Source organism: Adiantum capillus-veneris, chromosome 25 (genome assembly GCF_014529385.1).
Source record: "Adiantum capillus-veneris isolate H3 chromosome 25, ASM1452938v2, whole genome shotgun sequence".
NCBI classification, from domain to species: Eukaryota; Viridiplantae; Streptophyta; class Polypodiopsida; order Polypodiales; family Pteridaceae; genus Adiantum; species Adiantum capillus-veneris.
In genome coordinates, this window is record NC_140955.1 from 75097415 (window position 1) to 75169503 (window position 72089).

At 42.2% G+C, this 72089-nt stretch overlaps 1 protein-coding gene across 1 annotated transcript; it reads left to right on the forward strand.

Moving 5' to 3' along the window:
• The first annotated feature begins 32230 nt into the window (after positions 1-32230).
• On the forward strand, positions 32231-35812 carry LOC147425116 (serine carboxypeptidase-like). Its single transcript, XM_086499631.1, has 9 exons — positions 32231-32642; positions 32841-33012; positions 33113-33232; positions 33300-33440; positions 33532-33682; positions 34125-34216; positions 34310-34571; positions 34737-34870; positions 35041-35812. The coding sequence occupies exons 1-9, from the start codon at positions 32263-32265 to the stop codon at positions 35206-35208; spliced, it is 1620 nt and encodes a 539-aa protein (XP_086355757.1). The 5' UTR covers positions 32231-32262; the 3' UTR covers positions 35209-35812.
• The last annotated feature ends 36277 nt before the right edge of the window (positions 35813-72089 follow it).

Sequence of the window (72089 nt, forward strand, 5' to 3'; positions counted from 1 at the left end):
ATCGTAAAGATAACCGGTGTTTCAAGTGCGGCGAACAAGGGCATGCATACCGCGCTTGTCCCCAAAAGAACAACCGCCAAGATCCTCCTAGAGCTTCTTTGGTTGAAATCCAAGAGGAGGAGATTCACCAAACTCACCACAAAGGATCTTCTCTATGCCATGCTTGGGGAAAGGTAAGAGAACATGATGCTTTTATTCTCTTTGACCCTGGTTCTACTCACAATTTCATATCTATGGAGTTAGCCACCAAGCTAGGCATACAATCCTACGAGATGGGAGATATCCTATCCGCAGACAGTGCCTTCAAGGGGCAAGAAGCTTCAGTCACTCCCTTAATCGGGAAATTGAGGCTTCATGTCCAAGGCTATGTGGACAAAGAGGACTTCTTTATCTCTCCTCTCAAGCATGAGGATGTAATCCTAGGGGCACCATGGTTTGACCGCCTGGCTGCCGATGTTAAATTTCCTGAAAGGAGAATCTCCTTTAAGTTCAGGGAAAAGGACATGTATATAGATGCTAAGGAGATGGGTAACACCATCCCCATTGTACATACACCAGCTTTCAACAAGTCAATAAAGAGCTCTATTTCCGTGTACATGATTTTTGTTAAAGATTCTCAAAATGAACCTAATGCTTTAACAAAAGAAAATAAAAGCAACCAAAAGGAATTAGAGTTATCTAATTTTCTCAAGGGGTTTCAAGATGTTTTTATTGACGACATCCCTTGTGAGCTACCTCCTAAACGAGGTAATGACGACCATGCAATTGAACTTCTTCCAGGAAGTTCACCGCCTAACAAACCTCCTTATAGAGTTTCTCAAGCTCAACAAGAGGAGATTATGCGGCAAGTGCATGAGTTAGTTGAGAAGGGCATGGTTAGGCCTAGCTCATCTCCATTTTGCTCACCTGTGCTATTAGTGCAAAAGAAAGACGGCACATATCGTATGTGTGTCGACTATAGAGCACTAAATAGGATCACTATCAAGAATAGGTTTCCCGTTCCAAGGGTAGAAGACCTATTTGATAAGCTACAAGGATCGACCTACTTCAGTAGGATTGACCTAAAAAGTGGCTATCATCAAATAAGGATAGTTGATCAAGACATTGTAAAGACCGCATTTCGTACTACATTTGGTCTTTACGAATACATTGTCATGCCTTTTGGCTTGACCAATGCACCAGCCACATTCAACCGCTTGATGGAGAAGCTGTTCAGGCCTCATCGAACCTTCACTGGAGTGTTCTTTGATGATATTATCATCTACTCTAATTCATTGGAGGAACACAAGCAACACCTCCAGGTAATATTTCAAGTTTTAAGAGAGAATAAACTTTATGTTAATCGAAAGAAAAGTGAATTTTTCTTGCAAGAGATTCAATATTTAGGTCACATTATCTCTCAAGATGGAATCCAAATGGATCCATCCAAGTTAGAGGTAATAAAAGGATGGCCTAAACCAAGGAATCTTCATGAACTAAGAAGCTTTATAGGTATGTGTGCATACTATAGATGCTTCATAGAAAAGTTCTCACGAATTGCAGGACCATTACATGACCTAACAAAGAAAAATATTAGGTATATGTGGTCTGCTAAGGAGAACAATGCTTTCGAAAAGCTTAAAGAAAAGCTTATCTCTCAACCTGTGCTTACACTACCGGATCTCTCAAAACCATTTGAGGTCCAATGTGATGCTTGTGGTGATTGCCTTGGGGCTGTTCTCCTCCAAGAAGGGCACGCCATAGGCTATGAGAGTCGAAGGCTCGACCCTGTTGAGCAAGCTCTAGGCATATACGAAAAAGAACTCCTTGCAGTTCTACATGCCTTAGACTCATGGAAGCACTATTTATTGGGGACTCCTTTCATTCTGCGAACGGATCACCAAAGTCTTAAGTACTTCATGACGCAGACCAAGCTCTCCGACAAACAAATGAGGTGGGCAAATTTTCTTTCGCAATTTCATTTTCATATTGCTCACATTGCTGGCAAGCATAATCAAGTAGCCGATGCACTCTCAAGACGACCGAGAGTGAATGCGGTTTCCATAGCAACTCACAATGATCTATCTTCAATGATAGATGAGTATGCTATTGATCCCGATTTTAGAGATGTGATTTCAGCCCTTGCATTAGGGAAGAAAGAAGAACCATTTATTTTACAAGATGGTTATCTTCTCTATGGCAATAGACTATGCGTTACTAACTCACTACGTGAGAAAGTAATGTATGAATCTCATGCTCCCCCATATGCGGGGCATAGAGGGATTCAGTCTACCCTAAAGGGAATTGAAACATATTTCTATTGGCCTACCATGAAAGTGAACATACACGAGTATGTTTCCAAATGTGTGGTATGTCAAAAGACAAAATTTGATAGAGGGAAGCAACTTGGATTGCTTCAACCATTTCCAATCCCTAATTCACCTTGGGAGAGCATATCCATGGATTTTATCTTTGGATTTCCTAAGTCTATCCATGGGAATACGGGAATATGGACGATAGTAGACAGGTTCAGTAAACAAGCTCATTTTATACCTGTCAAAAAGACTATCAAAGCCCATCAAATGGCAACCCTCTTCATTTCACAAATTTTCAAGTACCATGGCTTGCCAATGTCCATAGTGTCGGATAGAGATCCTAGAATGACCAGTAATTTCTGGAAGGGTCTCTTTGAGAATTTAGGAACAAGGCTAAACTTCTCTTCGGCCTATCATCCACAAACTGATGGCCAAAGTGAAATAGCTAACCTAACCATTCTTGATCTACTAAAAGCCTATGTAACGGAAGTAGATCAAAGATCCCAATGGGAGAAGTACTTACCCTTAGTAGAGTATGCTTACAATAACACTGTACATACTTCCACAGGAAAAGCACCTTTCGAGGTAATTGAGGGAAGATCAAAAAGTCCCTTGCTACTTAAGGTACATGGGAAGATCTTCGCTGCAGATGAGTATAGCCGAGACCTACAAGAATCTTTCCAAAAGATTAAGGATGCTATCTCTATCTCACAGCAAAGGCAAAAGGCTGCTGCTGACAAGCACAGAAGAGCCCAAGCCTTTAAAGAAAACGATTGGGTCTTGTTAAAGTTTCCCAAAGCTCGATTAAGGCACACGACGGGCAAGAATCCTACGGGCCACCAAAAGTACTATGCTAAACTAGCAAAAAGGTATTATGGTCCCTTCCAGATTCTTAGGCCAATCAATGAGATGGCCTATCAACTTAAGTTGCCCAATCATTGGCTCATACACAATGCTTTTCATGTGAGCCTATTAAAGCCTTACAAAGGAGAGCCACCTCAAGAACCAACTATTGAAGACCCACCGGAGATCGAGGACCACGAGGAGGTGTTGCAGCCCGAGTCCATTCTCCGACATGAAGACAAGGTATTAAGAGGCGGTAAGACTATCCGCCGATATCTTATTAAGTTTAAGAATTATCCTTTTGAAGATGCTAGATGGATGCAAGGCATACAATTAAAGGATAACCTAAACCTTGTCAATGCTTACAATGCTTCCCAAGAGTAAGCAAATGTACAAAATGTTAAAAATGAACAAAATTTTTGTCTTATAAGACTCTCTTTTTCTTTATTTGTGCACAAAAATGAAGTACTATGCATGCTTAGATCAACTTTGCGGAGACGACGTCTCCCAAACACCAAGTAGAGCTTGTCACTCTACTATGGAAGACTGATAGGACTAATGTGCAGACATGCTTGCGGCAGCCTCAGGCTCTCAAGCACCAAATGGACTAGTCATCCATTATGGAATGATGTCGTAGGGTAACATAGGGATCCTCTACCCGCTAAGAAAAGGACTCATGCATATGCTTTATCTTCTCTACACCATAGTCGAGGACGACTATGATTTCAAGAGAGAGGTAATGTCATAATAATCAATATCTAATTCTCCTAAATGATTTTCTCATATTAAACTGATCATTTAATGTGGGGAAGTGCCAAGGGAGAAAAAAGCTAGAATATTGGTTAAGCTAGCAGACCGGCCACAGTAGGGATCCAAAGGAGGGAAAATAGGGATCCAAAGGGGGGGCCATCTGCAAAAGAGCCATGTGAAACAATGGGCCAAAAAGACCCTAAGGTTCAGCCCATTAAGACTTCCAAAATGCTAAGGTTCCAAAATTCAAAGGTTGTGTCCAAAGGTCAACCCTAGGAAAAATTGGATGCTTTGTGTGTGCCCTAAAAGTCTTTGCACATCCCTACATGGGAGGGGGCGAGCCCCAAAGCTAGGGGATGAGAGAGAAAGCCACACACACACACACAGGCTCCCTTTACACAAAGGGAATGAGGGACACATGTCAGCTCCCTAGGCCAGATGCCCACAAGGTGTGCCCAGTTCCTATTGGAAGACCCTTGAAGTGGACCAATGAGAATTAAGCTAGAGTAAATCTAGTTTAATTAATTTAAAAACATTTAATAAAAGAAACCAATGAGAATTAAGTCTCCTAGAAGACTATTGGGCAGTCTCCCAAGGGGTCCAATGAGCATTCAGGAGCCCCATGGCTTGCCTGATTCCTATTGGCCAGGAGGCAAAGGGGTCCAATGAGAGTTTAGTTAAAATATTCTAATTACCTAAAGCTCTCACAAAAGGGGAAAGGGGGACACATGTCAGAAGGCTATCACTTATGCTGCTTAATTCCTATTGGCTTGACCTGGGGAGGTCCAATGAGGCAAAAGCCAGACCTAATTAGCAGCTAGGGCTCGCCCAAGAGAGAGGGGGGGCTGATTTTTGCTTGGCATTGACACACACACTCTCACACTTGACCATGTGTGAAGGGAAAATACTCTATCTCCTCCCAAGCTTTAATGGAGAGCTCATCACCTACTCCAAGCTTGTGAGATAGAAGCCTACATCAACACTCTCTTGGCATATGGATGCAAATCCAACCAAGAGCCAAGCTTCAATGCATGCTCATCTTCTCTACCAAGCTAATTACTAAGCTAAGCTATGCTAATATGAGTGATTATGTGAGGAGATGTACATCTTTCTCGTAAGATACTTCTTTTTCTTCTCAATCTACTCTCATACCCTGCTAGCTCTCACCATCTTCGAAGGTGTGTGAGGTCTTGGGTCTGAGAACGGGGATAATTCAAGTTGTGTTTGATTAAGTGTTTTGCTTGGTGTATGAAGCTTCCATCTTCATTGCACTAGCTAGTCTTGAAGGAACACAAAGAATTGTATTGTACAATGTCTCTCTTGATGGGAGAAACCATAATACAAAGCCTTTTGGAGGGGGGACCGGCTCCATGCAAATCCGGTCCTCAACTGTTGTCAATAGCTTAATTTCTCTCTCTTTTGAAAGTATTGTCGATGCTATCTAACTAGGTGTTATGCTTTTTGTTGCTCTCTCCACCCAAGCACTCTTGTAATTATCATTAGGAATCTATTCTAATGAAATGCCCACTATGTTCATGCTAATTTCCGCTACACATAAGATTTTAGGCCATTAAATGTTACATCTTAGATACAATTTAATGGTATGAAAATGAAGACACTACTGGCAACTCTTTAAATATAGTACAGCCCACCTTAAGCCCCCATGCAATCTTCTCGGCCCCACTGCTAGTCAACCTACCATCGTCGACCTCCTCCCAGTGCCTTGTCCTTGGCATCCCCCTCTATAGAAGAACCCAAACCCAATGTCATGCCATCCTTCCCTTACTGCCTGAGAGGTCGTGTGCCCTATTACTCGCAGTCCTCTACCCTTCCCTCCTCCCTCTACGGCTTGCACAACCCAAAACAAACCCATCTTTAAGACAAAAACACATCAAGAGACAAAGAAAGCAATTTAGACCCATCCTTATGCAGTTGAGAGAGAGAAAGAGAGAGAGAAGTATCGTTGTTGTGAGCAAATATGTACACACACACGCATGCTATGAGGTAAGTATGTGCACATTGAGGCACTTGGCATGTGATGTGTCCACACACACACACACACACACACACAGACGGAATGGGCACATCCACATGGCAACACTCTGTGGAGGAAGAGAGAGAGAGAGAGAGAGAGAGAGAGAGAGAGAGCAAGAATTTTTCCGCAAGCATCCTTGAGGATTCCCCTTCGTTTTTATGTGCTTCAAACAATTTCTGGCTATGGCTGAAAATGTCTCAAAATGTACTATGGGCACCCTCCGTTCCGATCGAGGGGGGGAGTACATGTCTCATGAATTTAATGCATTTCTGGCTAGTCGTGGGATAAAACACCAATGTACAGTGCCTTATACACCTCAGCAAAATGGTGTTGCTGAGAGGAAAAACAGGTCACTGACGGAAATGGCACGATGTATGGTCAAAAGTCAAGCTTTGCCGCATTCTTTTTGGCTTGAGGCCATTATGTGTGCCACTTATGTACTTAACAGATGTCCTATGAAAGCTTTGCAGTCTATTACTCCATATGAAGCATGGCATGATAGAAAACCTTCTATTGAGCACATGCGTGTTTTTGGCTGTTTGGCATATGCTTTGGTGCCACAAGTGCAACGCAGAAAATTGGATGATAAGGCTGTCAAATGTATTTTTGTTGGTTATAGTGCTGAAAGCAAAGGTTACAGGTTGTATCATCCGCAAACAAAACGTATTCTGGTTTCTCGGGATGCAGTGTTTGTGGAAGATTCTGTTCAGCCCTTGCTTTCATGTACTAGAGACAGTAATGTAAGCTCACAGGACATTTATGACACTTTGTTGCCTCTTTTTAGTGGTGGAAATACGAATGTAAGTTCCAATGAGGAAAATGTACAGCCTATGGGGGTTTCTGAAAATGTTTTAGATCATCCTATTACTGATGCAGATGTACATGATGTACTTGATGAGGAAAGGGCTGAAAATGAGCAGGCTAGAGGTATGCCAAAATGGCTGGTGCACACTTTGCGTGACAGTAAATTGGATGCACCTTTGTCTAGTTGTACTCGTTCAGGCTCTCGCCATGCATCTTATGCATCAGATTGTTATGCTTTGGCTGTGTCTAGTTTACATGATGTTGAGGAGCCTCTGTCTTTTGATGAAGCACAGAATTCAGAAAATTGGATGGCTGCCATGCAATCAGAATATGATGCACTTATAGAAAATGACACATGGACTTTATGTGATTTGCCTCTTGGCAAGAAGGCCATTGGTACGAAGTGGATTTACAAGTTGAAACGCAAGCCGGATGGTGAGATTGATCGCCATAAGGCTCGACTTGTTGCAAAGGGTTATGCACAAAAAAAAGGCATAGATTATCAAGAGACTTTTGCTCCCACTTGTCGTATGACTACTGTGCGTTTTCTATGTGCATTGGCAGCTCATTTTGGTTGGGATGTACATCAATCAGACATTGTTACTGCTTTCTTGAATGGTGACATATTTGAGGAAGTTTATGTAACGCAGCCTCGCGGTTTTGTCATAAAAGGACAAGAGGACAAAGTGTGCAAATGTAACAAGGCTTTGTATGGGTTGAAGCAATCTCCTCGTGCTTGGTATGAGAAAGCTGACACTCATTTGGTCAAACAAAGCTTTCGTAGCACTCCAACAGAAAGCACATTGTATGTAAAGCGTGAGGGTGATGTATTTCTCATAGTGGTTCTTTATGTTGATGATTTGCTGATCACTGGACAAAATGAGAGACATATTGCTGAATTTAAGGCTGATTTGAATACTACTTTCAAGATGAAAGATTTGGGGCTGTTGCATCATTATTTGGGCATATAGTTTAAGCAGTGTGATGGTGGTATTGCCTTGTGTCAGAAAAGTTACATAGAGACATTGCTATGTAAGTTTGGACTTGAGGATTGCAAACCTATTGCCACTCCCATGGAAACAGGTTTGAAGTTGAGTCTACATGATGCTGGCGATCCTGCTGATGTCACTCTTTACCAAACTGCTGTTGGCTGCCTCATTTATGTATGCAACACGAGGCCGGATATTCAGTTTGCAGTCTTACAAAGTCGGCAGATTTATGCATAGCCTAGGGTCTAAGCATTGGCAGGCTGTCAAGAGAATTTTCCGCTACCTTAGTGGAACTTTACATCTTGGCTTGTTTTATCCCAAGTGGGGGATCATTGCCGCCAGACTTACATGCTTTTTCGGACTCAGATTGGGCTGGTTGTTTTGACACGCGAGTGTCCACAAGTGGTTTTTGTTTCATGCTTGGCAGTTCATGTATATCATGGTTGAGCAAGAAGCAACCTACTGTGGCCACTTCGAGTTGTGAGGCTGAGTACAGGGCAGTCTTCACAGCTACGATTGAGTGTGTATGGCTCAGACGCCTTATGGCTGATTTGGGTGTTGGACAGGACATTGCCAACACTATCTACACTAACAGTCAGAGCGCATTGGCAGTTGCGAGGAACCCAGTTTTTCATGCTCGCACAAAGCACATTGAGGTGCATTACCACTATGTCAGGGAGAGGCTCTCAACAAGAGAGATCAGCTTGCCTTATGTGCCAACACAGGACAACCTTGCAGATCTTTTCACAAAGGCATTGTCTCGTGAGAAGCTTGAAGCTTTTCGCAAAGCTTTGGGTTTACTCCCCTTTGTGGACTGATCATGTCCTCAGAGCATGGCACTTCCCTTTACTCATGTGCCAGCTCTCGTTCACTGCATCACTCTAGGGGGGATTTGTTACCATATACATGTGGTAGTGATGTGTGTGAACACACTAGGACCGCCGGGGCATTTTTTCCCTCTTTAGGAGGTTTTTTCCCCCAAGCATTGTATATACGCCCATCACTCTAGGGCTATCTATCTTTCCATTGCACACTAAGTAACACACTCTCCATTGTGTGCCTTGAGCTTCCTTCGTCTTCTCCGAGCTGTGTGTGTTTCTCTGCAACCCTAATTCCAACAATTGGGCCATAAGCCCTTCAGTCTTGCCAAATTGTTATGAGCGCATATAGAGCTAGAAGAGAGCAAGTGGAGGCGCTCACAATGTACAAGAACTTGGACTTGATCATAAGCTTAATCTTGATTACAAGACTTAATACTTTATTAAGAGAGCTAGATACAAGACTTTGATTACATGACTTGAGTACAAGACAAGGCTTGATTGCAAGAACAAGACTTGAACATAAGACAAGAACTAGAAGAGATCTTTCCTCATAGGAGACTCACAACTAGTGTTGGAAAGACTGAAGGGCTTATGGCCCAAGACCCCTATTTATACTAGTGCTTGAGGAGGTTACTTGAGGAGGTTAGGACTTTCTAGGTTCTTCTTGAGGAGGTTAGAATCTTCTAGAACCTTCTTGATCCTTCTAGTTCTTCTATAACCTTCTGGATCCTTCTTCAACTTTCTAGAGTTTCCATAATCTTCTAGATTCTTTCGGAATCTTCTCCAAGCTTCTAGAAACTTCTTGATCCTTCTATTTCTTCTAGAACCTTCTAGATCCTTCTTCAACTTTCTAGAGCTTTTCAGAAACTTCTACATTCTTTCGAAATCTTCTCCATGCTTCTAGAAACTTCTAGAATCTCCTTGATACTTTTAGAACTTCTAGAATCTTCTAGATCCTTCTAGAGCCTTCTAGCGATGATGTAGGCGATGATGCAGGCAGCAACTGACTCTCAAGCATCCATGACACCTAACTGGTTACTCCCAGATGACCAAGAGATTGAGGAATGGAATCTAGGCTCTGAAGACAACCCTAGAATGATCAAAGTTAACAAACATCTCAACCCAACAATGAAGGAGAAAGCGCGCAAAATGTTCCAACATTACAAATATGTTTTTGCATGGGAACACACTGATCTGAAAGGGGTGGATCCAGAGGTCTGCCCAGCACAAGATACCATTGAAGCCAGATGCTAGGCCAGTAAGACTACATCGGTATCGAATGAATCCCAATTATGCTAAGAAGGTCAAGGAAGAGATTGACAACCTTCTCAAAGCTGGGTTCATCACTGACGTAGCCAGTAGCAATTGGTTGTTTCTATTGTAGTTGTTCCCAAAAAGAATGGGAAGTTGAGAGTATGTGTGGATTATAGGAAACTTAATGCTCAAACCATTAAGGATCCATTTCCATTGCCTTTCACATATATTTTGTTTAATGAGATTGCAGGGTATGAGATGTACAGTTTTATGGATGGATATAGTGGCTACAACCAATTACAAATTGCTCCTAAGGACCGGGGGAAGACCACTTTCATTACAGAGTGGGGAGCATTTATGTATTTGGTAATGCCATTTGGCTTATGCAATGCACCAGCCACTTTTCAGCGGTGTATGATGGAGATATTCAATACTATTCCTGGAAATGGTTTTTAAGCATTGTCAGAAGAAGAGGATTTGTCTAAATCCATTTAAATCTATTTTCCTAGTCTGGAAAGGACAGCTACTGGGACATGTAGTATCCCGCAATGGAAATATAAATGGCCAACAACAAGATCCAGTGTGTTTAGCAGGCCAAGGCGTCTAGGAATGCATCTGAGTTAAGTTCTTTCTTGGGATATATTAACTTTTACAGAAGGTTCGTGCATAAATTTGCCTCCCAAGCTTTACGACTGTATGAGCTCACAAAGAAAACCAGCAAGTTCAATTGGACTACTGAGTGTGAGGAAAGTTTTCAAAACTTAAAAAGTGCCATTATCAATAAACCAGTACTTCGGCAATCAAATTGGGATGCTATCTTCCATGTACATGTGGATGCTTCAGGGTTTGCGATGGGGGCGATACTAGCCCAGCTAGATGGAAGAGTTGACTATCCTGTTTATTTCGTCAGTCGCAGATTCAGTCAGGCCGAACAAGGTTATACAACCACTGAACGAGAAGCTCTAGGGATGGTTTTCAGTGCTACAGAATTCATGCATTATTTGCTAGGCAAAATGTTTCATTTCTATGAGGATCATCAGACTCTCTTATTCTTGATTAATAAAGTCATTATTCAAGGCAGATTAATATGCACTACAAGAGGTTGTGTGCTCTTGTGACGCTGTTAGCGACGGAAATACATTGGGTTTTTATAACCCCCGGCGTCGCTAAAACCGTCGCTACGAGCGTCGCTACGAGAGCGTCGCTATAGGCGTCGCTATATGCGTCTCTATCAGCGTCGCTATATAGCGACGCATATAGCGACGCCTATAGCGACGGTCTCACAGAAGACTATAGCGACGCTCATAGCGACGCTACAGAGCCATAAATAGCGACGCTTATAGCGACGCCCGAGAGAATATTTTTTTGGTGGCAGGGCATTGAATGCCCTGCCACCCATCAACCATATTGTACTTGATTCACTTTTTAAAAAAAAGTGCAAAGGTAAATAAGAGACCCAAAATAGTCACCCACAAGACGCATTGTTTGCAAAATTGACAATTGTACACATCATAAGCAAAATGAATTGATTGGCAAATGTAATAATGACAATTGTACAACATCATAGGCATAAAGAATTTATTGGCAAAAGGAACTGCGGTGACAAATGTAATAATATACATGGTTCAAAAAGACGTATAAAATCCGTCTCATGATACATAAGCTATGAGAAACCCTAAACTAATGCTATCTAGCTACGGCTAAACTGACGTCGTCTAGTCAGACGTCTCATCGCGTCCAAGCGGCGTATCTGTCGGATTCTGCAAAAAAAGACAATAAGACAGTTTCCAGTAAATATAAACATATAACGACATTTATAAAACAATACAAAAAATAAAAAAGAGTAAACCCTAATACTAACCATGCCGCCGCGAGAACTGAGAATGTCCATCAGGGCGTTTAAGCCCTTCCTGCCTGCGTACTCGCGCTCGTACGGTGTGGGATCACGTCCTGTCATCGACCACTGTCAAAACATACAAAGATTTCATTATGTTAGAACTAAAAAACTCATAAACCCTAAACTATCGAACATGCATAAAGAGCAATGTGAAAAGACTTACAAAATCGGCCTCAAATGATGCCCATCCACCGCTCCCCAAGTGGTGCGAGCTCCCTGCCTCTACTCGCGCTCTGGCTGCATCCTTTTGTTGCTTCCACTTGTCGGGATTCTCGCGCGCTGCTTTCTTCGCATTCTTCCAATCTTCTTTGGCCAGCCAATCTGGCCTGTTCCACCCATTCTTGATTGCTTTTTGCACTTCGGAACGCTTGTGTTTGCAGTATTCGCACATTCGAATCTTCATCAGGTCTTCATTGAAGCGTTGATCCCGTGTTGGAACGGGAAACTCATCATGAAGTATGCTGATGACTCTGTTTTTTAAATCACTTGGTACTTCACTCCATTTGTTTAGTATATAGTGTCCAAACCGCTGAGAGCAAAGACCACACATGCGCGAGATCACCTTCTTGCCGTCATCATCCATGATGATGCCGCCGCTGATGTCGACGGAGTAAGGCAAGTCCTCTGGCCGGTGACGCGTGAACCTGGGTGTCCCGGCAGGGGTCTCTAGCGGCGTGTCGATGGGGGTACGGACGTCAGGTGTCTCCACCGGCGTCTGGGCCCCGAAGCGAGGAGTGTCGAGTGGGGTGGCTCCTGGCGGAGTAGGTAGAGGTGTGTAGCTTCTAGGAATAGTCAGCCGTGCAAAACCTGGCATAGACGGCGATGCTGTGGCTGGTGTGGGGGCGGGCAAAGAAGAGCAGGGTAAAGAGCCTCGTCGAACACGAGGCGGTGTGGAGGCATCGGTGGCGGAATCCCCACAACAACCGCCACCGCCACCTATAGAGCGCCGGTGTCTAGACGAGTGTGACGCTCGTCTCGTCGACGCCGAAGCTTCGGAGCGCGCCGAATGCTCCGAAAGAGAGGGAGATGCGGATGGTGTAGGAACGCGCGATGATGCGCCAGAGCGATGACGCTCCACGTACCACTGTCTCTGCTGCGGTGACAAAGAAGAAAGAAACTCCTCATCATCCATACCTGCATTAAACACACGAATATTTAAACTTAATATTGAATGAATAGAGTAGACAATGACGCAAAGACCATTAAATACAATGACGTAATGACGCATATAAATACAATGACGCAATGAATCGAGTGATAGAAGAGGCAAGTCGAAAACAGAGCTTTTACAGCACGGAGCAAAATTGTTCAAATACAATATTTGTGGCTTTAAGAGATCTCTCTCTCATCCTCGCATAACTCAGCATAACTTCCTATATCTATATAGAGCTCTCCGTTTAAACACATATCCTCTGTTTCATTTTGTAGCTCCTCTGCATGCACCCCATATAGAGTAGTAGCATCTTGATGCTCGTCTGGCACCACCGCAGCGGCTTCTGATTGAGCATCTTCTCTAATCTCCTCCATTGATGTCGTTGTGATTGGCACATGGTAGCCTTCATACGTCCTTGCACTACGAGGGGCTACCTCTATGACGTACCACCAGTTTGATGTAGACTTTGTAGGATGAAATACTACCTGCCAGAGCCACATAACTTACATGAGAGCTTTCAAGCACATAACTTGTAAAAGGGGGATGTTAACTATTTATATACTTACTTGTTCACAATGCTCGGGTAGTACGAAAGTGTCTCTTAGGTCAGTCCATTTCTTAGTAGAATCCACCTCAAGAAAACCAGACTCTCCTCTACGCACAGTAGCGTTGCGACCCTCCATGATTATCTTGAACCATTGCACGTCGAATAAGTCGACAAAAAATCCTCTGTAATCGATCCTCAAAATCTCTTGCAGCGTGCCGAAGTAAGTGAGTTCCGCCACCACAGGATCTGCATCAGAGGAACGTCGTCGACTAGACTGTTCAAATTTTGCCATGATTCCACAATCTTGAGTAAAACGCTTTTTGTCGATTCGTTCCACCCTAAAATGTCGACCTTTACACCATGCTGCTGTGTATGACTTATACTACAACGAACAAAGATTATGAGTGGCCGTTCAAACGTTTATAAATAAAGTCACTTGCTAGTCGTACATTGCAAACTTACCTTGGTCGCGCAACCCCGAGAGTACTCCCACTCTTCTTCAGTCACTTCGTCACCGCATTGTTGTGCGCTTTTCAATTGGTTGTGCAACCATCTTAAGCTCATGAAGGTTGGTAGGCTCTCCAGAACCGCTGGATAGTGCATCGGTGGTCGTCTTCCCCGTCTCCACTCGATTCGTGCCCTTTGTCGCTCTTGCTTTGCATCCTCATATTGTGAAATCCACTTTTGCATCACTGGATTGTGAAGCATGCAAAATCGGTTGATTTTAGCCTCTAGATCTTCCGTCATCTTCTTCTCAACACCGAGATTGCACATGACAATCCCAGATATGCGCTCATCATCTATGGTTCGCCATAGCGTGTCCCGGGATTTATCAAATCCGTCTAGCCACTCTCCAATGTACACTAGGGACTCTGATACCAACCAACCTTCTGCCATGCTACCCTCCGGACGTGCCTTTTGACGCACATATCCCTTAAGCGTTTTCATGAAACGCTCTAAGAAGAACATCCATCTGGAATGAATTGTGCCAGCTATTTCCACCTCATCAACTATGTGAACAAGAAGATGCACCTGAATGGTTAGCATTGTAGTAGGAAAATGTTTCTCAAACATGCACACAAGCTCCGCAGCATTTAGTTTGGCGAATGGTATGGAGTCTACGTCGATCTCCTTTTGTGAGATCCATTGCACCAGCTTTGCAAGTTTGTAGATTGTGTTACGGATGTCGAGAGACAAACATCCCTCAATGGCAACCGGTAAGATAAACTGTAAAGTATGTGTAGCAATGATATTAAAGTCCACATTTTATGCAATGATATTAAAGTCCACTATGAACGTACCTGACACATTTTATGCCAATCGTGTGACTTCAAACCGGTAAGCTTTCCTTCTTTAGTAAAACACGTTCGGAGCGAGTGCATTACGCCAGTGGGGGTCCGCAAAGATCGAATGGCCTCTTTTACTTTGCGTTCTTGGGCTCCTGTGAAAATCCATGGTGCTTTAGGGAGTTTTATCGATCCATCAGACGCTGTTTGCGGCCAATATTGCTCCATACGATCCACATTTCTAAGGTCAACTCTGGCTCCCAAAGTATCTTTCTTGCCGGTCAAATGGTCCCATAGTAGATTACCCACATTCTTGAATATGTGCATTGGATCGAGCAAGTGATTGATCACGAGTCGGGGCCAGTATGGTAACTCGTACCATAGAGATAGTCTCTTCATCCCTGGAGGCAATCCGTCATCGCACATCTCCTTCTGCTCTAACCATGCTTGTGCAGACATCCTTGGTGGCTCTCTTCCCAAAAAGCCCTCGCGTAACACATGATTCTCTGGAAGATATGCTTGATGACCTTCGTAGATTTGCTTCTTCAGTGAGGGTGCCCTACGTGCATTCAGTCTAGGTCCACATGTGACACATGCTCTGTATCCTCTTGTTTGAAGCCCTGCATGTATACACATGATAATAGATCAACTATGGGAAAAAACAAGATTTACAGTGTCTGAGTGAGGAGTGTCAATAGATCACCTGAGCATTCTGTTAGCCCGGGATAGTCATGCATGGTCCACATTAGAATACCTCTGATCAAAGCATTCCGTCGTCCTGTGTGTCGGCTCATATCCACCACCTCTATGCCAATCCACAATTGTTGTAGCTCTTCCAATAGTGGACGAAGATACACATCCATATTCCCCACTTTATATCGCCCTGGCACAATCAAGCTTAGCCATAGGTGCCCCTTCTTCGTAGTCAACCACGGGGGAATGTTGTAGTTGACGATGACAACGGGCCATACACTGTAAGATGTTGATCTTTGACCAAATGGATTTACGCCATCCATAGCCAGGCCTAAGCGCAAATTTCGAGCTTCCCTGGCAAAATCCGACCATGTTCCATCTATATGTTTCCAGGCTGCGCAATCTGCAGGAATTCGTAGCACACCATCCGAAGATTTATTCTCCTCATGCCATGATGCTAGGGCGGCCATGGACTTACATTCGAAGAAATGCTTGATGCGAGGAAGCAAAGGAAAATGTCGCAAAACCTTTTGTGGAATTTTTGTCCCGTGGAGATCTACTCGATATCTTTCGGAATCACATTTCGGACACTTCTCCATGTCTGTGTATTCCCCTCTGAAAAGAATGCAGTCATTAGGACAAGCGTGGATAGAATTGTAATCCATCCCCAAGTTTCGCAAAATCTTTCTTGCTTCATCTCGGGAATCTGGCATCACATTGTCAGCTGGTAGTATGTGCTCTTTCAGCAATCTACACAACATAAAAATACGATACAGTCGTGTGAAAATCTATCAGATCATTATACATTTAGAGTTCTATTAAAGTAAACTAATTGTAATAGATCACCTGAAAAGCGCTGTGACGCTAGTGTCACTCCATCCAAACTTTGCCTGCATGTTGAGAAGAACCAGGAGTGCTTTCAATCTAGACATACGTGCTCCATTATACAATGACGTATCGGCTTCACTTTTCATATCATCATAGATAAGCCTTTCTGAATCCATGATCGTCTCGATCATTTCATCAATCTCGGGCTCAGACATTGCCTCGTTGGGAATGTGCTCTGCATGATCATCCCCCGAGCTGTCAGAGGCTACATCTTGTGGCCTCACATATGCTGCTTGACCAAAGCGCCTGCGAACACGTCTATTGGGTTGCAAGATTGCTGCTTGTTGGCCAGCGTCAGAGTCCGACGAGTTATAATTGGCAACAACTCGATCTATAATAGATGGATCGAGCTCGCCAAATTCGCGAACGTGCTGCAAAGAAACACGTCTTGTCCGTCGCACAGCATGCTTGCATTGATTACAAGGACATAAGACCCTCGTTGAGAGATAGGTGTTTCGATTGGACGGTCCCACATCCTTGTCGCTACTCATAATGAGGATAAAAAACTTATAACCTGGACAACAAATTTAATATTCTATTGGCATTCTTCGTCTTATCTCTCTCTCTCTCTCTCTCTCTCTCTCTCTCTCTCTCTCTCTCTCTCTCTCTCTCTCTCTCTCTCTCTCTCTCTCTCTCTCTTTATCTCACATTCTCTAGTCATGTCCAATCCCCGCACACCTCGGTCTAGAGGTGCACGGAGATCAGAACCACCGGGTTATCATCTCGTCTTTATTGGTCAATACCTATATTTGTGGGTACAAGAAATCTACACACCCACGTCTACATGATACTGCATGTAGTGGACAAAATCCCTTTGCCTCTTCTCTAGCTGTAGCACTTCACTTCATCTTAACATCTTTTCACAGTAGATCTTTTCACTGTTCGTCTAACTCTAAACCCTAAACCGTAAGTAATTCTTGCGTGGACTCGATCTAACGTAAATAAGCGTAAATCTAAATAAACGTAAATCTAACTAAAAATAAAGCTAAATCTAATTTAACGTAAGTCTAATGACTAGAGGTTGTCTAGATGGTCATTGTGTCGGGGATGTAGTGACTCTTGCCGCCCTGAAGATCCACCTTCTTCCCTATCTTCTGAAGACATTTCACCAGTACTTTTGGATCGACGGAGCCCACCATGAGTGAAGACAGCAATACCCTATATTCCATTGAGGGCTTTCTTCACCCGCTTCATGTAGGCATCACAGTCTATGGAGACCTAAATCTAATCTAATATAACGTAAATCTAAATCTAGCTTAAATAAACGTAAATCTAGTTAAAAATAAACCTAAATCTAATTTAATGTAAGTCTACATATAACCTAATCTTTAACGTCTTTTAAGATAGTTTCCTACGACGTTATAACTCTCTTCTTCTTGTGTGTGTACGTGTGTGTGGATGTGTGTGCCAATAAAAAGAGATAAACGGTATAACCTTTCTATCACCCATGCCAAGTATGATAGATTGATTATGCCATTTCTCTCTTGAATAATAGGTCTTCAGTTCAACTCCTCGTCGGTTAGATCTTTAGGTCTTTTAATTTTAATTAGTTTCTTACGACGTTAAATTAGTTTCTCTCTCTTTCTCTTTCAATGTGTGTGCGTTTTTTTGGATCGTATGCATGTTTTCTCTCTCTTTTCCTCTCTCAATGTGTGCGTTTTTTGTTTATGCATGTTCTCTCTCTCTTTTCCTCTCTCAATGCGTGCGTTTTTTGTTTATGCATGCTCTCTCTCTCTTTTTCTCTCTCAATGTGTGTGCATTCTTTGTTTATGTATGTGTGTGTGCGTTTTTGTTTTTGTTTGTACTCTCTCTCTCTCTCTCTCTCTCTCTCTCTCTCTCTCTCTCTCTCACAAAACACTGTGTGTGTGTGTGTATGTGTGTGTGTGAGAGAGAAAGAGAGGGAGAGAGAAAGAGGGGAAGGGAACATGAGAATGAGGAGAGGGAAGGAGCATACCTGGCTCTCCTTCCTCTCCTCGTGTGTGTGTGTGTGTGTGTGTGGAGAAGAAAAAGAGAGAGAAAGAGAGAGAGTGAGGGAGAGCGTTACCTGCTCTTTGCTTGAGGGCGTCGAAAAACTCAGATCTGAGATCTGAGTTTTTGGGCGCGCTCGGTTATTTTTTTTACCCCAGCCGGCGTCGCTATGAGCGTCACTATAAGCGTCGCTATGAGCGTCGTAAATTTACAAATAAATTTGCGACGCTCATAGCGACGCCGGGAAATTTTTTTCTGAGCGTCGCTGTGTGAGCGTCGCTAATATGAAGAACCTCTTGTAGTGATGGTGGATGATGTTCCTTATGGAATTTGAATTTCGGATTTTTCATAAACCTGGCGAGAACCATTGTGGCGCTGATTTTCTCTTGAGGAGTACGGAGGGCTATTCTGAAGTGTCTTTAAGAGACGAACCAGTGGATGCTGAATTATTTCAGCTGGAAGCGACAGAATCAATTGATCTTGAATTATATGAAGTATATTAGTTTCTTTCACAGGGTGTTTTCCCAGATGATTGGAAGCAAAACCAAAAGAAGGCTTTGGCCATCAAAAGCTTAAAGTTCGCCATCATTGGGGGTTCACTCTACCGATTAGGTGTTGATAGTATTCTTCGCCGATGTGTGCCTATGGAAGGGAGAATGCAAGTTATCTCAGAGGCGCATAATGGAGAATCTGATGGACACTTTTCTATTAATGTTACTTACAAGAAGATTCTGCAGGCTAGTTTATGGTGGCAAACATTGATATCTGATGTCAGAAGCTTTTGTAAAACTTGTGACATATGCCAAAGAATGGGTAGACCCACAGCTGCAGACATGACTCCCTTAACACCAGTACAACCACTGGGTGTTTTTATGAAATGGGGTTTGGATTTTATGGGACCTTTCAAGAAGGTTACTCCCAAGAAGAATAGGTATATAACGATGGCCACCTGCTATGTAACCAAGTGGGTAGAAGCTAAGGCTCTTCCTGACAACACAACCAAATCCACTGCGAGATTTTTATTTGAGAATATTGTCTGTCGTTATGGATGTCTTGTGGAGATTGTGTCAGACCAAGGGACACCTTCATCAATGACACTATGGAGATCCTTCTGGATATGCTTTCAGTCAAGCATCCGAAATCCACACCTTATTATCTTAGATGCAATGGACATGCCAAAAGCAGCAACAAGACCATTAAGACTATTCTCACTAAAATTGTGCAGAAAAATCCAAACCAATGGGATTTGAAGCTTCAGACTCCTTTATGGGCATACGAGACAGCTTATAAGGTTACTACGGGATTAACACCATTCAGAATGGTATATGGCACTGAAGTTGTTGTTACAGTTGGAGGTGTGGAGTTTCCTGCAAAATAGCCGAAATAGCATACTACAAACCATAGAACAGACTAATCGACATACCTAGCAACCACATAGATGCATAATTGCGAGATACACGAACAGAGAGAGACAGAGTGAAAGATAGAGCAATAAGGCACGTGTAGACGCACCTCCTAGAATGGAGTGCTACGCTTGCACGGCGAGAGAGAAGAGAGGAGAGGCGAGAAGAATAACGCAGACACTGGGTGCAATCTCCCCCCGTGCAAGAGTCACCATTCCCTCTTGCACGTATTTCATTTATAGATTTCTTGAATGGTCAATGTGAGTACAAACTGGCCGGCCGGTCATAAATGGCCAAAGCTCATAAAGAGCACTTGAATAATAAAATGTACAATGTATATGTTTTCATTCACAAAGTCCTAGCTCGGTCTAGTCTTTTCCACCTGTCACATATGCAATGAATAATAAAATATCAATTCCATAACATACCTCTCCGTTGGAAAGAAATTGTCCTCAGTTGCGAAGAAAAAAATCTGCAAACCATACTTGTCAAAAAAAATGATTAGAAATCTGTATCAAACAGTAAAAGAAAATACATAAAATTAGGCAATATTGCTTATGCCTGCCGTCATCCACATACTACCTATTCTAGTGTCCCATACCACTAGAATAAGCAATATATGTCATACCCTGATGAATCAGGATATCATTGGTCACACTCATCGTCAATCTCATAAATGTCAAGTCCCATCATATAAACACTGCCGTGACAAAATAATCATCAGATACGAAATTCCAATTCAATTCCAAGTCCACAATATAATCCAAATCCAAAATATGTTTCATTTTCTATACTCGGGTAACAAAATCATACCAATTGCAGTGGTGGCCAACCACTGTAGCATGATTTTGTGATTGGTGTTGCCTAAATAAAAGAATCTACACCAATAAGATGTGCTGCCTAAATCGGTGAATCTCCACTAATGCTGCCTAAATCGGCGAATCTGCATTTTGTATAAGTTTAAAAATCATGAATCTGCAATTTATCAATGTGCTGCCTAAATCGGCAAATCTGCACGATAAACTAGTGTTGCCTAAATCGGCGAATCTACACCAGGACGAGCATTTACACACTGCTTAAATCGGCAAATCTGTGTGCATGTGACCAATGGACTAGACAGAGCATAAAAACATAAAACCTGTTTTCACACCACATTGGAGTAAGGTTGAGTAACAAAGTACTGACAAATTGGTATTTAATGGATCGGAAAGCACCTCGGCTCATGTGAGTAGCTGTTTGCTCTCTGTAAATCATTAGACTCTGGATGATGTAATGCATGTGAAATATGTCCCAGTTTGTGTGTGGAAGAGTGATACAAGTAGGAGACAATTGTAATTAGCAAAATTCATTTACAATGATGAGACTTGGATCAATTTGAAAGTGAGATGGAATTAATATATTGTAGATTGTTTTTGTTTGAATAAATGGAATAGTCCCCTTGATATTGCAAACTGCTGTCTCTAAAGTGCTTAATATTGTAAAAATTATTATTTATAATTGTTTAAAGGGCATTGACTAGTGTTAGGTTATGATATCACGAGCATAATAGTGTCTAGTCATGGTATCAGGAGCATACATCATGTAAAGGCCATATTATAAACAGTAGATTGGTCCAACAAATAAAGAAAACAATGAAAAATTGATTTGACCTTAGCTGGTCTTTTAGATATTGCTAGTTAGACGTCAAACTATGTAAAAGAATATGCATCAAGAAAATGCCTGGCAAGACCAAAAACTTAAGCTTCTTTTTTTAAACTTGTACTAGGTATGTAGTATGAGAGTCTGTAGCTTATACCAATTATCTATAAGATCAAACTAATACAATCCTTATGGATCAAATCCAGTGCCTGGGTATTAAAATGGAGTATAGTGAAAGATTGAAATCGTCAGTTTAAATACATCATGATCATCGTCAGTGCACGTGGATGCCTAAAAGCAAGCATTGTTTGAGAAAGTATTGCATTGGTCGCCGAAGAACTTTGTCGATGTCGAATGCTTCCATGCCATCGACCATCGACCAAAGGAAAGGGGGAGAGAGAGAGAGAGAGAGATGAAATGAAATATTATAGTAACCGTCTTTAAAATGCAAAAATTACCTACGAAAATAAAGTGAGACAATCCTTGTGGATCTAATACGATGTCTAGGTACGAAAATAGACTAAAATCGTTGTCGTCGTCGTCAAGCCCCGTGGATGCCCGACATTGGGTGTCATCGCAACAAGTATTGTATTAGTCATGGAAGAGTTTTGTGGATGTCCGCTTTGATAAGTAGTCTCGGGCAACGCGCGGGGGGGGGGGGGGGGGGACTATTGTGGAGGTGTTAGATGCAGCAAAAAGATGTGAAATGAAATGAAATAAAATGTTACATTAAACGCCTTCAAAGGCCAAAATTACATTTTGAGCCGAAAACTATTACAATTAGGGTGAATCTAATCCAATGTTTGGGTACTAAAATAAAATGAAGTAAAATAAAAGACTAAAATTAAAACCCTAAAAGCGTCAAACTAAAATGGTCATCATCGTCGTTCATTCTCGTGGATTCTCGGCAAGGGACATTTATCTGAGAAAGTATTGCAATGGTCATCAAGGAGCTTCCTCAATGTCTGTCATGGTAAGGAATCCTGGTGGGATGGGGAAGAGAGATAGAGAAATGAAATGAAATTTTATCGTACTCGCTGTCCAAATGAGTATGGGATCAAAAGCAGAATCTCCACACAATCGCACTGCCTGACGCCTCAAACTATCAGAGCCCCTTCTTCAATTGCCACGCCCTTTGCGATATGGGTAAGAAATGAAATGAAGTGTGACATTAACTGTGTTGAAAAGGTGAAAATTACATCTGAGGCTGGATGTGATACAATGTCTGGGTACAAATTTAAATGAAGTACAATATTTAAAGACTCAAAGAAACAAAAAAAATCGTCAGCTCGTCAATGTCCAAGGATGCTCTACATCGAGTGTCGCCTGAGAAGGTATTGCAGCGGCTCTGCAGAGCATCGTCAATGTCTACCTCTGTAGGAAGTCAAGAGAGAAGAGAGGAGATGAGGTTGCAGGTGGTGCAGCTGCTACATGGGAGGGAAAGCTCCACGTTGTGTGGCTATGACAGGACCTCTGTTGGGCGCTGCATACGAAGCCTGGTGGCGCAGAGCCGATGTCGGCGGTAGCAGTTTTTCATGGAGAGCGGTTGGCAGTTGGCGGCCAAAGAGAGAGAGATAGATAGAGAGTTTGACTGGTCATCTGCATGAGTGTGGTTGGCGGCTATAAAAAAAGACTGGTTTGGAAAGAAGGTGGCGGCGCTGCTCTACTGCATGGGTAAAGTGGCGTGGCAAGCGGCTGGTTTGCTGCATGGTGGGCACGGGGCACCACTAAAGTATTGGTGACGACATGCTACATGGGTTGTTCTACTTGCGTCCAGTGGGGGGCGCCAATGACAACGAGGGGGGTGGTTGAAGACGAGCAGTTGAACTGCGGTCGACACGAGAGAAAGAGAGAGAGAGAGAGAGAGAGAGAGAGAGAGAGAGAGAGAGAGAGAGAGAGAGAGAGAGAGAGAGAGAGAGAGAGAGAGAGAGAGAGAGAGAGAGAGAGAGAGAGAGAGAGCATTCGACTGCACTGTGTGTGGTTGTGAGGTGATGAGAAAGAGGAGAAAGAGTTGACAGAGCACATCAACATGTGGAGCTTATGAAGGCTGAAGGTTGCATGCCTACTTGAGAGACATCAAGACTTTTTGTCATCAATCTCAGCATGTCTGAAGAGCTCGATAAAGCGCTGAAGGAATTCGAGAAGGCAGCAGAGTATGGTAACAACCTGTCAATAGATGCCCGCAACTGTCTATTGTAAGGGCTTATCAAAGCTGGGAAGATGGATGTGTCATTGAACGTTTACAATAGCACGAAAGGAGTGGCGGACATGAGCACCTATGTGGTTATGCTACGTGGTTGCTGCAACTTGGCAAAATTTGATGTGATTGAGCTACTACCTTGTGAGGTGATGAGAATGTTCCTTTCTCATCCTCGAGTATCATCGTAGATTAAATTTAATTTATTCTATTAATATGTTTAATTAACATAGTTATATAAGCACTATATTATGACAATAACGAAAGGATTCTCTACAATTTCTAAAGATCGTTATCTATCTCATACAATCGACACTTTTTATTATAAATTGAAGCCATTAACAAAATCTACAAGCATAAGGAAACAAAACACTTAGTTGCTACTTGTAAAAAAAAACTTCAGTCTTGGAGCGTAGCCTACGCCCTGATACCACTGTTACAGCCGGAGGTGTGGAGTTCCCTACAAAAGCCGAAATAGCATACTACAAACCATAGAACAGACTAATCGACATACCTGGCAACCACATAGACGCATAATCGCGAGATACACGAAGAGAGAGAGAGAGACAGAGTGCAAGATAGAGCAATAGGGCACGTGCAGACGCACCTCCTAGAATGGAGTGCTACGTCGGCACGGCGAGAGAGAAGAGAGGAGAGGTGAGAAGAATAACACAGACACTGGGTGCAATCTCCCCTCGTGCAAGAGTCACCATTTCCCTCTTGCATGTATTTCATTTATAGATTTCTTGAATGGTCAATGTGAGTACAAACTGGCCGGCCAGTCATAAATGGCCAAAACTCATAAAGAGCACTTGAATAATAAAATGTACAATGTATATGTTTTCATTCGGAAAGTCCTAGCTCGGTCTAGTCTTTTCCACCTGTCACATCTGCAATGAATAATAAAATATCAATTCCATAATAGTTGTTGTCCCTATGGACTTTGTTATTCCGAGTCTCAGAATGGCTGTAGAATATGGGTTAGATTTTAATCACAATCTTAAGAAGCAACTAGAGGAGCTTACCCAGTTAGATGAACTCAGACAACGGGCTATGCTGGAACAGGAGATTGTTCGGCAAAGAAGGAAACACTGGCATGACCAAAGGATTAAGGTCCGGGAATTTCAGAAAGGGGATCTGGTACTACTATATCAGTTCAGATTGGGTCCTAAGAAGCCGAATCTAAAGATATCCTGGGCGGGACCATTTGAAGTGGAATGGGTTTTCTCCAATGGCACGGTAAGACTGAAAGACCTATCTGGATTACTGCTGCCAGGGGTGTATAATGGAGCTAAAATCAATCTCTATTATTCAGAAGGTAGAGAGCCTTGCGAGGAACAGGGTACTGAGGATCTGGGTGCTGAAGACCAAGAAATTCCAGAATCAGCTATCTTGGGGCTTTTTCATGTGCAGTCAGTTCCAAAACCTGTTTCAGACCATTACCAGCGCGACCAAGCCAGGCTGATACCAAGACCAAAATAGTGGGGACAACGTCTTTTAGGGGACCAACGGTCAGATGGAATATCAGTGGTAATCATTTCAATGATGGGTGAAAGTATTATCCAATGCATGTCTGCCACGTCAGTTGTGGTGCACAGAAGTCTAGGAACGATAAGTGGTGGAGCTTTTATGGCGCGAACGCGTATAACAGTACAGCGAGTAGGATTTTTTCCTCACAAATCCCTTGCGCGACGATTACCTCTTGTTGTCCACACTCACCATCGCCGAGCTCTGAAGTATCTTCATTGCAGCCGCAAACTTCATCCTCTGAGGAGACAGTGGATTGTCGTCTAACTTTGCCAGCCACACCTGGGTACGGTTTTGAAGAATCAAGTAAGTCTTCTTCTTCTTCACCTGCTTCATCATCTTCACGGTGCATGGGTAGGAGGAAACTATCATAAAAGATGCAGGACACTATCGACAAAACCCAAGCTCTTATTACTACTACAAAGGAAACTCTTCCACTCATCCCGTACAACACAATTCAGCGTTATGTGTTTACTAAGCAAGCTATGTCTCTACTCCAACTGTGGGACTTGCGTGTGGTTCTGCAAGCCACAAGGATTGAGTTTGACACAACCATCATAAGGCAAGTCTTGGACTCTTTCAATGCTAAAGATGGCAGTGCTATGATTTATGGCCAGAAAGTGTCTGTCACACCATAAAGCATTTCTTTTGTGTTTCGTATTACAAACGGGCCCAAGCCGTCTGTGGCAATTGTAGAGCAGATCAGTGCAGCTTTGAAGGAGGATGATACTGCTAAGAGGAAAAGGAAAGCCACTGCGCAAGGGATTCCAGTTGTTGCAGGACTGGAAGCTCCCTTTGCCTATCGATTTGTGGCTGAAGCTGTGAGTCTGAAGAATAACCCGACATATGTGTCAGAGAAACTTTTTGCCATGCTTTTAGCAAAAAGACTGGATTCCAAAGTCTCTATCAATCTTTGCCAGATATTGTCGCACAATGTGCTTCAGCAAACTGCCAAGCTGAAATCTCAAAGTGTATTCAAGGCTTGGTATGTTTGGCAATTTCTATACTGGGCAGCTGCTCCAGACACCCATGATCAGGTGAGAATGGCTTGGAGTCAGAAGCCGTTTCCAATATCCAAAAATATCGACTTGTCATCAGATCAGAAAGTCAGTCAACTCCTACTGGTTTGAAAAGGAAGGCTAAACAAGATGAACCTGGCAATTCAAGAAACCAAGGATGACACTGACTAAGAGTAGTGCTCTTCTGAAGCAGCTAGAACGTCAAGTCAAAACAGTGTCTATCGAAAGGACTCCAGTTAGCCAGACTGAACAACAGACTGACCAGACCACTAGTGGAATCATCCAGTCAGCAGGCCAGATTTCAGTAACCACCAATACTGGCCAAGATCAGACAAAAAGGCTAATCCTAAGAAATCAGTAGACCAGGTTGATAAGGGCAAAGGCCCAGCTCCTCCAAATCCACTGGGTCGAGTCTCCATCCCATACAGTGAAGAAGCATTGCACTTGACTAAGAAATACAGGTTACAGCAACTGTAAACTCATCCACTCAAGGAACATCTCCTGTTGCAGAAATTTGATTATGCTGCATTACCTTATATGGCTCCTGTGAGACAGTCTATGAGCCAACTGATTCTGACCCAACAACAGTTAATGATGGATGTTCAATACTCATTCAGTAATCATGATGATACTATTGTCAATTGTATGGGACAAATGCTGGATGCTGCAAGGTCAGAAGATGAAATAATTAAGGTAAAAGCTGAATTAAGGGAGGTTGAGGAGCAGATTGAAAAGCTGGAGCAAGTGAGAGCATCCCAGAACTTACACCACACTCTCCTTGAAGCTCACTTAGACAGGACCATTCAGCAGTTACAAAGTAAGCTAGCCAAGATAGAGTCTGAGATGCAGACCATGCAGGAAGAAAAGGATGAAGCACAACGAGCTGCTGATAGGTTCGAAACCATGCTAAGTATGAAGCGAGTTGAGTTCAACTCTTTACTACTCCGCCACAATGCTCTGAAGCCCACCCTAACAGAAAGATATATCTATAATAACCTAGCCGAGATCTTGAATCCATCAGGCAATGCTGTTTTCAATATGGATAACTTGAAGTCTCTTATTGAGACGATGCAGAGTGATTTGAAAAATAAAGTTACTGAATATAACAGTGCTCTGACAAATCAAGTTATCCTTGATTACATTGAACATCATACTACCATTGAAGAAGATGAGGATAAGGAAGAAGAAGCAAAGAAGGAGGAGGATGAACTAGACGAAGGGCATAATGATGATGATGATGATGCCTCTCCTCCATCTCCACCTCCAGGATCTGGTACTGGTGGTACATGGCCAACTGGAGGAAATCAGTCACCCACAGGCAGACCAACCAGACCAGCATGAAGGACAGTAGTCGCGCAATCAACAGCCAGAAGAGCAACACCCAGCAACACTGGGAGTCTACTGACACACCAGTCACAACACAACAAGGGTGTTAAAGGGAAAAGCAAAGCTGTGACTGAGGGACCAGCAGGTGATGAGAAACATTCATTACAACTCATCACGTTGAACAAGAGATTGAGACATCAGCAGGCTCCTGTAACCAGGCGGTATCTGGAGGCTGATGATCTTATCTCTGATCTGGAACGCTTTCAGCGAGACTGTATGTCGGAGCCAGGGAAATGGTTGAGCATTGGAAATCAGTTGCTTTCTATGATCAAGAGGCCTTCCAATTACTTGCGCATCACAACACAATACAACTGTTGGAAAGGGTGCCTGAATGGATACTAACTGTTGAAGAGAGAGTAACAAATCCACATTGGCTATGACAGTCTACTGCAGATTGTCGCTCTCTGGCTATGGAATTAGAGCTTCTGCTAGGAAACAAGCCGACATATAGATGCATGAAGGATGTCAGGAATCAATTGAAAGAGGTTTTAGTGCAAATGCAGATTGTTAGGGGAGTTCAAGATCAAAGGGTGCGGACCATTCTTGAAGACCAAACTGCCACCAGCAAGGGACCTCAAACTAGAATGTCAGTGGGAGAACAGGCAACTGGTCTCCGCAGACTCTTTCAGCTGGTTAGAGTAACCAAAAAAATGATGCAGCAAGAGAACCAGGCTGTCATTAACTTCTTAGAATTTGTGCCTGATTCCCCACTTCTCTTGTATGCTTTACCAGCAAGAGAGGCAGAGTTGCCAAGAGAGGCAGAGTTGCCAAGATTTTTTCCAGCACTTTGCCCTCAACATCTTGAACCAGTCGATCGGCTCACATATTTTAGGATTACTGATGAACTTCAGGATTAGTATGAGCGATTGACTGTGGAATGGAAAACTTGGCAAACGTTGTTCAATGAAGCTCTCCAACTGAATGATTTCTAGGAGCTGAAAGAGAAGGTGCAGAGGATCAAACTGTGTATGGGCCAGTGGAAAATTCAGATCAGAGGCCTCACTAAGATTACCAACCAACTGCTGCAACTCACTGTTGAGTCCTCTACACTGCCTGAAAAGGACATTACAGCTAAACCAGGCCTGGGACCACAGTATAGAGAGATGGCTGAGATTCTTTTTGAAGCTTGGATCAAAACCAATCAGCCTCTCCCGGAAGGATGGATCCATATAGCCTCGCATTGTCACAAAATGGCCAGAAATAGGATCACCAAAGGCAAAAGCACGCTCTATGATCCCGACACCAAAACCTATCATCCTCTCACGCCTTATGAAATGGAGATGACCACAGAAAGGCGGGATCAGCTTGAGCAAGAGGCCATTTACAGACTCATTCAGAAGGAGAATGCTGGCACTGGGACTTCTCAGATGCCATCCAGGACAAAGGGTAAATGGAAGCGGGTTCAGTGGAAGGATACTGGGTAGTTCCATCTCAGAATTTGGTCAAGGATTTTTCCTTCTTCTCAGTTGCAAGGTTGATATCACTGTGTGTAGATGATGAGAGCTCTACCTTGGCCTTTTCAGCTGCCTCTCGCAATCTTTGTATGGCAATCTTTCCAGCAAAATCAAATGGTGGATTTTTTTTCTCAGAAATTTTGGAATCTTGCCAAAATTCAAGAATGGAGTAGATGGCTGAGACAGTCTCACTAGGTGGGAACCGGCTCCTGTGAGACGCACAGTCGATCAGTCAGTAATTACCACGGGAGTTACCACAATAATTCCCAAAGCATATAAATAGGACCCACTACATTGTAATCGGGCTGGCATAAGTCGCGGGCATGAATTGAGTCATTTGTCGGCTATACCTCTGTTAAGCTTTTGATTCATAATCCTTAGCCCTAAGTTGTTCTTGAGCTACATCATCTTCATTGTAATCTTTCATCTATAATCCCAAATATAGCAATACAGTATGTTCCAGTCATACATACTTTGTCCTCATTCTCTCTGAGTCTGAATCTGAATCTGAATATCATTCTCAGTACTTCAGTCTGGTTCTCATTCCAGTAGATGTATTCCAGTTCAGTTTCTATTTCTTTGTTTAGTCTACTGTTTGAACTAACACATCACTAGTAGCTGTAAACTTCTAACACTGGAATCAGCTATCTAAAAGATATCAGCTCCAATTCTAGCAATTATTAGTGCCCAAAAAAAAACCTAGGTTTAGTGTAATCCCACCTACAAATTTTGAATTTTACGTGCAAATGAGGTGAAAATTTGAAATTTGAAGGTGAGAAATTTAGTGTTAAAACTTTTCATTAATCAATTTACCTCCAAATTAAAGTTTCTCATATGTAGGTTTGCCAAGTCTTTGGGAAAAATATTTTTTCGAGCACCGTTGCAATGCAACACATAGTCACACACGTCTCTCTCTCTCTCTCTCTCTCTCTCTCTCTCTCTCTCTCTCTCTCTCTCTCTCTCTCTCTCTCTCTCTCTCTCTCTCTCTCTCTCGCTTATGACACATCATAAGTGCAGATTTTTTTGGAGAAAAACCTTCATAATTTCAAGAAATTTCTTATATGATCAATTTTCCTCTTGCAGACATCACACAGTCACACAGACGTCTCTCTCTCTCTCTCTCTCTCTCTCTCTCACACACACACACACACACACACACACACACAACAACAACAACAACAACAACAACAACAACAACAACAACAACAACAACAACAACAACAACAACAACAACAACAACAACAACAACAACAACAACAATCTATAAGTGCGCGGCAAGTTTTTGAGAATTTAGTGTAAAGCCTTCAAAATTTCAAGAAATTTATTCTAATATGGAGCAAATTTGAAATGGAAGTATCCTCTAGCCACATTCGGTGGAGAGAAACCCTGCAAATTTTAGAAATTTAGTGTAAAGACCTTCAATTTTTTGAGAAATTTAATGTAAAAACCTTATAACATGGTCAATTTACCTTTTACATTTCTCATATCTAAAACTATTCCATAATGGCAGTGGGAGTCCTTTGCCACGTGTGACAAATTGCGAACAACAAGGAAAATCCAAGTCAAAAAAATGAAGCCACTGCCTACTAAACTGGGCAGTGACCTTCACTCTATCCATGCTCCATTCCATGCTACATTTGGCATTCGAAACAACAATTTCTTTCTCTCTCTCCTGCTTCAATGCCACCCACTCAAACCTTATCATCATTCACCAACAACGGTATCACTCTTCACCTCATCTGCCCTACAATTTACTGCTCATCTTGCATACCCCCTCGTCATTAGCTTGCTGCATCATCCTTGCACCGCAAAGGTTAGGCTGTTGTCCATGCCATCTCATGCTTGTCTCTAGTGTCCACCTTGTGTGACAGTGACTACCTTGTGTGATGGTGACTAGTGGTTCTCGCAGCAATCTCAACTCTAGAAAGCAACAGTGGAGGCTCTTGGAGCAAGCTCAATCCTCAGATGCTAGCACCTCTATTCTCTTTTGCCACTATTGACTTCCAGCAAGCTCAAACATTGGACTCCATGTGCTATTGATGAGAGAGAGTCAGATGTGTAGAAACAACAGAAGGTAGTCCAAGAATGTTGGTTGTGCTTTGTTGTAGCCTTGGGTTTCACAAAGTTTGTGAAGTACTAGGACACATGGACCTGTGAGGAGGCTCCATAGGTGAAGGTGATGCAAAACGTGACATCTTATGGTTGTAGTGGCACATAAGGGGAGGGTTGTTGGGGGGCACAAATGTAGGCTAAACTGACAAATGAGGGTGGTGGGATGGGCTGCAAGGGCAGTATGGTCAGCTGCAAGAGGATGAGGATGGTGGCAAGAGAGTTGGCAGGCATATTCAGGCTGACAACAATAGCTGTAGTGCAATGGAAGGAGCTACCATATTGTGAGTCTTTTGACAGATACGAACAATGGGCTAGCCATATAAGGTGTTGTTCGCAAACGACGGACTGTAGCCCAATGGTTATGGTGGACATTAATGTATGTGGGACGGACGTGAAAGCATGGATCCCTGCAAATTCTATCGCAATACCTGCCCAAGAGCAGTCTATTGTGTGGCAGATCGGTTTGGACGTTGAGACCGAGGAGGCGCGCATGGCCGATTCTCTACTATGCCTCCATTTTCATGAATATTTTATGCATGGTTTTGATGGCTCGATATGGCTATAGAGCATCACATTAAGAAAGCTGGAGCACCGAGTGGGCAAGAGGCTGGCCTGAACACAAAGTGGGGAGTTTGAATGTGGCAAATGACATCAAAACAACCCCAAATGAGAAGTGTATGGGGGTTGTGTCTTCAATCTTGTAGGGATCTTCAATCTTGCAGGGAGATTCCGGTTATAGCGGCCTGGGATGTGATAAGCAGGTTCTTTCTCTTAGCATGAAAAGTTGACGAATAAGGTAAAATAAAACAATGAGGTTGATAATCCCACCATGCCTTTGCAAATGACTGTGTTGATGGTCGCGTAGAGGCCCGTTGAAAAGAGCGAGCGAGACCCACCGTAATAAGGTCGTGCAAGCTCGTCTCCCTAATCGTGGATCCTTTTCGTGACCCCTCACTAATGTAGTGTGTGCTAGCCTCCGGGTTGCTGCGACTAGTGCAAAACCCTTGAGATGCCTTGCGGAAAATGGACTCTGTAGCATGGTCTAGCCTAAACAAGAGAAAAAAAGGGAGGTTGTGAGTGCAGCAGGTGGCGCAAGGAGCAAGAAACAGCACAAAATTTTCCTAACAAAATCCGCGCGTTGAGGGGCATCCACGTGGGACTGCTCGTGCACAGGTGGCGCCAAGAAAGATGAGAAAGCAATACAAAGTATTGGGTTAACACATGACTTTCCTGGTACACAGATACACAAGGTGTTGGGCCATCTCTCTCTCTCTCTCTCTCTCTCTCTCTCTCTCTCAAAAGCGATGGCAGGAATGTTGTACATTTCACTCTTCCTTCATGTGGGTCGTTCACTCCTCTGTTTCCTTGTCGTTCTCTCTTTTGAATCCTGCCATTGCCGCCAACTTACGTTCCCTCGCCATGGCGCTGCGCAGGAAGTCCATTCTCCCGGCCCTGCGGAGAAGCTCATCAGAGCTCTTAACCTCATACCCACTGAAATGCACCCCTCACCGGGGCACGATTTGACCTCTGCCCCATCAGCGGTGCCACGCTTGCAGGAGAAACGCACAATGCTCAAGGTAATGAGCAAAGAGGCCTATTTGAATGGAGATGAGGATGTTGTGAGTGTCGACGAGTTGGGCATGCGTGCGGGCTACTTCGTCCTCAACGGCACGTATTCGGCCAAGTGCGTTTCTGCTGTCTTTGCTGGTTGTTGTGCACGTATGAAGTAGTTTGATATCAAGTAAACATGGTACTGCGATTGGCACAGTGCTTCATTAGTTGTGATTTGTGGAGCATCAAGAAAGGCTGTATTTGTGTAGTTCTGTAATGCTGAAAGGCATGTGCAGTTTTGTAATGCTGAAAGGCAATTTTCCCTCTTCAGGATGTTCTACTTCTTCTTCGAGTCCCGCAGTAACAACACCGACGATCCTCTGATGCTGTGGACTACTGGCGGTCCAGGGTGTGGTAGTGAGCTGGCTTTATTTTACGAAAACGGCCCTTTCTACATCACTTCCAACCTTACACTGGTTTGGAATGACTATGGATGGGACCAGGTATAGATTGAAACACAGCCAGATTTGAGTCAGTTACTTCCATTTCGCTTTTTGTTCTAAATCTTTTTGGTTGCACTGACGAGCCTTCATTATGCTTCAGATTTCCAACATTATATTTGTTGATCAACCTGTCGGGACAGGATTCAGCTACACGAGTGATTACAGAGATATTCGCCATGATGAGATCGGTGTTAGTCAAGATTTATACGACTTTACGCAGGTACAAACAAGCCGCACATCTCAAACCATTGGAATAGATTGTTCTCAAACAGGATTGTCTACAACAGGTATTCTTAAATTATCATCCAGAATATCGGAGTCTGGACTTTTTTGTGAGCGGAGAGTCGTATGCTGGACATTACATACCTGCTTTGGCTACTCGAATTCAAGAGTATAATGCGCAAGGAAAAGCTTACATTAACCTAAAGGTGTGTGAGCTAGCTCGGCTGATACTAGCACGAAAGGTGTAGGTTCAACTCTTAGGTCTGGATTTTTATTGTTCCTGCTTGATACTTGCAGGGTATTGCCATGGGGAATGGTCTTACACAGCCAGACATACAATATAAGGCCTATTCTGACTATGCATTACAGATGGGCTTGATAGGTGATACTGCCTACAAGAGAATTGAAAAACGCTTTGCGGTCTGTAAAACCAGCTTGAATATGTGCGGTAAGGTTCATATTTTTGCTTGGAGTTAAATTGCAGGTTCTCTAGAATTTATGTTCCCACATGATATGGTATTTATCTATGATACACTAATATATATGGCACGGTTGACAGGTCCAACACAATCTTTATTGTAATGGTATGGTTGACAGGTGAAATGCAATCTTTATTGTTGGATTCACCCAAGATTTATGGATGATATGACTTGGGCACACAAGAGTCTACTCCATGTGCAACTAATATCATCCATTAGATCTTGAGAGAGAATCGAGTTCCATTAGATCTTGAGAAAGAATCTAAATGAAAATTGACATAGCATTCCACTTAACCATATCGTATATACTAGTGCATCATAAACAAATGCCATAAAACATGTGTGCAGGAGTGCATTTAATTGGTATGAGGAATATTGCTTTTTCTGATATGTGTGATGTTGATCCTGCAGAATCCGAAGGGGGAGGAGTAGCTTGCGCTGCAGCATATCTAGCTTGCAATCGCATTTTCGATTCCGTGATCTCGCTACTGGGAAACACAAATGTAAAGCTTCTTAAAGTAAAATTTTTTAGACGAAGTTTCCATCTTGAGAAGAGAAGGTGAAGCTGACTATTGGTTGTGGATGATTGTAAACAGTACTATGATATTCGGAAGGAGTGTGAGGGAAGTTTATGTTACGACTTTTCGGATGTAACAACCTTTCTGAACAGTGACGACGTGCAAGAGACCCTTGGGATTACTGATGGTTATGAGTGGGTAGCATGCAGCTCGTCAGTATACGACGCCATGATGCTTGACTGGATGCGGAATGCTGAGAAGGGCATTCCTTCTCTCCTTGAAAATAACATTCAAGTGCTTGTCTACGCAGGAGAGTATGACTTGGTCTGCAACTGGCTTGGTGAGTGTGCTCGAGACCTGACAATTATTTTAAACCTGTGTCAATAGATTTAATGCGATCGCATTTTCTGTGTCACCGAAACATCACATTCAAGCTCTTCCATGTCTTCGATGGTCAATAGTCGACGGCAAGTCGTTTGGAATTTCTCATGTTTAATTTGTGCAGGCAATTTCCGATGGGTGTCAGCAATGAACTGGTCAGACCAACAGGGTTTCGTTGAGAAGAATTTTACAAGCTTCATGGTTAATGGGGAAGAGTTTGCAGCTGTGAAAAGCTATGGTGCCCTCTCTTTTATGAAGGTAATTGTGTGGATTGTATCCACTCTTTCTGTACCTGTACCCCAAGCTCATGCAAAAATTTGCACATGTTGCATTGCACCTCTATTTCTGCTTGTTGTGTTCTTGTGCTGGTGATGCCATGTGCATTTGCAGACTAGATATAAAGGATTATATTATGATGTTTTTTTCAGATGTATAATGCTGGACATATGGTACCCATGGATCAACCAAAAGCGGCTTTAGAAATGATGCGGCGGTGGACAAGAGGCTTGTCTTTGGAAGATGGTAGTGTAAGCAAGAGTTTTGGGCTTTTGCGAGAAAGAGCTAGTGCACTAAATGCAGGTCACCAAAGCTTGTAAGATAAGTAGTGGCAGGTTAGATTGTGGGATACATATGCAATGGAAAATGCGAAGGCTGTTGGATGAGGAAAAATGCTAGACATTTGGAGACGTTGACGAAAGGTCGGGTGAAACACAATGATATTAGATGGCTGACATGTAGGCAGCAGAAGAGCGCTTTTGCTTGCCAAGTATCTATAGAAAGATTGCATGGCAAGCAAAATACGGTGGCAAATGAAAGCCATGGTAGAGCATAGCAATGCTCTTCCGTGGCTTACATTCCTCACTATATACTACTTGGAAACTTACCCACAATGTTATGCAGGTTATAGCAGTGGCGGTGATATGGAGGAGTAAATCCTTCCTTGTAGAAGCATTGAAGAGCAAAAACCCAAAACGGTCTCAAGCCCCCGAGTGATGTGAAATGGATATGGCATATGTACATGTCCATTTGTATTTATACTCCAAATTGAGACAATTGTTTCCAGCAGTTTTAGATATAGAGAGGACAGTAAAAAGCTTTTAATTACAATTTTCTTCAAATTATATGCAAAGGAATATGAAAACTAAGGGCTAATGAAATGATGAGTTCTGATCAACTAATCCATCTTCAATTGGGCTTGTACTACGAAATGGCAATATGCAAATCCTGCAAAAAGAGGTTAATAAATTTACTGGTACAAAAACCCTGCGAGAAACCATTTGGCACTGGAAAGAATATAGAAGCATGTGGGATATGATTAGCAAATGGGTAAGCTCGATCCAAGCACCAGCAGTAAGGTTCCAAGAATCACTTCATTGTTCCCATCGTCAAGGTCGGCGGTCAGGGGGCTGTTGATCCTGGCCGTCTTATCTAGTGGCCATTATCTGCCGTAATCTACACTGCAATCATTAGATGCTTGCCAAACCAAATCAGCATGCGTGATCTGCATGATGCCAACCGATTTAAGGCTTTCCCAATAAGCACACCGTATGTCGGAATATCACGCACAGAATGTCTCCACCGTACTGGAATGAAACTCAGCCACACTCTGAAGCTATGTGCTTTCCAAGCCACTTGTCAAGTAGGCCACAACGTGAACCCTAGTGTGCTATCAGTGCGCTCCGGTTTCATTGCAGGCCCCTTTCCCCCCTGACACTTTATACCCCGGTTTTTTTCTAACACTGTACACACACACCACTACGTCATTAAAAGAGTGCGCACATGAAAACTTGTGCAAGGGAAAAAACTTGTAGCTTGAAATAACGGAGGCTACCGCCATGGCAGCTTCATGCACATGATCTCTCTCATCTTCCGCAAAAGCGATCTATTAGCCCTCTTCCATAGAACTTCAATTTTTAGCGTTTTAAACGTTGCGGGAATCTTTACTATACGTCTGCATTTCTTGTCTTTGCCGGTTTCGATAAGTTTTGAGTTGCATGTATGCACCGCATTGTTCAAGAAAGTTGATTTCACAAGTCCCTTTAGGGTCAGGAAATTTTAAAAAAGAATGTTTTCTTAAATTCTCCAAGTGGATTTTCTCCTCCTCCTCCCCTTCCTTCAATTGGTTGATTGTTTTTTTTAACGGCTCAAGGTTAAACTGAGTCATACATAAAGCAATAATTTGCAGATAGTAAAATATCATAGCAAAGCACTAGTTTGTAGACAGCTGTTAGTTGAAAATTCTATATTTATGGTTCTTATGATGTCATTTGAATATACTTATCCCTTGTACAAAAGCTCGCAATTAATTACTAAAAGAAATGTTGGTATCTCACTTCTCGATGTATACTTATAGATCTCAAAGAGAGAGAGGGGGAGAGAGAGAGAGAGAGAGAGGAGAATTTTATAGTCGTAAGAAACTATCCCAAGAGACCTTAAACATCTATGTGACCAGGAGAGTTGAACTCAAGACCTTAAAAATCCTATGTGACCAGGAGAGTTGAACTAAGACTTGTTATTCAAGGGGGAAGTGGCATAACCAATCTACCACATTTGGGTGATACACGTTATACCATTTTGCTTTTTTTTATTAGAGAGAGAGAGAGAGAGAGAGAGAGAGAGAGAGAGAATATTTATCATTGCCTCATTACACACAGACTATCTGGATCCCAAAGAAACAAAAAGTGTGATTTTATCTTACCTCAAACATAGGGCTGTGTGTGTGTGTGTGTGTGTGAGTGAGTGTGAGAGAGAGAGAGAGAGAGAGAGAGAGAGAGAGAGAACTTGAGTGTCATCATGCTACTATAGCTAAATATGTTGGCTTCACTTCTTTTAGCAACATACATTGGACATGCTTTGTGCGCTTGGAGGTGCCATTACCTCTCGTTAGTTGCCAACCTAGGCCTTGATCGAGATAGAGTGCTAGACATGGAACATGTCACCATAGTTCAATAGAGTGAGTTCGTTGGTTTAGCAGTAGGGTTTGACATGTTTTGGCAATTTGAAGTATCCATCCCCTTCACACTCCAATGAATCACCTAGAAGTTTAGTGTCCTTAGAGAATTGCTCTCTCTCTCTCTCTCTCTCTCTCTCTCTCTCTCTCTCTCTCTCTCTCTCTCTAAATGCACATGTCATGAACTCATTCTCCAAGATAAATACACAAAATGCGGAATCATCACGGTAAGTGAGCCCATACTTATTGGTTCTCAATCTCTACGATCTCTATTCACATCTATTGCATCTGCAAAATTCTCTCAATGCTACGGCGAGCGTGGGTGTGTGTGTGCACCATGTGTTTGTCTATCTTCATGTTGCACCATTGAACCCCAGAGTGAATGATACTTTCCATGTCTAGCGTCCATGTCTACCTACATGCTGCACCATTGAACCCTAGAGTGAATGATACTTTCCCACAAAACCAATGTATCATGGCCTAAGAAATATTGCCAATCAAAACATGTTCTTGTATGAGAGAGAAGGTCGTACACATCCATACATCCTTGAGCCTATAATTCCCTTATCCAAAACCTCTGACAGCATAGTATGCTGTTTGCAAGGTCAAGAGTCCGACTATCATACCCTACTTGAGTGCTGAGCGCTTTATCACATTTTCAACCCATATTATTACTTACATACCTTTCCCTTCTAGCCAACTCTCATTTGCCACCCTCATAGCATTGAGAGTTATTAAAGGAACTCGGCATCGAGTGTGAGACATGGTGCACTTGGTTGCATAGGTCATATTTGACCTTCGAATATGATAATACAATCTCCATGAACCCTCATATCCACAATCCTCAAGCATTGGGAGTCATTGATCAACTCGATGTTGAGCATGAGACATGGTTCATTTGGTCCCATTGGTCAGATTTGACTTTCAAGTACGTTAACTCACTCTCTCTCTCTCTCTCTCTCTCTCTCTCTCTCTCTGTGCTTCGAGTATTGGTTACACCCAACAATCAATAGGCCAAATAGAAGGAGATCAATTGAGAGTTCTTGGATACTGATGTCAGACTTGATGGATTCGTTCACTCTCAACCCACCCATCTATCTTCTCTTCTTCGAAAGCATTTACCTACAAACTTTCTCCAGAGGGTAGCCATAATTCATACTGTTTGATCATAAATCAACCAAATCACTTGTTTGCAATTTAAAATCTATTCTGAATGGAGCTATGTAATTGAAAAACTCTACCTCTAGATAATTCAAGGCTTCTTGCCTTTTGCCATTTGGCCTCCTCTCTATCACCTTAAGTGTGCTATATTGGTTAAACCATTTTTCTCATCAATGAGAGAGCTTGAGTCGGGAACTTGTTGGATAGATCTTTGAGGTCCCTTAAGATTGTTCCTACCTCTCCAAAACAATAGGCTTGGTATCATGGGACCTTGCCTCCTTCAAAATAGTGTCATCAAGAACGTCATCAAGAATCACTCTACCCATGTCAACTATTACACATGGCACGCTTTTAAGATGCAAACATTGTAGGATTAGTGGATTACATCTTGATAGAGGCTTACATTTATCTAATATAGTCGGCCAAACAAGCTTCTTGGTTGGTTTGTCCCACTCCGCCTTCGATCTGTGTGTGTGTGTGTGTGTGTGTGTGAGAGAGAGAGAGAGAGAGAGAGAGAGAGAGAGAGAGAGAGAACTCCTCACGGGTGTCTGTGTGTGCATATGCAAGAGAAAAAGATGGAATTGATTATTTGAGTTTTCCTCTAGAGTAGCACGTTTTGAATGCAAGGATGCTTTTTTTTGTGTGTCAAATCTCTCTTTCTCTTCCACTTTTTTTATCTCTCTTTTTTCTATCTGTTTTTGTTGCAAGAATGTCTTTTTATTTTTTGGGAAACTTCCCAAAATACCCCTCAAATTTCAAAAATTCGCAAAATACCCTTGTATCTATTTTGGTTGGATTGTTCAAGATTTTCTTGTCTTTATTCCTTTTTGACAATTGAGCTGCCTCTTTTTTTTTAAAATTACCTTAAGTGCGATGAAATTTATATTAGAAGAGCAAATTTTTTACAAAATGACTAGGACTACATCTGGCTTAAACCAGTTCAAAGACATAGAGCATGTAATTTGTCACTAACTATCTCGCAAAAAAGGGCAATAATGTCTAAAAATAATGAAGCAATTCATCTCCAAAGCCACATAACCAACTCAAATTCTAGTTCTAGCATCTTGGATTGATAGACAATCAGTCTTCTTATGGAAAGTTACAAATTTTTTAATCTTTGGAGAAATTTTATCTCACAACCATGGGTATTTTGGGAATTTTGGAGAATTTGAGGGGCATTTTTGGAATTAATGTCAAAACATTGGGGGTATTTTGTAACATTTAATGGCCTAGTAACTTGTGTGTAGCGAAAAATAGCATGAACATAGTGAACATTTCATTAGAATAGATTGCTAATGAGCATAACAAGAGTGCTTGGTGGAGAGAGCAACAAAAAGCATAACACCTAGTTAGATCGGCATGAACATACTTCAAAAGAGAGAGAAATTAAGCTATTGAGGAGATGGTAGAGGAGATGAGCATGCAATGAAGCTTGGTTATTGCATCACAAAGCCAAGAGTTGTTGGTGTAGGCCTCCCTTCTCCAAGCTTGGAGTAGATAATGAGCTTTCCATTAAAGCTTGAGAAGGAGAGAGAGAGAGTCTTCTTGATTCACACATGAGATTGTGTGTGTGTGTGTGTGATAATACCTTCACAAATCAGCCCCCTCTCTCATCTTGGTCGACCCCTCTTACTAATTCCTCCTACTGGCTTCCCATTGGACCTTTCCAAGCTTAGCCGATAAGAATTAAGAGACATAAGTGATAGCCTTGTGACATGTGCCCCTCTTTCCCCTTTTGTAAGATCTTTAGGTATTAAAAAATGCAACTAAACTCTCATTGTCTTCTGGCCAATAGGAAGTAGACAAGCCATTGGTGGGCTGCTGAATGCTCATTGGACCCTTGAGAGACTGTCCAATAGTCTTCTAGAGAGCTTAATTCTTATTGGTTCTTTTATTAAGTGTTTTTAAATGAATTAAACTAAAGGTACTCTAGCCTAATTCTCATTGGTCCACCTTTATGGCCATCCAATAGGATTTGAGTGCACCTTGGCGGCAACTGGGCTAGGGAGCTGAAATGTGTCCCTTATTCCCTTTGTGTAAAGGGGCTTGCATAAGTGTGTGTGTGTGTGTGTGTGTGTGTGTTTCTCTCTCATCCCCTACTAAAAGGGCTCGCCCCATCAATCTAGGACCACTTGAAGACTTTTTGTACACTCACAAAGCATCCAATTTCACTAAGCTTGACCATTTGGACTTACCTTTGAATTTTGGAACCTTAGCATTTTGGAAGTCTTAATGGGTTGAACCTTATGTCTTTGGAGCCCATTGTTGCACATTGCTCTTTTGCAGATGGCCCCCCCTTTGGATCCCTATTTTTTCTCCTTTGGATCCCTTATGTGGTCGGTCTGCCAGCTTAACCAATATTCTAGCTTTTTCGCCCCTGGCACTTTCATATATTAAATGATCAGTTTAACATGAGAAAATCATTTAGGAGAATTAGATATTAGTTATTATGACATTACCTCTCTCTTGAAATCATCGTCGTCCTCGCCTATGGGATAGAGAAGATAAAGCCTATTCATTAGTCCTTTTTCTAGTGGGTAGAGGATCCCTATCTTACCCTACGACATCGTTCCAGATTGGATGACTAATCCATTTGGCGCTCGAGAGCCTAAGGCTATCGTAAGCATGTCTGTTTTCATAGTAGAGTGACAAGCTCTACTTGGTGTTTGGAAGACGTCGTCTCAACAAACTTGATTCTAAGCATGCATACTACTTCACACTGTGCACAATAAAGAAAAAAAGAGCCTTATAAGACCAAAAAACTTTCTTCATTTTAAACATTTGTACATTTGCTTACTCTAGGGAAGCATTGTAAGCATTGACAAGGTTTAGGTTATCCTTTAATTGCATGCCTTGCATCCATCTAGCATCTTCAAAAGGATAATTCTTAAACTTAATAAGATATTGTCGGATAGTCTTACTGCCTCTTAATACCTTGTCTTCAAGTCGGAGAATGGACTCGCATTGCAGCACCTCTTCTTGGTCCTCGATCTCGGGTGGGTCTTCAATAGTTGGTTCTTGAGGTGGCTCTGCGATCTTTACAGTGTCTTGATCAACTATCCTTATTTGATGGTAGCCACTTTTTAGGTCAATTCTACTAAAGTAGATCGACCCTTGTAGCTTATCAAATAGGTCTTCTACCCGTGGAACGGGAAACCTATTTTTGATAGTGATCGTATTTAATACTCTATAGTCGACAAACATACGATATGTGCCGTCTTTCTTTTGCATTAGTAGCTTGGGTGAACAAAATGGAGATGAGCTAGGCCTAACCATGCCCTTCTCAACTAACTCATGCACTTGCCGCATAATCTCCTCTTGTTGAGCTTGAGAAAATCTATAAGGAGGTTTATTAGGCGATGAACTTTCTGCAAGAAGTTCAATTGCATGGTCATCATTGCCTCGTTTAGGAGGTGGTTCACAAGGGATGTGGTCAATAAAAACATCTTGAAACCCCTTGATAAAATTGGATAACTCTAATTCCTTGTGATTGTTTTTTTTTCTTTTGCTAAAGCACTAGGTTCATTTTGAGAATCTTTAACAAAAATCATGCACACGGAAATAGAGCTCTTTATTGACTTATTGAAAGCTTGCGTATGTATAATGGGTATGGTGTTACCCAACTCCTTAGCATCTATGTACATATTTTTTTCCTGTACTTAAAGTAGATTTTTTTTTCAGGGAATTTAACATTGGCAGCCATGCGATCAAACTATGGTGCCCCTAGGATTACATCTTCATGCTTGAGAGGAGAGATAAAGAACTCTTCTTTGTCCACATAGCTTTGGACATGGAGCCTCAATTTCCCGAATAAGGGAATGACTGAAGCTTCTTGCCCCTTGCAAGCACCATCTACGGGTAGGACATCTCCCATCTCGTAAGCTTTGTATGCCTAGCTTGGTGGCCAACTCTGTGGATATGAAATTGTGAGTAGAACCAGGGTCAAAGAGAATAAATGCATCATGTTCTCTTACCTTTTCCCAAGCATGGCATAGAGGAGATCCTTTGTGGTGAGCTTCGTCTTCTTGGATTTCGACCAAGGTAGCTCTTGAAGGCTCATGGTGGGTGTTCTTTTGGGGACAAGCGTGGTACACATGCCCTTGCTCGTCGGACTTGAAACAATGGTTATCCTTGCGATAACACTCAAAATCTTCCAGAGAGACATTGTAAACTCCCTTCTCCTTAGCTTTGTTGTTATTGGAATTGCCCTTAGGAGACTGTTGGACACTATCCTTCCCCTTAGGCTCATTGGAACCCTTATTTTCCGTGGGCTTAAGATTTCTCTTAGCCCCTGTTTGGAAATTAATTTGAGAAGCCACCATAGTATGGTGTATAACCGCAGATATGGTGCGTGGCCTTTGGGAGTTGACATACTCCACCATTTCTTCAGTTAAGCCCGCACAAAATTATTGTTTTTGCTCTCCAAAATCCAATTTTTTGAAGACAGTGGCTTTGAGTACATATTTGCGAATGGATTTTAGGGAGAGAGCTTCATGTTTCACCATTTGATGAGTACTTTCTCTTTGGCATCAGTGGCCAAAAACAGCTTCATGATGGAAGCTCGTTAAGCTTTCCATGTTCGTGGAGCTTCAACGTTGGCCCGTAGACTAGACCACCATTGCCTGACGAACTTTTGAAAGTGCATAGCTACATGGTGTAGCTTAGAGGACTCCATGAAGCCCTCATCTCCAAATGCTGCATCAAATTGTTGGATGAAAGCCAAGACTTTGTCTGTAGCACCAAAGGTGCCATCGTAGGTAAGGAAAGAGATGCTCTTTTCTCCCTCTTTGAATTTCTTGAGCTTGGACGATCTCTTCCATGCGCCATAGGATTTCTTATGGCCTCTTCTTTTTGATGGTTCAAAAGTTGCACCATCGCTTTCTTCAGAAGATGAAGAATTTGAGGAAGATGGAGAAGAGGGTGACCTCTTTCTCGCCTTTTTCTTCTCTTGCCTTTTGTCATCCCTCTTTGAATTATGGTGTGGAGAAGTGTGCGATGGTCTTCTCCGTTTAGGACGTGATGGAGAGCGAGCGTTTTGCCTACCGTCTTCCTGGAGCCATCTTCGCCAAGGTGGCATGATACTCACTCGTTCCTTTGGTGGGGGCTCTTGAGTTCTCCTTTGGGAAGGAGATGCATCATCAAGAAGCAAATTTTTTAGCCCTTCGTATGGATCCTCTTCTTCTTCCCGAATCGGAGAGAGGCCTCTTTTGGAAGTCTCATAAGGAGGCTTCCTATGTACTCTCTTGTCATGGTGGGGAGTTTGGAGAATCCCATGATCGCGAAGCTGCCATTGCACTTCACTTTGGAGGGATGGATTGCCCATGGCTTGTTGAAGCATGGAAACAAGGTAGTTAACAAGCATAGGGGCGTCATTAGTAGACTGCTCATTAGCAAAATCAAAGCTATCAGCATTAATTTCACTCTCTTTACTATTGTCCGCCATTCTAACAACTTTTAGGTGTAAACGTTTTTAGGTGTACTTTGGCACTTGAAGCCCTAGTTGCTACTCCTCTTTACCCCTTTATAAAGGCCCCCAAGCTATTGTACCCGTGGCTCGAATACCATTAATTGCAAAGAATAGAAGAGAGGGTCTTTCAACACCAAAATAGCACCCGCTCCTATCAAGCTTCCAATAGCTCAACAGTGGTTAAGCTGTAGGCAAGCCCCGTAGGACTCCATTATTAAGACCATAGCTCTCGACGGTGATGCCCCATTATCTACACAAAGGCAGACACACTGCCAGGCTAAAAAATCCTATTCTACTTACTCAATTGCAATTAATAATACCAACCATTTATAGCTAGCTTGAGGACCTCCTTCTTGAGCAAGATAAGAGAAACCTTGTGCTCTGATACCAATGTAACATTTAATGGCCTAGTAACTTGTGGGTATAAGCATGTTAACTTGTCATGCTTTTTGTGCTAGTTATCATGTGGCAACAAGCATATCTTGTAAGCATAATGAGAGTGTAACTTTTCAAACGTGTGGGAATCCATCAAATATTTCAAAATAGGGAGACCACCCTGAATCCACTTTCCTGACCATTTACGTAGTGTTACTCTGAGGGGAGTGGGGCAGTCAAAATGCGTGGAGAGAAGCGGAGTGGGCCAGTCAACATGCATGGAGAGAAGCGGGACGCAGGGGCCAGAAGTAAGAGGGGCGCAGGGGCCAGAGGTAAGAGATAACCAAAAACAAAGTCGACCCCTGAACTTTCTGCTGCTTCTTCTCCGCCCCAAAAAAGGGTGAAGCTCTCTGATTCCCCAGCATCCCCAATGGCAAAGACCTTGCATACAAAGGGGAAGGATGACTCAGGTACTCTCTCTCTATCTCTCTCTCTCTCTACGTCATTATGATTTGCGAGGATAGTAGCTGGTGCTGTCTTGGCTGGAGAGTTGTCCCTTGATGTCGGCTTTAGCAGTAGGACATCTTGTGAATAGTCACTTGAAATACAATCGCTCAAGTCGAAGTCTGGCTCAAGAAGCACAAACCAGTGTTTGATTTGAACCTTGAAATTGGAACGAAGTGCTCAATAATGCACTTTCCTACTGCTAATCTTGTGACATTGGGGGTGTGCATGCCAATGGAAAGCTCCAAAGTTTACAGTCCCAGTACAGAGCAAGTTCTGTATTACAGCAGAAGAGTTCAATGATGTTCATGGCCTCTCCCTGGCTAGTGCCAAGCTGGTGCCAACCCCAAACTAGTGAGGTGGGATCAGATTAGTGATGTGGAGTGGTTCAGTGTTTTCAGAGTCAAAGAATCGTAGTCACTATCGCATTAAATGCAGTTGTTTGCGTACTGATATGTTTGACTAGGTGATGCAGCTGCATTACAAGGTGTACTAGAAGCCCCCAACAGACATGGAGATCAACTCTGCATTCGCCAAGGGGTTTGTAAAAGAATTCAACCCGGCGGCAATTGCAAGTAGCTCAGCCATGCAATTCAATTGGGCTGAATTCGCTGTCCAGCATTTGCAGGACCTCCGAGAGAAAGGATACTACGAGGCCCATGTCGAAAAGTGGAGGATGCGCAATGTATGTCTAAACATCGAGGAGGCGCAAGCTGAAATGAAGGAGGATACCAAGGAGACACCCATCCCTCACCACAACACTCACCAGCAGGCTGAAAGCCTGTCATTTTTTGGCATTGAGAATTTGGAGCACATAAAGGCTGCCTCTGAAATTCTCAGCAAACAACTGCAAGATGCTAAAGAACATCTTCTAACTGCAAAATCAGACTTTGAAGCTACGAGGGTTGTCCAAGCAAGCAATGCTAGGGTCACCCCAATTGTGCTTGCTATGAGACAAAAGCTTCACGATGATGAAAATGAATTACAGAGGTTACTACAGAGCGACAACGTGGATGCAAAGAGGGAAATAGAGTGTAAAGTAAAAATAGAGACATTTAAAGAGACATTGGAAGGTTTGGCATTTCCTGACAGTGAGGACACTCTTGTTGCTGACTCAACTTGTCAGCGTGTAAGTGCGTGACTTTTATGCATCTACCGTATGATTGGAATGTGTGCACAAAAAACCTATGTACTTACCATGCTCCTCTTTTTTTTGGTGTGCAGATTAATGTGGAGGTTATGAAAGCAAAAGTGAATGCATGTGAAGGTCAACTGCAGCTCCTAATGCACATGAGAAAGATGCTACAAGGCTCCTCCATTCCCACTGCCCTGTGTAATATGGCTATGGGCACTTTTATAGAAAGTATAGAAGGGGTATGCGATGGGACGATGATCAACCCGTGCAGTGGCTGCAGTTTGCCACTTGAAGTAAAGGGAATCTCTGCCACGGTCAAGATGTCCTGTGGGCATAGCTACCACTTTCTCTGCTTTGCAGCTGCATGCTCCTTGTCGACAAAATGTAGAGCTGTGACCTGCCAGCAAAGGATACCAAAAGAATGGTGTTGGAAACCCACAGGGCAAAGACATCCAATCACACCAACATTTGGTAAGATTGTACAGGGTGTGCTAATTAGCATACCCAGTGTGTTAATTAGAATATTTAGTGTGTTAACTGGATATGCTAATTAGCATATCTTGTATGCTGATTAGCATACTCGATATGCTGATTAGCATACTGGGTATGCTGATTAGCATATTGGATATGCTGATTAGCATACTGAAGACAGTCCTTGTATGCTAGCTACCACCAGTCCCAGTATGCTAATTAGCATATCTAGTATGCTAATTAGCATACCCAATATGCTCATTAGTATACCCAGTATGCTAATTAACATATCTAGTATGCTAATTAGCATACCCAGTATGCTCATTAGTATACCCAATATGCTAATTAGCATATCTTGTATGCTAATTAGCATACTTGTGCTCAGTGTACACACTAGAGTAAGTTTGTCATAATGGCAATCTAGTAACTAAGCTACCATCTCCAGATGCAAACTAGCATATTGGATATGCTAGTTATCATACTCAGAAATTCAAATTAGCATACTGGGCTTGTCAGCATAATGGATTCCAATGTATGCCAGCACACATAGTCACGACATATCAAACATTTTCTAGCATACATGACATGCTTATATGAGTCTTAATCCACGTTTTTTGTTGCAGGCCTGGGGCAGTCCCTCCGTGATGTGGGAAGTGTGAATGACACTAAGGGCAAGGGAAAGGCTGTAATGGAGGAACTTTCGATCGAGGAGAGTGATGAGCTGGATACAGGTGATAACCCTTCGACGGAGAAGGGTGTTGAGCTGGATGCAAGGAGTGAAGGGGTGGATGAGGGATCCCAGCAGATGCCAAATGAAAGCATGAAAACAACTGAGGAAGGCGGTGATGTGAGCAAGAACTCAGAAGATGAAAAAGAAGATGATTTTTTTTGTCATGGCTCCTCGTGTGCCTCGTGTGCCAGCGATGCCTGCTGCAACTGACAAAGCAGAAGCTTCTCAGTAGATAGTGGATAGTGGCTAGTGGCTCAGGGGAAACTTTGAAGAATGACAACATAGAAGATGAGCAAGAAGTTGGTGAAAATAGCCCTCTCGAGGGTTTTTTGCGTAAAGCTCAGCTGAAAAGAAAAGTTGGCCTTGAAGAGGTACCCAAAGACATTGCAAGCACAGCCTGTGGTTCGGACAAGGCTGAAAGCTCCAAAGGTGAAAAGAAATCCACCCGCTCAAGAGCTTGCAAAAAATTGTGTTAAGACTTATTTCTCCCTACCCAGTTGTGCCCTTCACTGTATATGCTAGACCATTTTGAAACCCAAATGCGTATTGTAACAGACACGCATTTTGTTTTCCAATGAAAATGTATTTTTGTGCAATATAAATTTGAGCAGCAGCTCATTGTAATAGTTCATTGTAATTTTTGCGGTTTTTCTTTTTTAAACTTGTTCATTTCGTATCGCAGTTTCCCTACAGAGGAAGAGAAACAGGCATTAATCGTCATGCCTAATGCAACTGCGGCCATGCAATGGCAGAAATTACGGAGATGGCGAGTCCACAAAGCCAGGCAGTTAAGGAGACAGAAAATGGAGATTGAAAAATTCCTTGAACGATATTCACAGCTTGCCCGTAGTATTATTGAGCGCCTAAATTATGTGCACCCAAGTGGGCCGGTTATTTTTGCTGAATGGTATCCTCTATCAGACCTAATATGGGTGCCTAAGCGTTTATGTGATGAAAAAAGGGCTCTGGTGCTGGACCTAAACGGTCTTTTGGTGGCAGTGGTAGAGCCTCGTTTTGGTGAAAAGCCCCCGGCATATGCAGATGAAATGCTGAAATACGATGTACTTGATAAGCAGGTGTTCTGTCGCAAGGACAACCATTTTTTTTTGGACTGGTACCTGCAATTCTTTAATGTGTTTATATGGAGCACAAGCCTCCATAGTAAAGTCATGAGTATTTGCCGTACTGTTTTTAAAGAGCAGGTGCCAAAGATTACTGGGTTTTTTGCTCAAGCGCACTGTACAAAGCAATCCTGGCAGATCCAGAGAAAACCTGTGTTTATGAAAGACTTATCCTTGTTCTGGAAACACACTCCGGGGTACAACGCGCAAAACACACTTATAATCGATAATAGCTTCTATAAAGTGTTTCAGAACCCACCACAAACTTGGCTTGTTACTCCCAGTCTAGAGCACCAGAGTGCTGAGCAGAGGGAAAAGTTCCTTATAGAAACTTTGAAGTCCTGCCTTTTTCTTTGGCTGCAAACGGGTGATCGGAAAGCATATGTTGCTGATAATGTGTTTGAGACAGGCTCAGATGAGTTTTCTGATGCAGTCGCCAAACGTTTGCTTGACATTCAAAAGAGGGATATAGAGGCTAAAAGACTGGAAGAAATTCGTCGCAAACAGCGGGAAGCTGACCTAGAAGTAGAAAGAGAGAAAGAAAAGATGGAGAGGGAAAGAAGAGAAAGTGAGCAGCATAGTGCCAACCTAGAAGCAGAGGAGGAAGCAGAGAGAAAAGAAAAGAGGAAGCAGGAAGAAGACAAACAACGGGGACAACCCGGTCACTACAAGTGCCCTCTGAGGAGGCCTTAAGGGTTTTTGGGGCAGTGACTGTCATTGTAAAATTGAACCCTATGTAAATAATTTGATGTTGGCAATTAATGTAAACAGTCTGATAGTTAGCATGCTGACACAAGATGTAAACAGTTTGAGTTAGCATGTTGGCAATTAATGTAAACAGTTTGATAGTTAGCATGCTGACCAACTTTATAATAAAACTGCATACCCTTACAGCAAAGTGGTATATAGAAAATCCAGTGGATACAACTTAAAAGCTGAAGGGCATGCTATTACAGATTGGCAATCAATGTAAACAGTTTGATAGTTAGCATGCTGACCAACTTTATAATAAAACTGCATACCCTTATAGCAAAGTGGTATATAGAAAATCTAGTGGATACAACTTAAAAGCTGAAGGGCATGCTATTACAGATTGCTTCATAGCTTTCTGGAGTGATTGTGTACACCTGCCTTCTCCTTGGGACGTGCTCCATGGGTATTTTGACACATCGCACCAGATGTGAAAGTAGGTGGACGATAGGCTGCTTGTGGTCTAGCTTGAAGGTGTATGCATCCAATTGCTTGTAATACAGTCCTTGCACAACATATGAGCCTCTGTCAATTACATTGCTCCATTCATCAATGTACCCCTTCTCCACCTTCTCCTTTTCTGCAACACACTTGACCAGATAGGAATCCACATCTTTGGTGTTGGTTAAAGCATCTGGATTTACAGCAAATGTGTTTCCAGAACATAGAGCGCTACTCAACACATCATGATGACCTTTGTATGTGAAGTCATCATAGCCAACGACTTCCTCTGTCGAAACTTCATCTGTTTGCTCAAGTAATGGCTGCAGAATCTGATAATCCCAAGCCTCCACGTGAGCTTTATTGATGCAGCGATTCCACCTTCCGTTCATGCATCCATCACAGAAGCATGCCAACTTTCTTGTTGCAAGGGCAATTGGATCCTGCAGGTTGTGACCACGAATAGCATGCAAAGAGCGAGTTTTTTCCACAGTGGCACAATTCCACTTAACTTCCCTGTTAACATCTCCCTCTTTAACGTCCCAGAACACACGAGCACATTCCCTTTCTTTTGAAGGATATGATGCAAGTGCTCCATGCGATAGGTTGGCCTGGCAATAAGAAACCACATCTGCTGCACACTGCAATATAGCTCCATTAGGTTTTAGTTGTTCATGGGTCAAGGTTCTTTTCACAACTGCTCCGCACCATCATGCTCGCCCTTGCCATGCCCTGATCCAAAGAAGAACCAGCTCATCCCAATCCCTCTGAGTCCACCATATCTTGCAACAAAATAGAAAGGCCTGGCTCCCTTGAATTGCGAGGCCGCACCATCTGACCACACCCAATGTTGTTTACAAGTGACACCCTCTTGTTGTAACCAGTCATGGTGTAGCATGAAGCAATGTTGCACAAACAGTGTGTCATGGACCCTATCATTTGATATGAAGAAGTGGATTGTTTTGACTACCTCCCCTGCCTTGCGGTAGTACGTTATGTGTACAAAAATAGTTACTTGACTAGAGTGCCGATGCATTGACTGAATCTCATTTTGCTCCTTGAAGGCGTAATTTTCAGCAAAGTCAACAACTGAGACAATGACATCATCCGGAAAGCAAAGTATACAATCCTTAAATTGTTGTCCTTACCATCGTGCCACATAGTTATGAGTGATGAAGAGCTTTAACTTGGTCTGCAACAGTCGAAGAAACTCCCAGCACTGCATTTCTTTATGCAAAAGATCTTTTCTTTTCTTACTGTTTCCATGCCTGTCTTTTGCTTCTACATACGCAAATAATTTCACATTAATACTCTTACCTGGCTTTGCTATTTCTAAGAAACATAATTCTAACTTCTTTACTCCACATATCTTACAGTCTCCCATCAGGCATTCCCTTCTATGGAAAACTGCATCTGCTGGCTTTGGACAGAGAATGGACTCCCACATCTGTGTGACACCTTTGAACGTGTGATGTGAAGCCAGGCAGCTGCCGCTGCTAATGTTCTTGCCTGTAGCACAGATATTGCATACACAGTTGCAACATGTATCATGCAGCCCCAAAGCACGAGAGCGCATGTGGTTCAGTGCGTCTTTCAAAAAGGTCATCTGCACATGGTATTCGCAACAACATGTGTACCTATCCTTCAGCCTCCTGCAAAAGAATGGCTTCAATATCTCAAACATCCTCATGCCAATCTTACAATCTGGATGTTTTTGTTTGAATCTTTGAAAGAGCTCAACCTGCAATATCCATATTTTATCAGTATGTTTACCAGGAGCAATAATCCAAACAGGACTATATGCATTGCTACTTAATACATCCACCATAGAAACAAATTGGTGTGTTAAACAACACATTGTATGGTCCTAACATGCATGTAACTGGGTATAACATCGTATACTAAGCATGCTAGTTAGCATGTTGAGTATGCTAACTAGCATAGCTGAGTATGCTAACTAGAATACTAGCTGTGCTAACAAGCACAATCAGTGTGTAGTGTAGCATACGAGGCATACTCATCAGCATGCTAGTTAGCATGCTGAGTATACTCATCAACATACTGAGTATGCTAACTAGCATGCTGAGTTAGCATACTAGCTGTGCTAACTAGCATACTCATTAGCATACTAGCTAGCATACTCATCAGCATGCTAGTTAGCATGCTGAGTATGCTAACCAGCATACTAGCTGTGCTAACAAGCACAATCAGTGTGTAGTTTAGCATACGAGGCATACTCATCAGCATGCTGAGTATACTCATCAACATGCTAGGTAGCATGCTGAGTATGCTAGTTAGCATAGCTGAATATGCTAACTAGTATACTAGCTGTGCTTACAAGCATAATCAGTGTGTAATTTAGCATATGAGTCATTGTTAGCCACATGAATGTGTGCTAAGAAGAATAGAAGGTATGCTAACTAGCATACATATTGTGCTAACCAGCACACTTATTATGTTGAACAACATAGCCAGCACACTACGAATGCTAACTAGCATAAATCAGCTTACCCGTTATGCTACTTAGCATTCTTAGCTGTGCTAACTAGCATACTCATGAGCATGCTAGTTAGCATGCTGAGTATGCTAGTTAGCATAGCTGAATATGCTAACTAGAATACTAGCATAAACCAGCTTACTCGTTATGCTACTTAGCATTCTTAGCTGTGCTAACTAGCATACTCAGCATGCTAGTTAGCTTGCTGAGTATGCTTACTAGCATACTCAGCAATATAGCATGCTTACTAGCATTCTATATTGCTAGTTAGAACAGCTGAGTATGCTAACTAGCATACTAGCTGTGATAACAAGCAAAATCAGTGTGTAGTTTAACATATGAGTCATTGTTAACCACACAAAGTGTGCTAAGAAGAATAGAAGGTATGCTAACTAGCATACATATTGTGTTAGCCAGCACACTTGTTATGTTGAATAGCATAGCCAACACACTAGCATAAAAGGTGTTAAAGTAGCATACATATTGTGCTAACCAGCGTAGTCCTCAAGATCATTAGGCATGCTAACTAGCAGAAGATTTATGATGAACACCATACCCACCATACAGGAATGCTAACTAGCATATACCATAAACCAGCTTACCCATTATGCTAGTTAGCATACTACGAAAGGTAGCTAGCATACTCATTGTGTCAAAGAACATATAGAGCATGCTAGTTAGAATAATAGGTATGCTAACTAGCATAAAGGGTGTTATAGTAGCTTACATATTGTGCTAGACAGCATACCCAGCATACTAGGAGTGAGATTATGCTAACTAGCACGGCATACATAGCATAACATATTGTGACAACTAGCATGCTCTGTATGCTAGGTAGATTACTAGCATGCTAGAATGCATAAGTTATGGAGCAAGTATGTCATTGATCACCTGAGACTCATCCAGGAGGTGCACATGGTGTTTTATGTAGCTTTTCCTTCTCACTGTCTTTCGACAAACATACTTCTTGTTGGGTGAAACACGAGTCTCCTCTATCCAAAATGTGTAGACAAATTTCTTAATTTCATCTGTGATAGGGCTATGACGGTGTTGCTTGTGACATTTAGCCAATAAAAACAGTCGAGCATTGACACCAGACTTCACCTGCCGTGATTTTGCTTTGAACAAGCTGCGACGGTCGAGACTTTTAGGACCCTGGAGAATTTGGCAATAGGCATGTTTTCCTTTGAATTTATCATCATCGCAATGCTGCATTCTTCAAAAACAGCTCGTCGTTAGAAGCTGGCTGCTTGACGATAGCTAGTGTGTTGCGGACATTGGAGACAATTGCACTCTGCACAACAGCCTCCTCCTCTAAAGACTGATCACGGATTGCCCGAACAAGCGGATGTTGAGCAACAAGATTCCAGATTTGGCACTTTGCTTCTTTGTTGAGACCTTCAGTCCTGCTCTTGAAAGCTTTCACAATCTCGAAGGATATTTTCCTTTTCTCCTCATCGTCGATGGCATGCTGTCCTCGTTTAGTTGTCATCTGTCGGTGCTCTCGCTGTTTACGCTTTCTTTCTGTCTCATATTTCCTGATAATAGAAAGAGCTGGATGCTGGTAGTTGTGATTCATTTCCTGTAATGGCTCCCTTCAGCCTCCATTTCTAGTGGCAATAATGTTGTCTGCTCCATATCTGCAAGTCTCCTAAGCTTTGACAACTCAACTTCGAGGCAAGAAGCAATGCGAGAGAGAGAGAGAGAGAGAGAGAGAGAGAGAGAGAGAGAGAGAGAGAGAGAGAGAGAGAGAGAGAGAGAGAGAGAGAGAGAGAGAGAGAGAGGAGTAGGAACAGGGCAAACTATAAACTGGTCTGAGAGTGAGACAGAGAGGGAGTCTGCGCCGCATAGAGAGAGAGAGAGAGAGAGAGAGAGAGAGAGAGAGAGAGAGAGAGAGAGAGAGAGAGAGAGAAAGAGAGAGAGAGAGAGAGAACAGAGGACACACCCCACGTCGTTGTCGTAACCGAAAACAGAGTCCACACCCCATATGGGAGGGAACAAATAATATATCTTATGGTTATTAAAATTTCAAACTTCACTTGCTCTTTGGTTTTGAATAGATGCTAACAAGCACCTCTTACTAGCATTGTCCGGGACACCAAAAAGCATGACAAGTTAACATGCTTATACCCTTGTATGTAGTGGAAAATAGCATGAACATAGTGAGCATGCATTAGAATAGATTGCTAATGAGCATAACAAGAGTGCTTGGGTGCTTGGGTGGAGAGAGCAACAAAAATCATAACACCTAGATAGGCATGAACAATACTTCAAAAGAGAGAGAAATCAAGCTATTGACAACAGTTGAGACCGGATTTACATGGAGCCGGTCCAAAAGGCTTTGCATTATAGGTTTCCCCCATCAAGGGAGACATTTTACAATACAATTCTTCGTGTTCCTTCAATAACTAGCTAGTGCAATGATGATGGAAGCTTCAAGCACTAGCAAACACTTTAAAACACAACATCAATTCCCTCACGGTCTCAGACCCAAGACCTCACACACCTTCGAAGACGATGAGAGCTAGCGGGGTATGAGAGTAGATTGAGAGGAAGAAGGAGTATTCTTACGAGAAAGAAGTACATCTCCTCACATAATCACTTATATTAGCATAGCATAGATAGTAATTAGCATGGTAGAGGAGATGAGCATGAAATGAATCTTAGTTCTTGGTTGGATTTGCATCACAAAGCCAAGAGTTGTTGGTGTAGGCCTCCTTTCTCCAAGCTTGGAGTAGATGATGAGCTTTCCCTTAAAGCTTGAGAAGGAGAGAGAGAGTCTTCTTGCTTCACATATGATATTGTGTGAGTGTGTGTGTGATAATGCCTTCACAAATCAACCCCCTCTCTCGTCTTGGTCGACTCCTCTTGCTAATTCCTCGTGCTGGCTTCCCATTGGACCTTTCCAAGCTTAGCCAATAGGAATTAAGAGGCATAAGTGATAGCCTTGTGACATGTGCCCCCCTTTCCCCTTGTGTGAGAGATTTAGGTAATTAAATAATTCAACTAAACTCTCATTGGACCCCTTTGTCTTATGGCCAATAGGAAGCAGGCAAGCCACTAGGCTGCTGAATGCTCATTGGACCCCTTGGGAGAGTGTCCAATAGTCTTCTAGAGAGCTTATTCTTATTGGTTATTTTATTAAGTGTTTTCAAATGAATTAAACTAAAAGTACTCTAGCCTAATTCTCATTGGTCCACCTCTATGGCCATCCAATAGGATTTGAGTGCACCTTGGGGGCAACTGGGCTAGGGAGCTGACATGTGTCCCTTATTCCCTTTGTGTAAAGGGGCTTGCATGAGTGTGTGTGTGTGTGTGTGTTTCTCTCTCATCCCCTACTAAAAGGGCTCGCCCCCATCAATCTAGGACCACTTGTAGACTTTCTGTACACTCACAAAGAATCCAATTTCACTAAGCTTGACCATTTGGACTTACCTTTGAATTTTCGAAGTCTTAATGGGCTGAACCTTAAGGTCTTTGGAGCCCATTGTTGCAATTGATCTTTTGCAGATGGCCCTCGCTTTGGATCCCTATTTTCCCTTCTGGATCCCTACTATGGCCAGCGGTCTGCCAGCTTAACCAATATTTTAGCTTTTTCTCCCCTGACACTTCCCTATATTAAATGATCAGTATAACATGAGAAAATCATTTAGGAGAGTTAGATATTAGTTATTATGACATTACCTCTCTCTTGAAATCATAGTCGTCCGCGACTATGGGGTAGAGAAGATAAAGCCTATTCATTAGTCCTTTTTCTAGCGGGTAGAGGATCCGTATCTTACCCTACGACATCGTTCTAGAATGGATGACTAATCCACATGGCGCTTGAGAGCCTAAGGCTGCCGCAAGCATGTTTGCACATTAGTCCTATCAATCTTCCATAGTAGAGTGACAAGCTCTACTTGGTGTTTGGAAGAAGTCATCTCCGCAAACTTGATTCTAAGCATGCATACTACTTCACATTGTGCACAATAAAGAAAAAGAGAGCCTTACAAGACAAAAACGTTTTTTATTTTAAACATTTGTACATTTGCTTACTCTAGGGAAGCATTGTAAGCATTGACAAGGTTTAGGTTATCCTTTAATTGTATGCTTGGTATCCATCTAGCATCTTCAAAAGGATAATTCTTAAACTTAATAAGATATCGTCGGATAGTCTTACCGCCTCTTAATACCTTGTCTTCATGTGGGAGAATGGATTCGGGCTACAACACCTCTTCTTGGTCCTCAATCTCCATTGGGTCTTCAATAGTTGGTTCTTGAGGTGGCTCCCCTTTGTAAGGCTTTAGAAGGCTCACATGGAAATCATTGTGTATGAGCCAAATGGTTGGGCAACTTTAGTTGATAGGCCATCTCATTGATTGGTCTAAGAATTTGGAAGGGACCATAGTACCTTTTTGCTAATTTAGCAAATTACTTTCGATGTCCTGTAGGATTCTTGCTCGTTGTGTGCCTTAATCGAGCCTTGGGAATTTTAAGTAAGACCCAATCATTTTCTTTAAAATCTAGGGCTCTTCTGTGCTTATCAGCACCAGCCTTTTGCCCTTTCTATGAGATAGAGATAGCATCCTTAATATTTTGGAAAGATTCTTGTAGGTTATACTCATTTGCAGCGAAGATCTTCCCATGTACCTTAAGTAGGAGGGGAATTTTAGATCTTTCCTCAATTACCTCAAAAAGTGCTTTTCCCGTGGAAGTATGTACAATGTTATTGTAGACATACTCCACTAAGGGTAAGTACTTCTCCCATTGGGACCTTTGATCTACTTTCGTTACATAGGCTTTTAGTATATCAAGAATTGTTAGGTTAGCTATTTCACTTTGGCCATCTGTTTGTGGATAATAGGCCGGAGAGAAGTTTAGCCTTGTCCCTAAATTCTCAAAGAGACACTTCCAAAAATTATTGGTCATTCTAGGATCTTTATCCGACACTATGGACATCGGCAATCCATGATACTTGAAGATCTGTGAAATGAAGAGGGCTGCCATTTGATGGGCTTTGATAGTCTTTTTGATAGGTATAAAATGAGCTTGTTGAGTAAACCTGTCTACTATCATCCATATTCCCATATTCCCATGTATAGACTTAGGCAATCCAAAGATAAAATCCATGGATATGCTCTCCCATGGTGAATTAGGGATTGGCAAAGGGTGAAGCAATCCGGGCTGCTTCCCTCTATCAAACTTCTTCTTTTGGCATACCACACGTTTAGAAACATACTCTTGTATGTTTGCTTTCATGGTAGACCTTTTAGGGTAGACTGCATCCCTCTATGCCTCGCATAAGGAGGAGCATGATATTCATACATTACTTTCTCACGTAGTGAGTTAGTAATGCATAGTCTATTGCCATAGAGAAGATAATCATCTTGTAAAGTAAACGGTTCTTCTTTCTTCCCTAGTGCAAGAGCTGAAATCACATCTCTAAAATCGGGATCAATAGCATACTCATCTATCATAGAAGATAGATCATTGTGAGTTGCTATGGAAATCACATTCACTCTCGGCCGTCTTGAGAGTGCATCGGCTACTTGATTATGCTTGCTAGCAATGTGAGCAGTATGAAAATGAAATTGCAAAAGGAAATTTTCCCACCTCATTTGTTTGTTGGAGAGCTTGGTCTGTGTCATGAAGTACTTAAGGCTTTGGTGATTCGTCTGCACAATGAAAGGAGTCCCCAATAAATAGTGTTTCCATGACTCTAAGGCATGTAGAACTACGAGGAGTTCCTTTTCATATATGCCTAGAGCTTGCTCAACAGGGTCGAACCTTTGACTTTCATAAGCTATGGCGTGCCCTTCTTGGAGCAAAATAGCTCCAAGGGAATCACCAAGAGCATCACATTGGACCTCAAATGGCTTTGAGAGATCCAACAGTGTAAGCACAGGTTGAGAGATAAGCTTTTCTTTAAGCTTTTTGAAAGCATTTTTCTCCTTGAGAGACCATGTATACCTAACGTTTTTCTTTGTTAGGTCATGTAATGGTCCTGCTATATTAGTGAGAACTTTTCTATGAAGCATCTATAGTATGCACACATACCTATAAATCTTCTTAGTTCATGAAGATTCCTTGGTTTAGGCCATCCTTTTATTACCTCTAACTTTGATGGATCCATTTGGATGCCATCTTGAGAGATAATGTGACCTGAATAGTGAATCTCTTGTAAGAAAAATTCACTTTTCTTTCAATTAACATAAAGTTTATTCTCTCTTAAGACTTGAAATTACTTGGAGATGTTGCCTGTGTTCGTCTAGTGAATTAGAGTAGATGTTAAGCTTGGTGAGGCCTGAATAGCTTGGTGAATTCGCTTGGTGAGGCCTGAATAGATTCTCCATCAAGTGGTTGAATGTGGCTGGTGCATTGGTCAAGCCAAAAGGCATGACAATGTCTTCGTAAAGACCAAATGTGGTGCAAAATACGGTCTTTACAATGTCTTGATCAACTATCATTATTTGATGATATCCACTTTTTAGGTCAATTCTACTAAAGTAGGTCGACCCTTGTAGCTTATCAAATAGGTCTTCTACCCATGGAACGGGAAACCTATTTTTGATAGTGATCCTATTTAGTGCTCTATAGTCAACACACATACGATATGTGCCATCCTTCTTTTGCACTAATAGCATAGGTGAACAAAATGGAGATGAGCCATGCCCTTCTCAACTAACTCATGCACTTGCCACATAATCTCCTTTTGTTGAGCTAGAGAAACTCTATAAGGAGGTTTATTAGGCCATGAACTTCCGAGAAGAAGTTCAATTGCATGGTCATCATTGCCTCGTTTAGGAGGTAGTTCACAAGGGATGTCGTCAATAAAAAAATCTTGAAACCCCTTGAGAAAATTGGATAACTCTAATTCCTTGTGATTGTTTTTTTTTTCTTTTGCTAAAGCATTAGGTTGATTTTGAGAATATTTAACAAAAATCATGCACACACAAATAGAGTCTTTATTGACTTATTGAAAGCTTGCGTATGTACAATGAGTATGGTGTTACCCAACTTCTTAGCATCTATGCACATATCTTTTTCCCTCTACTTAAAGTAGATTTTTCTTTCAAGGAATTTAACATTGGCAGCCATGCGATCAAACCATGGTGCCCCTAGGATTACATCTTCATGCTTGAGAGGAGAGATAAAGAAGTCTTCTTTGTCCACATAGCTTTGGACATGGAGCCTCAATTTCTCGATTAAGGGAGTGATTGAAGCTTCTTGCCCCTTGAAAGCACCATCTGCACAGGTAGGACATCTCCCATCTCATAAGCTTGTATGCCTAGCTTGGCGTCCAACTCTGTGGATATGAAATTGTGAGTAGAACAAGGGTCAAAGAGAATAAATGCATCATGTTCTCTTACCTTTCCCCAAGCATGGCATAGAGGAGATCCTTTGTGCTGAGCTTCCTCTTTTTGGATTTCGACCTAGGTAGCTCTAGGAGGCTCATGGCGGGTATTCTTTTGGGGACAAGTGTGGTTCGCATGCCCTTGCTCGCTGCACTTGAAACAATGGTTATCCTTGCGATAACACTCAAGCTCTTCAAAAGAGTGTTTGTTTTTGCCTTTGTAAACTCCCTTCTCCTTAGCTTTGGTGTTATTGGAATTGCCCCTAGGAGACTTTTGGACACTGTCCTTCCCCTTAGGCTCATAGGAACCCTTATTTTTCGTGGGCTTAAGAATTCTCTTAGCCCCTGTTTGGAAATTGATTCAAAAAGCCACCATAGTATGGTGTATAATTGCAGATGTGGTGCATGGCCTTTGGGAGTTGACATAATCCACCATTTCTTCAGTTAAGCCCGCAGAAAATTGTTGTTTTTGCTCTCCAAAATTCATCTTTTTGAAGAGAATGGCTTTGAGTACATATTTGCAAATGGATTTTAGGGAGAGAGCTTCATGTTTCGCCATTCGGTGAGTACTTTCTCTTTGGTATCAATGGCCAAAAACTGCTTCATGATGGAAGCTCGTTAAGCTTTCCATGTTCGTGGAGCTTCAACATTGGCCGTAGGCTAGACCACGATTGCCTAGTGGACTTTTGAAAGTGCATAGCTACATGGTGTAGCTTAGAAGACTCTGTGAAGCCCTCATCTCCAAACGTCGCATCGAATTATTGGATGAAAGCCAAGACTTCGTCTGTAGCACCAAAGATGCAATCATAGGTAAGGAAAGAGATGCTCTTTCCTCCCTCTTTGAATTTCTTGAGCTTGGACGATCTCTTCCACGCGGCATAGGATTTAATATGGCCTCTTCTTTTTGATGGTTCAAAAGTTGCACCATCGCTTTCTTCAGAAGATGAATAATTTGAGGAAGATGGAGAAGAGGGTGACCTCTTTCTCGCCTTTTTCTTCTCTTGCTTTTTGTCATCCCTCTTTGAATTATGGTGTGGAGAAGTGTGCGATGGTCTTCTCCGTTAAGGAGGTGATGGTGAGTGTTTTGCTCGCCGTGTTCGTGGAGCCATCTTCACCGAGGTGGTAGGATACTCACTTCTCTCTCGTTCCTTTGGTGGGGGCTCTTGAGTTCTCCTTTGGGAAGGAGATGTGTCATCAAGAAGCAAATTTTTGAGCCCTTCATATGGATCCTCTTCTTCTTCTCGAATCGGAGAGGGGCCTCTTTTGGAAATCTCACAAGGAGGCTTCCTAGGTACTGAGGCGGTCCGGGGCAGGCAACAAGAAGAGCAACTTCTAGACACCCTTCAAGGCTCCCGTGCTGCTCAATGGGGCTGGGGCACAACACAACACAAACCAAAACAACGAACCCACAGCCAAATCCCAACTACACCAGGGGCACCACCTAGTTTAAGAGCGAACTAGGACGCAAAAGAGGAGAATCGTTAGAGCAACCCACAAACAAGCAAGGAATTTACACTAACCCTAACACCAATGGAACACTCTCACACACTAAAACACGAGAGAGAGAGAGAGAGAGAGAGAGAGAGAGAGAGAGAGAGAGAGAGAGAGAGAGAGAGAGAGAGAGAGAGAGAGAGAGAGAGATAGTGCTCGGGCTGCTTTGAAACGTATCGGCAATGATCAAGCAAACACAACTATATATTTAAGAAAGAGAGAGAAAGGGGGAGGGGGTGCTTGTTGCATTAATATCTTCTTGCAAATCTGTCATGACAAATCAAAGTGAGATTAGTATGTGTTCAACATAGCTTGCGTAAATTTCACCACAACACATCACAAGAAAAGCCACCCCAATCACTGTCTTAAAGCCAGGGGAGTCCTCTCCACCCTGTCGCCCTCTTACAGTATGTGGGATTTATGGCTAGATTGATGACAACACCAGAGACAAGCTATCAAGAACTTAACAAAAAACACCAAGACACTTACGCATCATTGTTGTCCATTACTTCACGTTGGAAGGGAGACAAAGTATCCAAGCTTAGTCCAAATCCACCCTCCTTGATTCAGCAAATGTTGGGCTTACACTAGTAGGAGAAATGATAGATTTTCTACTCTCAATTGAATGATCACTCTCTCTCTTACAATGGCATAGAGTTCCCTTGCTAATCCCCTATTACAGCACATGCACATGCATAAGACAATGAGCTTCCACTCAAGAGCTCCTTCTAGAGAGGTTGAGCTTGGCTTCTCAAGCTATAGCATAGTGCTCTTGCTTATGGCTCCCCCTTTTGTGCTAGCTACACCCTCCTTTTATAGCAATTTTGAAGGCTAGGGTTACTCCTCTAACCATGGTTGGGTTAGATTTTCAGCAATTTATCTAATTTCTTTTGCTTGGAATTATCAAGAAGTTGGTGGGGAAAGAGAGAGGAGAGAAATGGAGGTGATAGGACATTTCATAGTGGGTTAGTGTTAGTAGAGTTAGTATTAATTTACAAATGGAATTGGATATTTACAATGGGAGTATCCATGTAGGATACAAATAAGGAAGAAAAACTCTTAAGAGGTAAGAAAAGGTGGATTTCTTACAAGGTTGATGCTCCAAGTGTCTTGAGTAGGGCCAATTTTGACGCTTGTTGACGGTCCACTAGCTTTGACGGTACATTTTTTCTCCACTCTTGACCTTCCTTGAGAGACAAGGTAATTGAAGCTGAGTAATCAACCACCATGATGCTGTCTTTTAAGAGAAGAGGCTGAATTTTGTGGTTTTTTTTTGATAGATATGGGTAATTTGGAGGAGGAAAAATGAGACTAGGTGGTCAATTTTGGAATGGAATTGTGTGTGGGAGGTATGAGTTCACCATGGTTTCTCTTATTCTTCAAGGTTGAGGAGAAGGTGAGTAGGGTGCAGAGAGGAGGGGTGAGAGAGGTGGGGATGATGAGTGGAGAAGTGTGTGTGAAAGAGGAAAATGATAAAGTGGAAGAGAGAGTGTGGCTGCATAACATGGGAAAATTGGGGTCCACTAATAAAATCATAGCTCACAACTCGTAGCTCAAAAAAATATGAAAGCATTTGAGGCAAAAGTTCAGCCCACGAGCTACAACTTTTGTTTGTTTCACCTTTTCAAATTCAGAGAGCAAGTGAACTTTAAAAATTCAGCAAAACCGACCGTTTTTTTCCACTGCACAAGGTCCTTGTGGGGTCCTTCTTTGGATGATTCTTTTGAATACCTCCAAGAGTGAGCCCTCCATAGTGCATGTATGCATGCCACCTACCCTTGACCTTATTTGGTAGGTCTATAATTGAAGATATTGTTGAGATCATGATATAAGTGAATAGTACAACTAAGAAAATCAAATATTGAGGGGTCTAAAAAATATGTACATGTCAAATATAAATAATATAGGTGGAAAAATATAAAGGGGTCAAAATAAATCTCTCTCATTATGAGGCTACCATAAAAAGATAAATATTTTTGGTGTTTTAATTTTTTAGAAAAAAAACAAAATAGATGTAGGAAGGGAAAAATCACAATAGTGAAAAAAATATACACATAAATAAAACTAGTTTTTTTGGATTTTTGTTGGGGTGGAGTTACACCAAATATAAGAGAAGCTTGCATGAAATTATTTTTATATGGAATAAAGAGTATGCAAAATGATAAGAAAAAATATGGTAATGGTGAGTCAATGTACATAGCATAAATAACACACCATAGGTAGAAATATTTAAATAAATACCACAATAATTATGAAAAATCCTTTTATTTAGTCCCTATATACAATGAAATATTTACACACAAATGGACCATAATATACTTATAATTTTTATTTTTTTTATTTTTTTTGGCTCAACTAGCCCAGTGACTAGCTAGCTGAAGGTTTTAAAGAAAATATGGGGAAAGTTCCCTAGCTCACACACGCCTATATATAGTGAAATGGTAGGGATAGCCATAGTGTTTGAGTGATTTGATAGGGTGAGGTAGCTTACTATGGCCACTATGGAAAGCCAAAAAACGGCTATCATTAGCCCTCCCCCAGGATGATGGTATATTCATGTACCATCATAGAGCATCTTTTCCAAAGAGAGTGTTTCAGAGTCCTTGACGAGATTTTCATTGTTTGGCCCCTCAGAATTTTGGCTGGAGTTACACTCATGCTTCATGTAACAATACTTACATGAGACAGCGGCCTTTGGACAGATCTTTGGTAGATCCTTTGGTAGAAGGCGACTCAAATAGGGCTTCAAGCGATACCCGTTTACCTTCCTGGAGTGCTCTTTACCATTCAAGTCCATAAGCTGATAGTAACTAGAATTGAAAGCCTTCTTGACTATGTATGGCCCTTGCCATCTAGTTTCAAATTTGGCATCAAAACGATTGTCAAGTCGATTGTCATACCTTAGCACAAGCTCTCCTTCCTTGATGCCTTTGTCCTTCAGTTTCTTGTCGTGCGTTTCTTTCGCTTGTGTGGCTTTCCTCTTGTAGCACTCATATGCTGCTTCTCTTTTCCACTCAAGCTCCACTAACGTAAGAAGTCGATCCATCCATACCTCTTGATCATCTTGTGCTCCTTTGCCATGAAGTCGCATTGTTGGAATGTTGAGCTCGATAGGCTGCAAAGCCTATTGACCATAGACCAAGTGAAATGGTGTGAAGTCCGTGGCTTCCCTATATGTGGTTCGATATGCCCACAAGGCACCATCCAAGAAGTCATCCCATAATTTTGTCTTGTTTTGCACCATCTTTCTAATGATTCCTGCAATGACACCATTAGCCTTCTCCACCAAACCATTTGACTGTGGGTAGTATGGTGTGCTATGACGATGTAGAATGTGAAGCTCTTCACAAACTTCTGTGAGCAAGCCCTTCCTAAACCCTGGACCATTATCAGCAACAATCTCCAAAGGTGTGCCAAATCTGCAACAAATGTGATTGTACACAAACTTGCTAACTGTCCTCTCATTCACTCTTGCCACACTTTGATCTTCCACCCACCTAGTCATATAGTCTACAGCCACTAGAATGTAGAGTTTACCATTTTTTGTCCTAGGCAGAGGACCCATAGCATCAATGCCCCACTTTTCAAAGGGTCCATTTGCAAGCACAATTTGCCTTGGACCATAAATCAATCTTCTATTCCCATTTACCTGACAATTGTGACAACTTTTACACCAATGTTGGACATCCACATGTAGACTTGGCCAAACATACCCCGCAAGCAAAATCTTCTTCATAGTTAATTCTTGGGCAAAATGACCACCACATGCCTCTTCATGCAAACCTTTTAGAATGGCTGGAATTTGCTTGATAGTTGGTACTCGTCTGCACACTTGATCCTTCCCTCTTTGATAGAGGGAGCCTTCTAGGAAGAGATATGCGCTTGCCTTCTTCATGAGTCTCCTCTTCTGAGCCTTCGTGAAGTCTTGTGGAAACTCGCCCTCCAAAATGTAGCTAATAATGGGAGTCAATGACTCCAATCCCTGGTATCTCGGTTGCTTGACAGTTGCTGCCACGATGATGACCTGCACTTCTTTCTCAACACATGTAACTACTTGCTGTGCAAGTAAATCGGCATCTTTATTCTGTTTCCTAGGAATATGATATAGTTGCACTTCTTTAATAAACAATCTACGAATGGCATGAACTTTTGTCCGTAAGCTTTCATTCTTGCATGCCCAAATGCCTAAAATCTGCTTCACAATGAGAAGTGCATCCCCTTTTACCATGAGACGTTGTATACCATGGCCAATGCATATTTTTAAACCATGAAGTAGTGTGTCATATTCTGCTTCATTGTTGCTAGTTGAACCTGGTAGATTGAACTTCTCTTTCATGACCACCTCTCCACTTGGGTTGACCAACACTAGCCCTCCCCCTGCTTTTCCTGTGGCTCGATGAAAAGCTCCATCAAAGAACAAGGTAAAAGCATTAGGAATACTTTTTGGTGGTGGCAATGGTAGGGTCTTTACTTCAGGCACCTTAATCTCCTTTTCATGCACCCTATAAGTGAGAATCCCTGCCAATTGTGCACGCACACTATCTTCTACCTTGAAAGAGTATTGAAACTCTTGCAACTCCATAATCCACTTTGAGATCCTAGTACTAAGATTCATTTGAGATGACACCCAAGGGAACAAATTCTCTGCAGTGAGAATTACAAAAGGTTTTGGTAGCAGGTAGGATCTAAACTTTCTCACCGCAAACATGAGAGAAAGCATCATGAGTTCTGCTTCTGTGTAGTCTCTCTCCAAAGCATTCATGACCCTACTAGCAAAGTAGATGGGTCGCATCCTTGTACTGTGGGGATCTTGTTGTAGCAACACAGCACCAATTGTTTCCCTTCCAACACTAGAGCTAACAAAGAATGTGTACTCCCAACAAGGAGGCATGAGTGTTGGTAGCTCTGACAAAATGACTTTAATGTTACAAAAATACTCTTCAAGCTCATCAGACCATGCAAATTCTACTTGTTGTGTCAACTTTTGCAAAGGATGAAGCAACTCCGAGGCTAAGTGAATGAAGCGTGACATATACTTCACCTTTTGAATGAATGAGATGACCTTCTTAAGACTCTTGGGTGATGGTAGCTCAATAAGAGCCTTTGCCTTTGAAGGATCCACTTCAATGCCTTTGTAAGAAACTTTATGACCAAGCAAGATTACTTCATCCTCACCTATATGGCACTTATCGGGGTTGAGTTGACCTCCCATGTCGTAGAGCTTCTTTAAACCTTCTTCTACCCTTTGTAGATGCAATGATTTTGAGCTATAAATACAGAAATCATCAATGAAAACCCTAATTGACTTTCCAAAGAATGCTTGAAACACCATATTCATGAAACGTTGGAAAGTTGCAGGAGCATTTGTCAGGCCAAATGGCATGACTCTAAAAGCATAACAACCCCAAGGAGTGATAAAGGTTGTTTTCAATTGATCCTCCAATGCGATACCTATTTGAAAGTAACCCGAGTAGCCATCACACACAGTATACTTCTCATGACCAGCTACTTCATTTAGTATCTCATCCTGAAATGGGAGGGGAAAGTGATCTCTTTTTGTTGCCTCATTAAGTGGACGATAATCCACACACACCCTCCACTTGCCGTTTTTCTTAGGAGTGACAACAACGGGAGAGACCCACTCTGAATTCTCCACTGGATAAATGAAACCTGCTGCTAGAAGCTTTCTTACCTCCTTGAGTAGAGCCTGCTCCTTAATGACTCCTAGCCTTCGTAGCTTTTGAGCTTTAGGTGTGGCTTCAGACTTTAACTCAATCTTGTGTTGAACAACATCTACCCCACGCACGTCGGTGTAGTCTTTAGCAAAAAGCCTAGGAAATTTCCTTAGCACACATTTGAACTCCTCTCTTTCATCCTTTGTAAGTGTTGTTGATAGCATACCTTCCAGCATCCCTTCATCTTGAACACCTTCGTTGTCTTGAGGACCTACCTCCTCCAAGCCTTGACAAGAGGTCTCTTGGTTGCTTGGCTTAAACCTTACCCCCATGACTTCGATGGAAGACTCCTCTTCAGTAATGCTGCCGCTACATTCTTCTTCTGAAGTGCTATCGGTCCAACCTTCTTCCGTCTCACTTTGAGATGATTCTTCATATAGCTCCTCTTGGCGTTGCTCCTTCATGTCAAAGACAACCTTCTTATGATTGTCATTCCTGCAAATTAATTTCCCACTCTCCCAATCCTGCAAAGCTCGCATTTTCATTAGCCATGGTCTTCCTAGGATAAATGGATAACCACTTCCCTTGGTCGACATAACATAAAAATCCACCGCTTTCTTAATGCCAAAGGCCTCTACAAAGACATTTTTACAAATGCCTACATACCTAGCCTTGCTATTGTTTGCCATCTTGACTTTGATTTCAGGTGTCTCATGGATGTGCATGCCTAGTCTTTGCATGAGTCCTTCTGTCATGATGCAAATTTGTGCACCCCCATCCACTAGACCTTTCCTAACCAATCTTCCTTTTATGTAACAATCTAGCACAGGTGTAATATCCTCGTTCATTTCAGCATGTGCCATTTTTACAACAGGAAAACTCTCTTTTACCTTTCTCCTAGTGCTAACTGCCTTTGTTAAATCCCTCCTAACTTGTGGGCATAATGCAAGAAACTGAGGCCATGAGATATCAGGACCCTTAACTCGCATGTCTTCCAACAGGTTGTATGGAGCCATACCATCTCCAAGAGGGAAGTCTTGGAGATTGATACGACGTCGAGTCCTCTTAGCTTCCTTGGTCTCGTTTGCCTTCTTGCCTTGTCCATGGTCACTCTGTGATGGGACACCCTCTTTCTCTTTACCTTTTCCTCGGCCACGCTTAATGAAATTTGCTTCCATGTCAACCTCATTTGAGTTTGTCACCTCTACCACATGCACATTTGGATCTCGCAAAGGTGGAACTCCTTCTACCCCTTGTGGAGGTGGTCTTGGTCCATTTGGTCTTTGTAGAAGCCTTGGTTGTTGACCAGTTCCTTCACCTGCATTCATCACTGGGTAATTCAAGTTAGGTCTCCCTGGCTCCCCACGGGGCCAAGGACAATTATACATCCCATGTCCAGACTCTCCGCAATTCCAACATTGCAAGACTCTCCTAGGTCGTGGATCTCGCTCTTCAGTCTTCTTTGCTTGTCCCTTTGGACCTACAGCTTATGCAAGGTGAATTGACAGGCTGCTTAAAGATTCGTTTAATTTCTCAATTACTTCCGCCGTTACCTCAGGAAGCTCCCTCGATGTTGATGCTTGTGACTTACCTTTGGGTCTAAGACCTTCTATTGGAACCTCTCCCCTTAAGCACTTGAGTTTCCTATATTTCTCAGCAGCCCTAGTTTCAGCTGCATCAAAAGTAGCAGGTGCACCCGCCTCAACTTTTACCTTAAGGTCAGGAAAGAGTCCGGCTATGAACCTCTCCTTCTTTAAAAATTCTGCACCATCACCAGGGTTAGCAACATTTCGTATCCATAGAGCCCAAAGACGTAGAAACTCTTGCTTGTATAAGTAGTAGTCATCTAAGTCTTTTTGCTTATGAGAAACAATGTCTTGCCATAGTTTTTGAGTGTTTTGGGGATCAAAGAAGTATCTCTTAAAACGATTCAAAACTTCTGTGTAATTCCCCTTAACTTCCTCAGGCAAAGAGTCAAACCAAGTACTAGCATCTTTCCTAAGGACCACCTCAAACATTTCTACACGTTCTTGATCCGTTACTATCCTCTTGATACGGCAAGACATCTTGAAATTTGCTAAAAATAATTCTGCATCCTCTCCAGGCTCTCCAAAGAAAAGAGGATATCCAGACATTTGGCGTTGGCTCTCCATTATTATGAAAGATTACAACACGAGTTACAATAAGGGATACAATAGAGATTTAGAACCACTCGCTTGCACATGAAGAAGTGAGAAAATACCACTCTAGGTTTTCTTCTTCAGCTATCCAAGCTTCAATAAGGTCTCGATTTGTTTGATCAAAACAAAAAGGTAGACTATTGATGAGCTCTAAGAAGGGTTGAAATTCTTCAAAGCTAAGGCGATAAACAGAAATCTCTAGAACTTCATTTTCTGGATCCAAAAGAGCAACCACGTCCCAAGTGATAAATTGCACTTGCTCTACAATTCCCAACGCACAAGCGGTTTGTATAAAAACTAGATCTTCATGCTCGTCGAAGGCCGTGAGAAAGTAGCAATTGACTAGGAGCTCCTTTCCTTCGAGTTCCACACAGTCGGAGTGAGGCAACCTTCTCACAATTTCATAAAGAACATCCTCATCAAGTCCAATCAAGTTTGCAAGATTTAAAGACTCCACTTGTGCTACAAAATTCCTGGACAAAAACTCCTTAGGATTATGGTTAAATCATTCAAAAGCATAAAGAGATTTACAATGTCTCTATGAACAAAGTGTCATAGAAAGTAGAGAAGGATGAGAATTTATACAAATTTGCAATCTTCTCTATGCTCTCTTTATTAAGACAAGCTCTGAATAGCTCCCTATCTCCTTTGTTGAAAGCGAAAGGAAGACTATTAATAAGACGCAAATGAGGGAAAAATTCACCAAATGTGAGTCTATGAAGCATGAACTCTGGCCGCAAGTTTCCTGAAGAGTCTTCCTCAATGGTGAAATGCACTCGCCAAACGCCAAATTTCACTCTATTTACCAATCTTAGGGCACACACTAGTTGGATGAATGCGCGGTCTTCCTTAGTGCCCAACAACAAGAGGAAAATGGAATCCACGAATAGGACCTTCCGTCTTAACTTCACCACCCTCTTGTTATGAGGGAGACGCCTTACTACTTGCTCCTGCAACTCAATTGGTAATAGAGCTAGATCTCTAAGGATTGAACTTTCACTGCACACACATTCCCAGTTAGAACAAATGATCGTTTTTTTGTTTCTTGTAACAACTTGGACAAAGAAAAAACAAACATACACACTATTTTTCCGGGCTGCACTTCATTTTAAAATAAAATGAACACATGTACATCAAAAGAAGTGTGGTAGTTGATGAGAGGTAGAATGACAGGGTTTGGTGATGCAAGAATTTCTCCTGCTCTTTGGGCACCAAACATGAACACCATTCGTTGTTGAACTTGGATCTTTCTACTAATTGCAACGTTTATTCTAATGTGTGGAGTAAAATGAAAGGGAAAAACCTCTATTCCTGGGCCATTATCCATGGCCTATGCATGTCCTAATGCTTAAAATAACACAAAAATATAGACGTCCAAGCTAATATCGTACCTAATGAGAGGCAAAATAAAAGGATTTACCGAAGTGTTTATCTCGGCTAACCTAAGAGGACCTAAAATTCTACGAATTACTCGCTGAAATTGCAACTTAGTACTAACAATTATGTGTACCTTTTGCCTTGCAATGGGAATGAAGGGATCATACAAATTCTCGTGATTCATGCAAGCTACTTGATTATGCTAAAGGTTGAGCCTTCACAAAACATACACAAGCCTGTCCTCAGTGGGGGCACCAATTTGAGGCGGTCCGGGGCAGGCAACAAGAAGAGCAACCTCTAGACACCCTTCAAGGCTCCCGTGCTACTCAATGGGGTTGGGGCACAACACAACACAAACCAAAACAACGAACCCACAGCCAAATCCCAACTACACCAGGAGAACCACCTAGTTTAAGAGCGAACTAGGACGCAAAAGAGGAGAATCGTTAGAGCAACCCACAAACAAGCAACGAATTTACACTAACCCTAACACCAATGGAGCACTCTCACAAACTAAAACACGAGAGAGAGAGAGAGAGAGAGAGAGAGAGAGAGAGAGAGAGAGAGAGAGGGAGAGAGAGATAGTGCTCGGGCTGCTTTGAAACGTATCGGCAATGATGAAGCAAACACAACTATATATTTAAGAAAGAGAGAGAAAGGGGGAGGGGGTGCTTCTTGCACTAATATCTTCTTACAAATCTGTCATGACAAATCAAAGTGAGATTAGTATGTGTTCAACATAGCTTGCGTAAATTTCACCACAACACATCACAAGAAAAGCCACCCCAATCACTGTCTTAAAGCCAGGGGAGTCCTCTCCACCCTGTCGCCCTCTTACAGTATGTGGGATTTATGGCTAGATTGATGACAACACTAGAGACAAGCTATCAAGAACATAACAAAAAACACCAAGACACTTACGCATCATTGTTGTCCATTACTTCACGTTGGAAGGGAGACAAAGTATCCAGGCTTAGTCCAAATCGACCCTCCTTGATTCAGCAAATGTTGGGCTTACACTAGTAGGAGAAATGATAGATTTCCTACTCTCAATTGAATGATCACTCTCTCTCTTACAATGCATAGAGTTCCCTTGCTAATCCCCTATTACAACACATGCACATGCATAAGACAATGAGCTTGTTGTCGGTCCACTAGCTTTGACGGTACATTTTTTCTCCACTCTTGACCTTCCTTGAGAGACAAGGTAATTGAAGCTGAGTAATCAACCACCATGATGCTGTCTTTTAAGAGAAGAGGCTGAATTTTGTGGTTTTTTTGATAGATATTGGTAAATTGGAGGAGGAAAAATGAGACTAGGTGGTCAATTTTGGAATGGAATTGTGTGTGGGAGGTATGAGTTCACCATGGTTTTTCTTATTCTTCAAGGTTGAGGAGAAGGTGAGTAGGGTGCAGAGAGGAGGGGTGAGAGAGGTGGGGATGATGAGTGGAGAAGTGTGTGTGAAAGAGGAAAATGATAAAGTGGAAGAGAGAGTGTTGCTGCATAACATGGGAAAATTGGGGTCCACTAATAAAATCATAGCTCACAGCTCGTAGCTCAAAAAAATATGAAAACATTTGAGGCAAAAGTTCAGCCCACGAGCTACAACTTTTGTTTGTTTCACCTTTTCAAATTCAGAGAGCAAGTGAACTTTAAAAATTCAGCAAAACCGACCGTTTTTTTCCACTGCACAAGGTCCTTGTGGGGTCCTTCTTTGGATGATTCTTTTGAATACCTCCAAGAGTGAGCCCTCCATAGTGCATGTATGCATGCCACCTACCCTTGACCTTATTTGGTAGGTCTATAATTGAAGAT

Bases quoted from the DNA above. Each gene is read 5' to 3' on its own strand.
- LOC147425116 (XM_086499631.1), top strand. From the start codon at position 32,263: ATGGCAGGAATGTTGTACATTTCACTCTTCCTTCATGTGGGTCGTTCA. The intron at 34,217-34,309 runs GTAAAGCTTCTT...GATTGTAAACAG, and splicing joins CGCTACTGGGAAACACAAAT to TACTATGATATTCGGAAGGA. The intron at 34,572-34,736 runs GTGAGTGTGCTC...TAATTTGTGCAG, and splicing joins CTTGGTCTGCAACTGGCTTG to GCAATTTCCGATGGGTGTCA.